Source organism: Nomascus leucogenys, chromosome 12 (genome assembly GCF_006542625.1).
Source record: "Nomascus leucogenys isolate Asia chromosome 12, Asia_NLE_v1, whole genome shotgun sequence".
Lineage (NCBI taxonomy): Eukaryota > Metazoa > Chordata > Mammalia > Primates > Hylobatidae > Nomascus > Nomascus leucogenys.
The window spans coordinates 58,324,967-58,397,055 of NC_044392.1; the positions used below are offsets into that span (position 1 = coordinate 58,324,967).

At 47.0% G+C, this 72,089-nt stretch overlaps 1 protein-coding gene and 1 pseudogene across 1 annotated transcript; one reads left to right on the forward strand and one right to left on the reverse strand.

Annotated features, from left to right (window-relative positions):
* Positions 1-2,120: 2,120 nt before the first annotated feature.
* On the forward strand, positions 2,121-2,970 carry LOC100593338 (annotated as a pseudogene).
* Positions 2,971-15,370: 12,400 nt separating this feature from the next.
* On the reverse strand, positions 15,371-37,666 carry TENT5C (terminal nucleotidyltransferase 5C). Its single transcript, XM_003268050.4, has 2 exons — positions 37,561-37,666; positions 15,371-20,897 (listed from the first exon to the last, which is right to left on the reverse strand). The coding sequence occupies exon 2, from the start codon at positions 20,868-20,870 to the stop codon at positions 19,695-19,697; it is 1,176 nt and encodes a 391-aa protein (XP_003268098.1). The 5' UTR covers positions 20,871-20,897; positions 37,561-37,666; the 3' UTR covers positions 15,371-19,694.
* Positions 37,667-72,089: the final 34,423 nt, after the last annotated feature.

A 72,089-nucleotide genomic window follows, 5' to 3' on the forward strand; every position in this document is an offset into this window, starting at 1 on the left:
ATCCAAAACACTGACAACACTGAATGCTAGTGAGGATGTACAGCAACATTCACTGCTGGTGAGAATGCAAAATGGTACAGCCACTTTGGAAGAGGGTTTGGTGGTTTCTTAACAAAACAACAACAACAACAACAGCCTAGACATACTCTTACCGGCTGATCCTGCAATCTCACTCCTTGGCATTTACCCAAATAAGTTTAAAGTTTATGTCCACACAGAAACCTGCACATGGCACATGGGTATTTACAGTATCTTTATTTATAATTGCCAAAACTTGGAAGCAACCAAGATGTCCTTCAGTAGGTGAATGCATAGAAGCACAGAGGAACCTAAAATGCATATTGCTAGATGAAAAAAAAAAATCTGAAGAGGCTATACACTGCCTTCACCTTAATCCCAACAAAAATGACAGAGAAAGAATACAAAAGGCAAACACTCATAATTACAATGAGAATGGAAGAAGAAATGGCAGATGGTGAGAGCAATCCACATGCTTTGGGGAAGTTGAGAAGCAGTTGGATGGGCAGTAACTGACTTGGCAGACCTGAGAACCCTGAAATCAAAGCTAGAAAGTGGAAAAATGAAAAAAGAAGCAAGCCTATGTGCACCTCAAGCCTCAGCAGGGCTTAGGAATGAGAAACATCAGATATCTTTGAAAGCCAGAATGTGGGGGTGGACAGAAAACCACAGGATTTGTAAAAAGTCTTCATAAAGAGCAGTTATACCCCAAGCCTGTACTATCCAGCAATGGTACCTGCTCACCCAAGTGGAAGAAAGGAGGCTTACTCTCTGCAGAAGGTAAATTAGAAAGGCTCTGGATTTGGAGATACCAATAGTAGCTCAGAAGATGGTTGAGACTTTTGATTCTGAAAGTGGGATTAAGTGAAATCCACATGTTTTACTGTGAGTCAGGCTTGTACATCCAGACATACATATGGCTGACAGAAGATTCCTCTTGGGAAAACTGACCAGCCCAGGAGAGAATACCTACAGATATCCACATCTGGGGGTCTCCTAACAAAATATGGCTGAATACAGAGAAGGTTGGAAGACTGTGAGGTTCATGCATGAACTAGAGCTTCTAACTAATTTTTATGTGACTCATACCAAAATAAGCATGAGTAGCTAACGATTGCCGCCTTCTGAAGAACACCTCTAAAATCAAAGACAAGGAATAAAACACATTAACAGAGAACAGAGAAAAGGCACTTGGAGAAAAGAGAGTACAAGGGCAAAAGAAAATGCCAGAAAAACTTATAAATAATATTCTCAAAGTGATAGAAGATATTGCACTTGTGAAACGGAAAAGGGAAGCTTAAAAGGGGTATGTGTTCAAAAACAGGTTAAAGAGTTGATAGCAAAACTTAGAAATTCAATGGAAAGTTTACAATGTTTTTTCAGAAAAGTCACTCAGAAAGTTAAAGAAAAAGAGAAATGAGAGAGATGGAGAAAGAGAGAGAGATTCTGATTGAAAACCAGAGATAAACAGTAGCACTAGATTAGTCCAGAGGTCCAACATCTGAATAATCAAAATCCAGAAAGAGAAAACAGAGAAAAGGGAGAAAACATTTTTAAAGAAATAGTAAAGGAAACATTTCCCATAACTGAAGGATATAACTTTCAGATTAAAATCACTCATGGAGTGCCCGGCACAGTGAATGTAAACGTATACACATACAGACACACAGACACAGACACTTACACACACAGACACAAGCACACAGACACACAGACACAGGCACTCACACACATAGACACACAGACACAGGCACTTACACACAGGCACACACAGAGACACAGACACGGGCACATACAAATCATACAGAGGCACACACAGACAAAGGCACTTTATCATAGAATCCAGAACACCAGAAGTAAAGAGAAGACTCTCAAAGGGCAGGGGTTAGGGGAACAGGTCACATACAAGGATACAGCATCAGTGGCATCAGACTTCTCAACAGCAATACTAGAAGCTAAAAGACAATGAAGCTCCTTCCCTTGCCTTCCAGCCACGGCAGGTGCAGCTCCATGAGTGAGTCCAGTGGCCTCACCTGCAAGTGGAGCAACAGCAGCAGCCTCACTAAGGAGACTACCAGATCACCTCTTCCTGAGGCCTGACCATGTCGACCTACTGACAGACCTGTACACAGCCAGTGTGTCTTCCTCCATCATACGCTCACCTTGTCAAAGCTCCAATTCAAAGGATTTGGTTTTAAGTTAGTAAAACGAGGTAAAAGCAAAGTCATGTATGTGGTGGCTTGGAATTCTCAAAGTCTGGTTCATCTAAGACAGACACTGGTAAAATTACTGGGATCTTGGAGTCCAAATATAAATGGTGCGAGTATGATTTGACTTTCACAGAAAAACGGAGCACTGATGACACTCTGGGGACAGAAATCACAATTGAAGACCAAATTTGTCAAGGTTTGAAAATGATATTAGATACTAGCTTCTCACCAAACATAGGAAAGAAAAGTGGCAAAATCAAGTCCTCTTACAAGAAGGAGCGTGTAAAGCCTGGCTGTGATGTTAACTTTGATTTTGCTGGACTTGCAATTCATGGTTCAGCTTGCTGGGTACCAGATGAGCTTTGACAGCACCAAGTCAAAGCGGACAAAGAATAACTTTGCAGTGGGCTACAGGACTGGGGACTTCCAGCTGCACACTAATGTCAATGATGGGGCAGAATTTGGAGGATCAATTTATCAGAAAGTATGTGAAGATCTTGATGCTTTAGTAAACCTTGCTTGGACATCAGGTACCAGCTGCGCTCGTTTTGGCCTTGCAGCTAAATTCCAGTTGAAACCCACTGCTTCCATTTCTACAAAAGTCAACAACTGCTTGACTGGGGTCAGCTACACTCCACCCCTGAGGCCTGGTGTGAAGCTCACCCTGTCTGCTCTGGTAGATGGGAAGAGCATGGATGCTGGAGGCCACACACTTGGCCTTGCCCTGGAGTTGCAGGCTTAATCCAGATGAAAGAAACCTCTGGGAATGGATATCAGAAGATTTGATCACCCTGAGAAGGTGATCAAAATGAAGGATGATCTAAACAAGAGCTGTATTTTAAATCTTTAGACAGTTGCTTGTTAGCTGCTTTCTAGTTGAATAGGCTCTCTCTCTCTAGTTACCAGTGCTGCAGTCCTGCAGTTATCTATACATTGTTTAGATGTATTGAACTGTTAAATGTGCTACTCACCAATCATGAAATAGACCTTTATGAAAACTGCACAGTTGTGTGCATGTTTGTTTTTATGTTCCTTTAAACATTGAATATATTCATTGCGTGAGATGAATCAGTGGACATTCTAAGATGAGGTTTAAATTTTTTTGTTAAATTCAACCACCATTAGAATTACTTTTGGTATCCCAGAACACTACAAATCATGAATAAAACAAGCATGCAATTAAGGGTTCCAAGTACCTGCCAGCAAGGGTCAAATCGTCCTGGTATCTTGCTAACACTTTATTTTTCAGGTGAGCATTCTGCTCTTTGCCTAAATCTGTCCCTAGATTAGTTCCATGAACCTTTTAAGACTATAATAAGAGGGTACATGCTTTTAAAAAATTTTTATAATGAGGAAATGTCTCCACATTCTGAAGAAAAATGACCACTAGCCTAGAATTTTATGCTCAGCCAAATTCAAGAATGTTATACTCAGCCAAATTCAATCCAAGATGAGGGTAGAATAAAGCTATTTCAGACATACATGCAGGCTGACTGAGTGGGCCCTCTATCCTCTCAGTCTACCCTGATGGGAGACGGTGAGGTGGTAGATGATGTGTCCCCTGGGGGCTGGTTTTTCAGGGGATGGCAGGCAAGAGAAAAGCCTGCATACAGTGGCTGCTTGAGAGATAGGACCCCTGTGTGGGGGCATGAACAATACCCCAAGTGTTGCTCCAGTAAGGGAAGTTTGGAAGCCTAGGGGATATTGTTTGATTCTCAAAATCACTAGGGGATGTTAGAGCCATCAGCTCCCTAAGGACCAGAATGCTAAATGTTCTACAATGCTTGGGACAGTCCCTCAACAGAGAATTGCTCTGCCCATAATCCCAAAAGCACATCCTTGAGAAATGCTGAATTAGATACTTTCTTTGGCTTTCACTGTGAGGCTGCTTATACTTCAAGTGGGGCTGATTGGGTGTAGAATGCTATGGGGGTGGGCTGGGTGTGGTGGCTCAAGCCTGTAATCCCAGTATTTTGGGAGGCTGAGGTGGGCCAATCACCTAAGGTCAGGAGTTTGAGACCAGCCTGGCCAACTTGGTGAAACCCCGTCTCTACTAAAAGTACAAAAATTAGCCGGGCGTGGTGGTGGGTGCCTGTAATCCCAGCTACTCAGGAGGCTGAGGCAGGAGAATTGCTTGAATCCGGGAGGCAGAGGTTGCCGTGAGCCAAGATTGCGCCACTGCTCTCCAGCCTGAGCGACAAGAGCGAGACTCCGTCTCAAAAAAAAAGAATGCTATGGAGGTGAGTCAGGTGAGGTGGAGAAGATAGCTGAAATGGGGAGAAGGAAGGAGAGGGAAACTATTGAAACTATTCCAGGACATAAAATACAATGACTGACTAGAATAAACAGGTATGCCTGACACCCATGAGTCTACTGAACAAATTCTACTATTGAATTCTTTGTGGCTATGCCCAGGTTTGTAAAGGGTTCTGTAATTGTTCTATGCCGAAGTTCAGGTCTGCACCCTGTCAGCACGCCTTGCCTGGACCATTGCTGCGGCTGCCTTTCAGGTCTCCCTGTTTCCAGTCTTACCTCTGCCCCTTCATCCATGACACAGTTGCCACAGTGATCTTTCGAAACACAAACACGAATCTTTCGAAATAGTACTTGGGGTATTGTTCAAGTCCCCACACAGGGATCCTATCTCCCAAGCAGCTGCTGTATGCAGGTGTTTCTCTTGTCACTCCCCCGCTAAAAGCTTTCAATGGCTCCACACTGCCTCCCCATTCCCCAGGGAGTGTGCAGCCAAACTGGGCTCATCCTGCAAGGTGCAGCTCCAAGGCCCCTGCTTTCTGAGGCTTCTTCCAGTCATCCCCTGCCAATGAGACCCTAACATTGTCCTCCTCTGTCACAGTACTCATCCACAGCGTGACACGAGTGTGTTTTTGTCTTGTATTTCCCAGGAGCTCTTTATGGGCAGGGACTATTTCTCATCCTTCCCTGACCCCCAGGGCCTGGCAAAGTGGTGTGCACAGGATGTGCTGAGCACTACTCCTGTGCTCATTGCATAGAGTTGAGCCATTTCTCCCTCACAAGAAGGCTGAGTGCAGAGAAAGCCCAGAATCACTCCTGTCACCAGCATAAGCAAGGGTCCCACATCATGTCAGGCCTTCTCTGGGCAACTGAGTCCTTCCCAGCTTTTTTGAGTCACAAAGGCCACTGTGGAGCTGTGGGCAAGGATCCTACAGATAGGCTAATCCAATATCTGCATTTTACAGATGAGGAACCTGAGTCCCAGCAAAGGCTGGTGCCTCACCTGAGGCTAGAAGGCTGCACACACCAGAATAGGACATGGTCTCCTGGTGTCCAGGCCAGTGCCCCACCAGCTCTCACCCTATGTGAAATGGGACTAATTGGAAACTGGTGACCATTTTTCCGGAGAAAATGTGGGCTTCCTTACCCTATCCTCCCTTCTCACTGCCCCAGAAGCTATAGTGGAGCATGTGGGGCTGGGATGGATGGGAGATAGACTTGGAAGGTGATTTGAGGCTTCCTTTATTTGTTTTTATTTTTTGAGGTGGAGTCTCACTCTGTCGCCCAGGCTGGAGTGCAGTGGCATGATCTCAGCTCACTGCAACCTCTGCCTCCCGGATTCAAGCAATTCTCCTGCTTCAGCCTCCCTAGTAGCTGGGACTACAGGTGCACTCTACCATGCCCAGCTAATTTTGTATTTTTAGTATAGACTCCACCATGCCCAGCTAATTTCTGTATTTCTAGTTTCACTATGTTGGCCAGGTTGGTCTTGAACTCCTGACCTCAGGTGATCCACCCACCTCGGCCTCCCAAAGTGCTGGGATTACAGGCATGAGCCACTGTGTCTGGCCCAAGACTTCCTTTAAACTTTCGCTATTGAGAGATCCTGAGCCTCGTTCTACAGGCAATGAAGAGCTATTGAAGGTTTTTGAGAACAGGGTGACTTGATTGCAGCAGGGCTTTAGGCTGAAGGGAGAAGTGGGAAATGCAGGCCTCTAGGGACCTGAGCAGATCCACTGCCCCCAAAAGTGATTTGTCTTTGGCTTATGAATGCCACAGCTAGCAGCGCACAGGGAAGGGGCAGAGTGAGTCTCACCTGAACGGCAAGGTCTTTGCTGGAAAGTCTCTTGGAAGATGTAAAAATTGAAAGGGAAGGTCCTGGATAAAGAACAATGGGGAATCTGCCCCTAGATTGTGGAATCTGAATTTAAGGAGGGTCAAGAGGTCAAGAACATGGTCTTGGAGTCATGGTGATAGTAACTGGGTCCCACCAATGGAGGCTCAGACAGCAGCCAGCCCCTGGGAGCTTGAGCACAGAGCTGGGCAGCTGGGGGTGTGGACTGGGGCCCAGAAGACCCAGTTCCATAAGGGAGTATCATGAGGATACTCTATATTGTCCTATAATTTGTGTTTTCTCTAGATTTATTTTCTTTTACAAATTTGGTAATGAAACTTGTTAAACATCCAGCTTGTCTCCGCTGGCTCTGGGAACCAAGGGTGCCTGTGGGGACTCTTGTTAGGGGCAGTCTGCAAAGGAAGAGCAGCTTCCTAGACAGTGGAAGGACAGGGCCACTGAAGTGAGGGCTCCAGAGGGAAAAGCAGCTTGGTCACCTTCCCCTCCTGATGGAAGACTCCCTTCAACACTGGGGATTTTATTAGGGGAAGTGAGAAATCCCTCATCACTGCCTGCTGTGCCGACGTCAAATCTTAGTTTTGTTCTACTAACCACAAACCCCCCTGATTTTATCACCATTCGAGCATAGTGACTTTTTTAAAATCTGAAGTAAAAATGCGCTATTCTAACAATAGGCAACTAAAAACACAAAATACAACAATCTTTCCACCCCCAATCTAATAGTCCAAAAAAAATGACAAGCAAATTGGTCCCTTTAATCAAAACCACCTTTTAAAAATTGAATCCTAAGTGTGGACATCTAGCTTACTGGTCTGATGTTTTCCTCATGAAGATCTGTGACATGTGTTCAAGTGTCCTCCATCCCCGGGGATGTCATCTTCTAGGCTGGTCACCCTCATTCCAGCTCTAAGGACTCTCCCACTGTCCCTGTTCCCGTCATGCACCTCCTCCTTAACCCTTACGACTGTGGCTTCCAAACTCCAGGGCACCTGAGACCTATCTGGACATGACTCCCTGGTCCTTCCTCAGCCCTTCCGCAGTCCCTCTAAATCAGAATCTGAGGGCGGGATCCTGGGAGTCTGCATTTTGAACTAGCACTCTAGGTGATTTTAATCAGGCATCAGAGGACCAAAATGAAGGTTGCTACTTTACTGATGAATCGCCTTGTTTAAGCACCCGTACTCACGTATCTAGGCTACTGTTTATTAACCATCGACATAGTGCTAGGGTCTTTACTAAGTTTACCTCCTCTAATCCTTATACTAACTGCAGCAGGTAAGCATCCCCATTTCTATAACCACAGAAACAGAACTTGCCGAATGTCACAGGGTTAGGAAATGGCAGGGTAAAGTCTATCCAGCTCCCCAGCCCACTCAGTTCTCACTCTCAGTGCCTGTTCCCTCTGCAATGGAAAAGAGAGAAGCCCAGGAGGAAGCAAGCACTGGGCTCTCTTTGCAGCCTCATTCACTTCAGCCTTTCCCTCCCTAGGCAGTAGGGCTATCCTCTGCCTGTTCTTATTGAAGCTTATTATTTTTCAGACAACTTCCTTCATGGGTTAAGCATTCTTTTAAAAATAAATTGTTTTTAATGACTTGGGATGGGGTCTCACTATGTTGCCCAGGCTGGTCTTGAAATCCTAGGCCCAAGCAATCCTCCTGCTTCGGCCTCTCAAAGTGTTGGGATTACAGGCGTGAGCCACTGCTCCTGGCCAACTTGAGTATTCTTGACTTATTCTTGGCAGAGTGAAGCCTTTTTCATGATGGCCTTTCCTTCATCTTTTCCCTTGCAAACCTGAAAGGCCCACAGAGTTATACTGATATTGTCAGGGTCCTCCCTATCCCCCTTTGGACTCATCAAGGGTGAGTCTGAATGGATAGTTTTCCATTTGGAATGCCCTCTCATCGGGAGCATTTGGTATGTCTGGATTTCATTTCTCCAACTTTCGACAGACTGCAGGCCTGCTGCAGGCAAAGAGGCTGAGCTCCCGGGGCCAGGAGTCTGATTCCAGTGGGGCCGACTCTGCTGGCCACGCCTGGGGTCCAGTGGGCTGCGGCATTTTCAAACAGTCCCTACCCACCGTCCCCCTCAGGAAAGTGGTAAAGGGCTCTGCAGTCCACCCTCAGGACACCAGAACAAGGGGCTTGCTAAGTTAGCCTCGGGGGTGCACCTGGGGACTGTGGGCAGGAAGGATATATTGGCCCAACAATATGGGGTGTAACTTTAAATTCCAAACAAATTGTCCCAAGCTCTTTCAGAGGAGTTCTAAGGAGTAGAACCAGCCTGCCTCGCAGGCATTCTAATATTTGGGGGCTCTATGAAGAACCAGGGAAGGAAGTCCACACTTGCTGGGAACATAAGAAACTGTGACCCTGATGGGAAGAGGAGATTCTCCAGTGGTGAGGGGCATGGTGGAAGGTGGGCCAACAGGACCATCTGGGACCAGAGGGCTGTGACGCCCACGTGGTTGGAACTTCAAGGCCCAGCTTCAGAGTTGCAGTGACAGCAACTCATGCTGTCAACAGGCAACCACAACCAACCCTGAGGAGGTGCAATGGAGGAACCACTAAGGAGGCAGGTAATACCCAGCTAACAGGACTGGCAGTCTGCCCTTCTCCCTTACTGAGGAACATGGTTGGGGTGGGGGAAAGGCAGAAAAAAACAGGCGGAGGGTCTTGCTGTGAGGCACCCTGTGCTCTAGTTCATGGGTTGGAAACTCCAGCCAGTGGGCCAAATCTGTCCTGCTGTTGGTTTGTGAACAGCCAAAATAGGCTGGATTTTAAATGATTGGGGAAAATCAAAGGAATATTTCATGCTACGTAAAAATGACATGAAATTCGAATGTCAGTGTCCATAAATACAGTTCTATTGGAACAGCCTTGCCCATGCATTTGTGTGTCATTGATGGCTGCTTCCATGATACAACATGGGTGGAATATTTGTGACAGAGACCCGCAAAGCCTACAATATTGACTATTTAGACCTTTGCGGAAAAAGATTGCTGCCTCTGGATTCAGAACAACCCTCATCACGTGCCCAATAAGTTATTTCTCTAATCGGTTTCCACCGTGCTGGGGTCAGAAACTCACCTGAGCTGACCCTCCGTGGCTGGGCAGGGTCTCTCTCCCTGCCCTCTTTCACCAGGCCTGGACTGCTGACCCTATTTGAAGTCACTAAATACTCTTAGGGTGGAAGAGGCATTTGTCTCACAGGAAACATAACCATGTTAGGGAGTGTGAGTGTGTCCCAGGTCCAGAGCTTCCATGGTGGAGGAACCTCTGAAACAGCAGCTTTGGAGGGAGGGCACGCCCCTGCCATGCAAAGTCCTCTTTGTTGATCAACACCATTATTAGAAATGTGCACATCCCAGCAAAACCAGCAGGTCACACATTTACAAAAGCGCCTGCCACACTAGAGCAGGAGGGTTCTGGGCCTTTTCAATGTGCAGATTCTAATTCCTGGTACAGGGAAGTTGCTCAGTGAAAGGACAAAATGACTTCATTGTATAGAGTTTGCCACAGTCCTCCAGAGCAGTACCTTTCATTCTCTGCTTACCCTCAGCAGAGGAGTGGGAGAAGTGGGTCTGAAGTTCTTGGGAACTTCGGTGATTCGGCAATACCTCGAGAGTGAGGCTAATGGGTTGCTTAGTAGGAATTATGATGATATTGCAACCCACAGGCCAATGGGCATCAGGGCAGTCAGCCAGGACAGAGCACTGGCCGCTGCCCTAGGCTCCCAGCCCAGCAGCTGGACACGGTCCACACTATCTTGGCGCCAGGTGTGAAACTGCCAGCCCAGGAAGCTGTGCAGGCTGTGGTGTGTTGCTCAACCTCTCTGAGCCTTAGTTTCTCTTCCGTTAAGTAGCAGGTGGAGTAGGGGGAGAGCCTACCGCCCTTAGCTGGCAGGGCTGTCACGAGCATCGTGAAAGTGTGTATCATGCCCTTAACTGGCCTCTTTGGGTCTTAATAAATTGTAGCCAGGGTTTTTACTTCCTGATGTCCAGCAGAACCAAAGAATCTGTGGCACACATATGTTAATGCTTTAAATACCACTCAGACATTTCTCTTAACTCCCCAAGCAGACTGTAAACTCCTCCAGAGCAGAGGATATCAAGTAATAGATACCGTCTACGGGCATCCAGTACTGGGCTTGGAGCTTTATTAAAAAAATACCTGGCTTTCCTAATTCTTAGGAACCCCAAAGCGGCATCATCATCACCTGCATTGTACCCACAAGGACACTGGGCTTGGAGCAGTTTATGTAATCACGAGGGGAGCAGAGGAGCATGCTGAGCTGGAGTCTTCAGCTCCAAAGCTGCAGCTCTTCTGCCCCACTGCCTGTCTGTAAAGGCCTCCTCACTTTGAATCCCTTGAACCCTACTGGGCACCAAACTGCCACTCAAACAGCAAGCCAGAAACCTGGCCACAAGCCTCTGGTTTAACGTTTCCTAAAGTGGGGACTGTGCCCAATTCAGCAGCATCCAAAATTCAAAAGGCAAAGTCAAAGAAGAGTTCATTTCCTTTCAGTAATATCTAAAGTAGGATGGAAAATAAGCCTGCTGAAAAGCTGCCTCTTTTGCCAGAGCTAGAGAGAGAGGGGGCACCTCTCCTGCTGTCCCTGGTCAGATCAGGTGAAGGCCAAGGAAACTGATCTCTCATGATAGGGGGAGGGGATGAAGGGCATAGGGACAACAAGGTAAATGCAGTTGACTTAAGAGCAGGGAAAAAACCACAGAGGAATGTTTTGTGTGGGATCCTGAGATGGCAGGGGATGTGAGGACCAGAGGCTGCCGCAGACCATTCACAGCCACCCAAGCGCTGCTTCTCCCAGGCTCCCGCTTACCTGAGCCAATGTAAAGATTCTTTTCAAAAAAGTCTTTGCTAGCTGTAGTGTTTATTTAAGGATAAGATGATCCAACTTCCACTATATTTAGTGCATGAAAAACCACAGGTGTTTGACTCCAGGAACTGCTTGGGTTTGTGCTATTAGTTTTCTGAGTCCCCTCCCTTCTTGGTTTCATTGTTTCAGCATTGCAGGTGAGCTGGTTTCCTGACTTCTGCACTCCCCCGCCCTCCTCTCCAGCCTGCAGGTAGTTTAAATACCCCCATAGTACATGGCTGCCTGGATAAGGCATGGGGGAAACTGTGATGCTGTTTCCATTTCAATTCTAATTTAAAACGTCATGCCAACCACAATAGATACCCCATTTTAACTTCGTCAGTTGGCTTAATTTTTAATTTTAACTAATCAATTTAATCAGTGGCTTTGTCCTCCTCCTCATTCCTCTTCAAAGGCTTCTGTTGGAAGGCAGGATATTTGCTCTCCCATGCCTCTTCCATGTGCCACCCTGTAAAATGCAGGACAAAGACAAAATAGCATACTGTAACAGAACTGAGAGCTGGAGCCCTGGAGTCAGAGACCCCAGAGCCAGGTGCTGGCTGCAGCAGCTGTATGACGTTTAGGTTTCCTCACCTGTAAACCTAATCATCCTATCTCAGACTTTTTGGAAGATTAAATGCTAATGCTTAGCACGGGACCTGGTGCTCCATGAGCATTCCCCAAACATGTTAACGAGCCTGCAATGGGTCCCCCCACACCTGATTGACAAAGGGAGGGTTGTCTGAGGAAAGCTGCTGGTTTGTCCAAGGAATTCCTTTCCTGGATAAGTGGAAATGGATCTATTACCAGGCAACTCAACACCTCTTAGGCCCTTGAGAGGGGGCTGACATAAAAACTAATATTTGCAGGTTGAGTTATAGTTTACAGAGTGTTTTCAGTGTTATAATAGTGGGGGAACCAGGCTTTGCAGTCAAATCTTTGTGCATGGGCTCTGTCTCTTACAAGATACGTAACCCTGGGCAACTCAGAGGCGCACTGAGCCTCTGGCGCCTGTGTACAGTGGAAACACTGCTCCCTAGCCCACGTTTCTGAGGCCTGCAAGCTACGTATATGCAATGTGTACTTGGTCAACCTAAAGCCTTAGTCTAAAGCGAGGAGTTCTCATTCCATTTTCTCATGGGTTTAGTTTCCAACAGGCCTCTTGAGGAAAACCTCATGCACTATCCATATGGAAGGGATGGATTGAAATGGTTGAAAACAGCCTGGCCAAAGTTGCTGTGGTGCTGCCCGTCTCCATCTCTCTCTCTCAAACACTGTAGCCTTGGATACCTTTTTCCCAGGGAAGCATCCGAAAAAAAGGTGGTGACTCCAGCTTCTCATGCCTTTCCCTTAGGGACATTTCCCATTTTCAGAAACTTCCTAAGTAAAAGGTGGCTCTGGGATGGCCTGCTGTGGTGAAAATGCCCTGAGTTGGGAGACCTGTGATCCAGTCATGGCCAGAACAGGTAGCCTGGGTTGCTCTGAGCTGGGTGAGGAATGGTATGAAACCAAGCCTCCCGACTTTCTCCAGCTCCCTGGATTCCGGGCAGCACTGACAGAAATCTGCTTGAGAGAGTGATGACAGTCAGAGTCTGAAGAGCGGCTCATCGCCAAGGCAGCACATGCTTCCAGGTAGCACTTATCCCCAGGGAAGGACACAGTCCCGTGTTACAGAAGGCACAGGGCCAGGAGGCAGCAAACCAGCACCGTGGCCCCAGCTCCAATGCCGTCACTTCGGACAGGAAGTCACTTGACTCAGCTTTTAGGCAGGGAGCAGGGGTAGACCACTCAGCCCAGTCTGGGCACCAGCCCTGACTTGCCTCTGACTCCACCTGCCATAAGTGCATATGGAGCTGAAGGCCTCTGGAGAGGATGAGGCTCCAGGTCAAGGTAAGTTGGCAGAATGGGACCATCACACTGAGGCTCTGGCTGCTCAGAGGTCATGTGTGAAACCCCCGCAGCTCCTGCTGATGCTCTCAGCATCTTCCAGCTGATACTAACCCCAGATTACAACCAAGCACATTACTATTCTGCCCAGGCTACCACTCGGACAGTGAAGGAGAAAAAGAATCCCCGCTCATTTAGAAGTGTACTTCTGGAACCCTAGAGGTTCCGGGTGGCAACAACGGGACCTTCATTCCAAGGCTGAGGAATGAACACTTGGAGATGGCATGAGAGGAATTCAACTAAAACACCAGAAGGGTAAGTCTGCCAGGAGGACTGGGTGGGTGGGGAGTTCGAAATAATACTGCTGAGTGTGAAGACTGCAACCCTTAGTGCTGACCTTGCTCAGGGGCCAAGAGCTTTGTGTTCAATTGTGTTAGTGTCCAGGACATGACTACTCATTCCAGGAAGCTGAGCACCAGCACATCCCACACAAGTTGTCCTGCGTATAAATATTGGTCTGGACAATGTCTGGGACTGAAATGGTTTCTGGCACCAAAATGAGGCATTACAACACATTCAGGTAAATATCCAGGATTCAGCCCTCTAAGTGGCTAGTGGCCCAAGGACAAGTCCTCCAGGGAAAAACCCATCCAGTTCAACATTTGAAGCACCAAATCTATGCCAGTTATGTGAAAAGTGGGCAGAGAATGAAGCATGCAGGTGTTCACAATGTGGGTGAAGAGCTGATACAACCCAGTAAGAACACGAATAGAAAGACCATGAAGGGGGAGGTGGCAGAAATGGGCCTGGTAAGCCAGAGGAGGTGAAGATGGGGGTGACATTTAGCTGAGATTTTAGAAGCCTGCTGTGGGGTCAGGTGCATGGAAGAAGCTGTGTGCTCCAGAACTCCAAGTAGGCCAGCTTAGTACTATAGGTCACAGGGTAGGATGGTAGACTGGGGCTAGCTAGCTACAAAGGGCTCCAGACATCTGCTCTTGCACAGACATGTTGAGTCTGACATCTGCTCTTGCACAGTAGGGTCTTACACAGGTTTTAATGTATGGGAGGGGCCCAGGCACATCTGTTTTAGAAAGAGCGCTTGAAAGAGTCAACAAAAACGAGACAAGTCTCATGAAATAGCCCAAGCAAGAGCTGAAGGCAACCAAGAGGGCAGAGTCAAGGAACTTTTCCGAAGGTACACGCAGTAAAAATGAGGAGGAAGAAGATCCTGGGGATGGCTGATGGGCAAGCATAAGATCAGAAAATTGCTCTTCGATGATCCCAATTCTTGTAGTGAAAAGAGAAGAACGTCACTCTAGCCTTCGTGAACAGTTCTAGATCCAGACAGTGTCCAACCGATGTGAATAGATGACTAGAACAGAGGTAGTCCATCATAAAACTAAAGAGGCCACTGACATGGATGTGGATGGGCAGAATGAAGGGAGGAGTGAAGAGGCAACATGGATATTGTGAGCTGGCAGTCCGGGCTTAAGAGGAGTGAGGGTTACTTACTGAGTAAACGTGCCAAAGAAGTGACCGGAAGGACTCCACACCTACCAGACTCCAGAGCATGCACATCCTTGGGTGAAAGGTTTGAGGAGGAGCAGGGACAGGTGGAGGTAAGGGGATGAGGGATTTTACACAAAGACGTAAGTTTCATGAGGACAGTTAGGAGAATGCCATAGGAATTCAAAGAAATTCCACACAGAAGGGAGGCCATGGAAGGGGCAAGACTTGGGGTGGGCAGGGGTTATTGTGAATTAGATCAAAGGAATGAGGAGGAAGGTTGCTAACCAAAGTCTACAGCATCTCTTTATACCCTTCAAACATCTATCAATCACTCCAAGTATCACTTGTTCACTTCTATACTTCTTTAAAAATGTGAGGAAACTACAGTAGTTGTACATGTATGGCTGAAGTTGTTTTCTTTGTTGTTGTTGAAGTGGGCTAGGAGCTAAGGGGACTGAATTAAACAAGGTGCCAGCAAAGGCAGACTGCAAGATTACACCTGCTGTGGGTATTAGCTGGAAGGCTGTGGTCAACAACCAAGCCTAGTTTAAGTTAGCTGGGCACCTTGAAAAAGAACCCAAATATTAAGGGATTTGTGGTCTCCAAGGTAACCACACAGCCCTCCCCCCGAAAAAAGCATCTGTCCTTCAGAGAAGCATCCAAGGCTGATGTTGACAGCTTCCTATTTCTATTCAATGTTTCCTAAAACCTAAAATTCATCATTGAGGAGAAACAAATCAATGAGCATAAATGACAAGTTTTATTTAAATTTTAAATATACCTTTATTTCTCAAACTCAAAGCTTTATCAAGTTCTAACATATTTTGCATTGACAAGTGATTTTATCTGCATCAAGTAAGGTTAGTGACCACTACGAAAGAGGAATCCCCAGACCTCCTAGACACCAAGAAATTAATATTTCAAAGGCTATATAAACATAGAACAAAAAGCTTTCAATTTAGTCTAATGGGTATCTATTTTTCATCTATATTAATTTGGAAATAAGTTGCTACCTTAGGAAAATTACATTTTTATCCATTAAAATAAAATACCAGATAGGTTGAGTTTTTTTAAAAACATCCACAGATCTGTATTTAGCTACTTCCTCTTTAGTAGATGGTCATCTCACCTTCCTATGCAAACACACACGAGAATTTGCACCAACTCTCACTAGCCCAGGCAAAACTCCAAGAATTTTATTTAGCTTACACTTCAATTATTTTTTTTTAAGTGATAGGTAAACAAGATTTAGGCACTTGAACACGCACACGCACGCGCGCACGCACACACACACACACACAGTCTTTTATTTCCTGATCTTCACCTTAGAGTTCTCCACAAATAATCCTGAAAAGCTGCCAGATCTTTAAAAATACCTCTCCTCAACACCGCCCCCCTGCCCCACGACTTGGTCCTCTGGTTTTAACTGGTTGAATTGGAATATATTCCGAAGTGAGCTGTGAAATTCTAGTCTCTGCAAGATTAAGGATGTGAATCTAACCTTGGAAACTGGATTCTTACAAAATCCACCCAGAAGGTTTTCCCTGACACAGAACCCTGGTCCGACACCCAGGAAGGAATGGCCCCTATGAGCGTCAGGGTCTCTTCTCACCATTGGATAACTACTTTGCTCTCTAAAAGAGGACATTCGAGCTAAGAATATAGCTGTATCCCAATACAAGGCACCAACGAGCACCAGAAAGTAAACTACAAAGGAGTTATTCCTAAAGTTAGGAAGTTGCTTTTGAGTGGCACCATTTCCCAAAGTCAACAAAGCAGTACTAGTTAAAATCCTAACGTACCATAAGGGTAAGGGGTTAGTGCAGAGGTGAAGCTGAAGAATTTCAGGGCTTTAGCAATTTGATTATTAATGTGTCACCACAAAACACAAGTTCATACACAGCTTGCTGTGACTCAAACCCCAGTGAAAATCAAACTGGAAAAAAACTGAAATGCCAAACTACATCTGTAGCATCTATCAGGAACTAAGCATCATCTTCCTTACCCAACTCACCCCATCTGCCAGGTCCCCCAGGTATGGGCCATGCCACATCCCATAGGCATCCCGTCAGGAACTCTGATTGGAAGGCATTAGTAATAGAGTTCAGTTTCAGCATTGAAATTATTGAATGAGGAATAGCGTGTTACTGCCAAGGTAAGATTTAAAGGGGAGACTAGAGCTCAAGGTCAAGCATCTAGTGCGTGCTATTCTGCCAATGTGAGAGGAAAAGGTACTGTCTTCATCTCACTGATGCTCAACCTGACTCCAAGCAGCAGGCTAGGAGAACAGGCTGCAGACATGCCGAAAGCATCAGAAAAAGAGTCAAATTAGAGTCCCTAAACAAATAAGAGACTGCTTAAATTTAGATTAGAACTTGCATGTGAACTTCAGTGCTCTCTGCTACTGCCAAGTTTCATGTTACTCAACACACACACATACACACACACATAAAATAGGAACCACTGGACTCAGTATAAGTTCAGGGTACCTGGTGCTTGTGTGAGCATTAGGAAAGGCAGGTTTCAGCTAGAATTTCCAGGGACCTGAAATTCAAGGCTACCTCACCTATTCCGAGGCTGGCAAAAGGCTCATAGAGCAAGTAGAGACATCACTAGCCCAGGGGTTGTGTTTTAAAAGTACAGCTTTGGTCAGCGCAGCTTTTAACCCTGATAGCTCTTGAACATGTCTGTTCTCAAACTACAAGAAGATCTGAGCTGACTAAAAAGGTCAGGTGAAGGGACTCCGAGACAACCATGGTGCAATGGTGGCAAAGACTGGGGACTGGGTCTTTCTCGCAACTTCTGTACCTCCTTCCATTCTCAGAAGAGGACTATTACCAGATAGGGGGGAAAAAACATAAGCAGAAAGAACCCCAAGGACAAACTGGAAATTTAATTCCTTGATGCAGATCTTATCTTCATCTGGTGCCTCATTACCCTGGGCCCCAAGCCTTCTAAGTAGAAGAAATACTGATTTCTGTTAGGCAAGTGCTTATGTTGGTGGCTTCATCACATTTCAAAGCTTTGGGTAAACACATCGGTCATTTTTGTGCAAACACATGCCATTTGACCACCGTGGCAGCTTTTTAAGGCCATGAATGACCAGATAGTTTTCAAAGTTGGGATCACTCTTCATTGGGGTTCACTCTTCATTGCCCCACTCTTAACACTGAAGCACCCTGGGTCCCCTCAATTAGAACCGGCCTTGACTCAAAGCCACTGAATTCAAATATAACTAAGGCTCACAGGGAAACAGGAGCTGATTACACTAAGAAGTGGCTTCTAGTCACCTAATGTAGCACAACACAGATACCAGCTAAGCCTTGAGTTTCAGTCATGGCTGATCCGCTTTTAAGAGGACCAAGATATCACATTCCAGAATAAACCAGAAAATATACTTTTAGAAAAAGGTAAACCACTCATTTTCTACTAAGCTCTTTTGCATTAGGATAACTTCATTGCTTAAAGCAAGGAGAAAACAATCACTCTGGGCTTTGGGTTTTCATAGCCAAAGGAAGGGAAAAAAAAAATCAGGAGCATAAATTTGATTAAATCACTTTAGAACCCAAGCTGGCTGGCAATATTGAGTGTCTCTGCCCTAAAGTGATGCTTTCTAAGGGATCCCACAAAACATTTCAAAACACATAATCTCATCTAAATCTACTGGAAAAAGCCACAGTAGCCTAGAACTCTCTCACCTACTAAGCTTTCTTTCGACTACAGATTAACACTGTTTTCCTTCTAAAGTGCAGAATATAAACAAGTCAAATCTACCAGAATAAGGAAGAGCATTCTCATTCACTCAATTCTTCCCAAATATACTGGAATGATTTCAAAGTGCCTTGGAAGCTCCAATGCACACAAGGCCAGACTTCATGCTAACCCCCAGCTTCCCCTTCACACAGAGCACGAAGACAGCAGGTTAGATTCTAAAGCAGTTCCACAGGTCACTCAGTTCTACTGAAATTCCTGAATTGAGTTGCTGTCAAACACACCTGGAGAAGGAAGTCACTATTTTTGAAAAAAAAAAAAAAAAACGAAAAGAACAAAAACAAAAAATAGCTAAAGTACTCCAGAAGAACAGCTGTGTCATACTTGGAATGTGACCAAAATGGGTTTCCAATTAAAACATGGGAAGACCCTCATGTCAGTTACCACAATGACTCTGGACTCAGCACAATCCTTAGTCTTAGGAAGAATAAAACAAAATTCAGCCATGAAAGAGCTGATGAGGAAAAAAGAAAAAAAAAAGGCAGGGAGCCATTTAATAAGAATTCTTTAAAGAAAAAAATGAACATTCATGTTTCCTATTTACAATTATCCCCTTCCACTACCACCACCACAATTCTAATTAAACATTATGTTCCACATTTTATTTTGTTTTCAAGTTACATTTCAAGAAAAGGTCATTTTTTTTTTTCTCAGCAATATCTCGCAATTCCTCAGGATAGTACAGCATGTAAACCATAAACCACTTTCAACCAGATCTCAATTCTCCAGCTATTGGCTTTGGTTTATTGATGAATGACATTCTCCGCTCCACTGACAGGGAATAAACATAAGCAATTTAGTCCCTTGAACAAAAATTAAGTCACAACAGCACCCTCATGTTTACCATTTTCTGCCTGACTAAAATTGGTACTAGAGATTATCAGCACAACTTTCAGTAACTGCTGAGAATCCTAAGTGAGGGCCAACGCAGCCTACCCAGGCTCAAGTGAGAAAACAAGTAGCTTAGCACTTCTCACGCGCTGCCCAAGTCCTCCCTATCTCAATTACTGCACAGAGCTCAATCCCCACGTGCTAATGTTTGGGATATGACATGTTAGTGTCTATCTTGGAAAGATGTGGATAGGTCATGCTTCCTGTAGCGTTTTCCAATGTGGCACTGTAATACGGGTCCTCTTAGGGTTGGCTCATGATACACTGTAGACCCATTCCAATGGGTACACAAAGAAAAAAAAAAAGCAGAATCAGAGCTGAGTTCCCCTTTAAAAGCCAAACACCTACATCTAGAAGGAGGCTCCCCTACCTGAGAGCTCTAGCCCTATTGGGGTTCCCACTGTGGAAACCCTCAGGTCTCAAGGTTAGTTACAGGGCAGCCAGGTAGGGTAAGGCTGGCTGTAGGTAACTGGAGGATGGGCAACGTAGTAGTTGCTGAAGTTGCCATCACTGACATAAGGAGCTGGCTGGTAGTAACAGGTGACATTGGTGGCATTGGGGATGATGTTTTGTTCCGCCAGCACACGCAAGGCCAGGAGGGAGATGAGGTTCAGGGTCTGCCTGCGTTCATGCCCCATGAGACACACGGTGCTCTCATTCACCACCCTGCGAAGGATCATGAGGTAGTCGTACTTGCTTCTCTCTTCTTCAGCAAAGTGGTTTTGAAGGTAAGTCTCCAGCTTCCTCTGCTGTTCAAGGATGTCCGGGAAGTCGATGAAGAACCTGGAGCACATGTAGCGCTCTAGAGTTTTGATTTCTTCCTGGTCCGTGGGCCTGAAGTCCCGCACAAGAAGGTTGCTGTACTTGAGAAGTCCCCCACCTCTGATTTCCTCTGGGTTCTTGGTGGCGATCAGTCTGTTCTGCAGATGGTCAAAAGCTTCCTCAAAGTCCCCGTACATGCTCTCCCCAATCACGGTGGGGTGGAAGTGCTCAGAGATGGGGTTATTGGAACAGTCATAGAAGAAAAGCAAAGAATCCAGGATGATTTGGAAAGAGTCCACACTGAACTCAAACTGACGCCGAATGGAGTCGACAAACTTCAGCTCCACGTTCTTCCCATTCTTGTTGGAGAGGGAGATCAGGCTCCAGCGGTCAGTATCCGTGCAAACCTTCACTAGCTTCTGCACATATGCCTCCTTCAGAGTGACTGGACTGATTTTGAGCTTGTTCACACCCTCTGGCAGGAAGTTCAGAAGGGAACACAGAACCACATCTCTAACCAGCTGAAATTCTGCCTCTGTTGGAAGAGCCACATGGAAGATTAGGTCCAGGTCTTTGCAGCCCAAGCCATTGTCTTTGACCAAAACGTGGCCAGCTGCAGAGCCATTCAGCCGGACGTCCTGCACTTTGATGCCTGCCTCCTCCAGCCGACTGCGGACGGTCTGGACGATGTCCTTCAGAGTTATCTCCAAGGTTGGAAAGTTGCCTCGTCCGTGGATAGGTACAACTTCAGTCAGGACCTCGTGCAGCCGGCTAACCTGATCCCAGTTGAGCACGCTGAAGGACATGCAGTCCCTGGTACAGCTGCTCTCCTCTGCCATCTTCAGGGGATGTTCTGGCTGGGGAAACTGAAAGTGAGGGGTGAGAAACAGAGTTAGGATTCACTTCTACATGGCAAAGCAGCTCGAGGAACTCACACTGTTTAATCTCTGAACATCTTCCTGTAAAATGGTGATAAATAGCACTTACTGCTCAGTGTTGCCGTGAGGACTCAATGAGTTAAATATGTAAAAAACAGTGACTCTGCAGAGAAGGACAAAAACACACAAACTCATTCTACATTACTTTAGATTACTTCACAGTTTTGTTTTGTTTTTTCTGGGTGATGGTGGAGTGTGCTGAAACGGAGTGTGTTTCAAATGTTCTGAAAACAGAATGTTAGCAAACCATATAGGAACACAATAGAATTAGTTACTTCTCCAGCTTTCTGGCTCCCTAACCACATCTTGACCTGGTTGACACCCAGGCTGAAGGTGTCTTATAGTGAAAAAGAGAAGAATGTCTACATTCTTCTAGGCTACAACATTCACACACAGAATATACAACACACACACACACACAGACACACACACACACACACGACTTCCTTCACTCCACAAGTAGATGGATTCTCAACTTTGGGCTACAATCTCACCAACAAGTGGGAGTCTAACCCCTTCTACTAGAATAAAGTATGCTCTCTTAGCAAAATTCCCATGTCCCTTTCATTTATAGGAGAAGTCTATCCTAACAAGTACTTGTCATCTAGGGTAGAACCAAGGAGTTGTTTTTATGACAAAATTTCTAGTCAACAAAAGGTTAGGTCACCTATGTAGTGGAACCACTCTTCCTGGCAAGGATGCCCGACACAGGACATAGCCAACTTCCCCCGGGCAGTGTGTGCCTTCAAGTGTACTTGGGAAAAAAATAGTACCTTAAAGCTACCCAAGGAGAATAAAGTTGGCAATAAGTACTAGGAGAAAAACACCACTTCATCTGCTAGGACCACAAAGCTTCCCAAGTAATTTTCAGCTACGTTATACTTATCAAAAAATAAAACACAATGGATCCCTGGAAATCCTAATATATAAAAACAAATACTCATGTATTAAAATGTCAAGGTGCCTGTAGAGCCACGAGTCGAATATTTGCTAGATGGATGTAAAACCCAGAATGAAGAGTCAAGGCGCTGTCCTCAGATTTCACTGTAAACAGTTTTCCCACCCCCTCCGCCTTTCTGACTTGCTAGACCCACACAAAACGCATCCCAGTGACTTCTGCAGTTTCATTGTTTGGAAGCTGCTGTGTTTGAATACGCATAGGCATGCATTCTCCTGGGGTTCCAACATGGATTTCTGGCCTTGCACCAGTGCCAGGGATCTCCTATGGTTGTTACTTGGTTGTCAGGGCATTGCTGGGCACATGGAGATGAGCTCTTCAGGCTCTCCCATCAAGAAGTAGGTGAAAATACGAGGTATCAATACAAGGCAGTGTGTGGTGTAGACAACTCCAGTGGTGGAAATAAAATGTAATATAAAAGTGGAAGAAAGGATGTCCCTGGTTGGGGTGAACAGGAAGGCCACAGAGTTCACTTATGGAGAGGGGACACAAGCCAACAGAAAGACAACATGAGCTCTTGGTTGGAGCCGAGAGGCAGAAAGCAGTGGGCTGAGTATGTGATCACAGCAGGCTCTGCAGGACCAATCCGGGGATGAGTGCTCTATTGCTCGCTACAGAGTACTCGTGGAGGGGAAGACAAAAGTGCCTCTGAACAGCGTTAAAAAGTCCTAAGCTATCTAGATCATCCTACAAAGCACTCCTAGGTTATGGATCCCAAGCAAAAATCTGTGATGAATAATGTTTACTGTGACTGGCATTTGGTTTCAAGGCAGATTTGGGATAGTAGAGTTCTCTTTTTTGCCATGCCCTTTAAACACTTAGCAGTTCTTTGTGGTCTCCCATGATTAGCACACAGTACATTTGTGTCCACTGTATGTGCCACACCAGTGGTCCCCAACCTTTTTGGTATCAGGGACCAGTTTTGTGGAAGATAATTTTTCCATGGACCAGGAAGGGGGGGATGACAGTTGCAGCATGAACGTGTTCCTGTTTCACCCTCAGATCATCAGGCATTAGAGTCTCATAAGGAGGGCACAACCTAGATCCCTCACATGCTCAGTTCACACTAGGGTTCATATTCCTAGGAGCATCTAATGTTCTGCTGATCTGACAGGAGGCAGAGCTCCGGTGGTAATGCTCGCTCACCTGCCACTCATCTCCTGCTGTGTTGCCCAGTTCCTAACAGGCCACGGACTGGTATTGGCCCGTGGTCTGGGGGGTGGGGAACCCTGAGCTACACAATTAAGTTCTAATAATTACAGAAAGTTACGGTGCTGGCTTTACTGTGTCCGGAGCTAGACTATGATTTGGTGGCATGGGTTTTATAGATTTCAGGTATGTTGGTCTACCTAAAGAAATACAACTCACTTGCTAGTGTGAATCACCTGTTGTGCTTTCAAAGCTCATCTTTATGACACAGGCATGAGAAGTCACATGGCAACCAGAAGCTGTAATGCAATCAGTACTTGAGATACAAGCAACAATTTTTTAAAAATCTCCAGCAAGAACCTCAATAATGTTATAGAGGAGAATAACTGTAGGAATACATTCTGACTCAAGTCTATTTTTAAGGAGTTGTTCAAAAAGACGTCACATAGGATGAAAGTCAGGACTACGCCTATGCTAGAACGGTGGTTCTGAACATAGAGGAGGGACATCTGAGACTAGTGATAGCCTGGAAGCTACGAGCCTTTTTTTGGTGGGGGGAAGTACACAGGGTTGAGAGTTTTCATATATTTTAAAGTATGTGAACTTCTAGTAGACTCAAAGTTAGAATTTGTTTTAGAATTTGTAAGGTTCATATGGCAGAAAGGTGAGGCAGGAGAGGCAGAAATAGCAAGAAAACATTGCGAAAAATAGGAATGATATGTACTAGCCTGTAACAGATATCACAAAACCACAATAATTGAAACAGCATGTTATTGGCCCAAAAAGACAAATCAATGGAACAAAATTTTTTAAATCTAGCAACAAAATCAGATATGTAAAGGGATTTAGTATATAATTAAAGGAGGCATTTCAGAATAGTAAGTAAAGTGAAGAAAAACATCTGGATGGTTATCTAAATTATCAAAAAGAAAAAAATATAAGGGACTCCCTATTTCATGCCAAACTAAGATCTAGATTGGACAGATCAAAGACTGAATGTAAAAGCATGAAACTCTAAGACTACTGAGGTGGAAATGCATTTATATATACTTACACAGAGTGGGTAGTTTTTTTTTTAATAAGTCACATAAAACCTAAAAGCCTCAAAAATTGCTATATTTGACTATATAATTCAAAAACACCATAAAGTCAGAAGGCAAAAGTAGGAAAAATATTTGTAACATTAGGCAAAGTACTCATTTCCTTAATGAATAAGGAGCTTCAACAAATCAGAAACACCAGAAGAACCCCAACAGAGAAGACACAAAGGACACAAACTATATCTCAAACACATATTACAGTCAACAACCTTACCTAAGAGACAGGCAGATTAAAACCTCAACATATCATTTTTATCCGTCAAATGGGCAAAGATCAGTAAGTCTGACATGTGGGAATCAGACACCCTCTAGTATACTGCTTGTGGGCTCTCTCCAGACACAAGACACTTAATTTTAAGGAGACATACTCTTTCACATAGGGATTCTACTTCTGGTTAGTCTACTTTGACTTATATCATTAGTATATTTGCAAGTATACACAAAATATTCATTGGAGATTTATAAAGCTGTACGTATTCACCAATAGAAGACAGTTAAATGATCTGATGTGTGTATAAAACAATAAAGAAACGCATGCAGTTGTTCCTACAGATTTGAGCATTCAGGGTTTGTTTTTGACAATTCAAGATAACAATTCAAGATGGCTGTTCTTTCTGTATGACTGTGAAATGCTCATCAAGACTCATTAATAGAAAAACAAGTTAATAGCAAAACTGTTAACAGCAAAACTGTTAAAGTCTATGCTTACATAAGCATATAAAGTCTCTGGAAACATACACAGGTAGTAGTTTTAGCCTGTACCAAATACTTCCTCTCATTTGGGGGAAGTAGATTCAAAGTTAGAAGAAGAAAACTTATTTTGTGCCCTTTGAATTTGGAATCGATATATGTATTAGTTGAAGAAAAATTAAAACCTTATGATCCATGTCCTAAAGCTTCTCCCTTAGGAGCCTTCTATTCACTTGCTGCCTTATTGAACTTCTTCAATCCCCTTTTTCCTTCCTACCCCTCCCCTCTACATTCCACATTCTGCATTTCCACAGCCATGTGACAAAATTAAATACACTTGGAAGCTTCTTCGCCAAGATGTAAACGCTGATCTCTACAGATAAGGGGATGAACAGAGGAAGAGAGACTTTTTTCCTCTAGAATGCCTTTCTATCAAGTTTCTACTCATATACTTTTTAATAGAAGATGCTCATTAAAAAAAACCTCAAACTCTCTAAATCATGCAAATCCATCTCCTCTCATCTCATTCTATGTTAACCAAAAGAAAATTTTTTTTTCAGTTTCACATAATTGCTATTTCTCATTTGAAACAAGTAGCTACCCTTGTGATACTGTTAAGTTGGTTACTGGCTACAGTTGCAAAAACTTTAACAAACGCTTTTTTCAGAAATACAATATGCCTGTGGTTAGCATCTTCCATGCCAACTTCTTCTCATACATATATGAACATTGGAGTTAAATTCTAGGGGAAAAAGTCCGTATAAAAGCACAGTGTGGGACATGACAAATGCCAAGTCCATGGTGTAGTTTTTCATTTTCTCAATTCACCATGATTTACACAGAGAGGAGTTTAAGCCACTGAAGGCACAAATTTAGGCTGAGTTCATACTAAGTGCTTAGCTCATTAGAAGAGCATAAAATAAGTCACTTGTGCCTATTAGAAAGGGATTCTTCATTGTCCCTCACTCATCCAAACAATTTCAAATACCAAAAGTACATTTTAAAGTTACTTAGACAAACATTGGTATTACTACAATAAATCCAAGTCATAGGCCCTCAGTGTTTAGGTAACACATCGGTGCTTAGTCCAACAGTTTTTAGTTTTAATTAACCACGTTAAATCAACACTGATATAATCCCCATATAAAAGAATCACGTGGAACACACATTCCCAATTCATGAAAGGCCCTGGTTAAAGGCAAATTCTAGTTAGTAGAATTAACAAAATAGAGAACAAATTAATTTGAAGCCTAGTAAATCCAAACTAAAGTGTTTCATTTCCCTTTTACTGTTTGAGAAACAGATTTCATTGTATTTGCACAGTAGAAATGGGGAGAGGTGGAAACCATAATTTGTTCCTGCAGATTTGAGAATTCAGGGTTTGTTTTTGACAATTCAAGATGACCGACTATCTCAGGTACTTTTGAACTCCCTTTTCTTTTATTATCTGACTGCAGTAAAGGTAGAATACATGCACTGAAGGAAAAAAAAAAAAAAGGTTTGCAGAGACAGCAGCAAAAGAAAGGAAAAGACAAACTAGGCCAGAAGGTTAAACCAAGGTCCCTGAGAAAAAGTTTGATGTCTAATCTAATCATTTCCCACTGCCCAGGACAGAGCTGCTCAATGCAGATTGGTCTGAAAACCTACGTTTGAGCACTAAAAAGAAAAAAAAAAAGCTATTTCTAGTCCTGCTTCATAGCTTATCTAGATCTCTGGACTAGCCAGTGAACTCCAGAAACACGATGAAAGCGTGAGGAACCCAAGGTGGGCGAGCGGGAGAGGCAGGTGCATGCGCTGGAGGGGAGGTAACTGAGCGTTTATAACATTTGCACGCCGTCAATTTGGTCAAAGCAACATTAATTCTTATTTTGTGCCTGGCATTAGACACAGAAACTGTCCACAAGGTTCTTAGTTGTGTGGAAACATACATCTATCAAGTTAAAGGACTGCATATATCTAAGTCTAGGTCTGTGATCTTTAACATGAAAGCTATGGAAGTGATTGTCCAGGAAAATTCTGAGGCTTGAACTGAGGCTCTCAGCTATTGAGGGCTCTCAGCAGTCCAGAGGCAACTAAGTGTTACCTTCTTCTGACCCTCCTGAGGGTTTATGAATACAAAAGAAAATCAAACACATTTCAGCATTCCTTTGGGGACAAATTGTCTTTCACTGTTTCTGGATGTTACCTCAAATGTGTGGTTCTTCCCAGTAAAACTTTCTAACCCAAGGTAAGAGCTGGAATCTTGGGCAATGGGCCAAGCCTGGTGACAGACTCCAAGAGAAGTGTGTTCACGGAACAAAGACACCTGTGGGCCCTGGCTCCTGGCCAACAGGGGACCCGTGCACCTGTGGCTCTTCCCACACATCTTCCACACAAACTTCTCCCCCGTGTACAAGAGGACACTTTAGACAAAAAGAGACCATTCCATTACATATGAAAACCTAGAGAATGTAAGCAGAAATAAAAGTGGTGGCAATACATTTCATACTATCCCATCCCACTTCTTCTCTTAACAAGAGTGAGTGACAACCACGACTCCAAGTCTATCTCTTATTTGCTTGTGAAATGAAGGGTGTAGAGGTGTGTGTCAAAGCAAATGAAATAGTACTTAGTATGAGTCACTTCACTTCAATTCCCATCTAATCCTCATAGGAACTCTAAGGAATCTACAACTATTCCTTTTTCACAAATTAAGTAATAAGGTTCAGAAAAGATTAAGCGAATTGACCCCAGGTCCTCAACTGCGAGACTAGTGTCTGGAAACTGCTGACTCCCTTCCACCAAGCTCAAGGTCTGCCATGGTGGATGGGAGGTGGACACAGAGTGACAAGCACATGTCACAACCCACACGTGCACTGGGATCACCAGTTCTCGTAGCCACTAAAGTGATCTTTTCTAAAACAGACGTTATTGGTCCTAACAAAAAAGGACACAGAAACCTTCTGTTCACTATGTAACTGTGAGACCTAATCTTTCCATTGCCCCGTCCCCACCATACACACCGTGGATAGCAAAAAGCTGGAGTCAGACTTTACTCTCTGCTTTTGTGCAGATTCCAGTTAAGCAAAAGATGCCAAGTGGCTTAGAGTTGCCCCCCCGCCACAGAGACACCAAGGAAGATAATATATTGCCACAGTGTGTGGGAAATCCCACTTCTCAGTGGGGGAGCACATCAATTGTTTCATAACATAAACATCTACTTCTGCCCACATCCTTTTCTCTGGCAGGTGGCTAATACATGCAGAGCCCTCCAAGGGCTCTTCATATGGCAGCAGCCACAGCCATGGCCAGGGGACACCAAATGTGACTAGATGTTTAGCCAGGTACCCTAATGAGCCACCAAACTCTTTTACAACATCACAAATAGGCAGCAAAACAGTCCTTTCAGGGCTCTATCTGGATCAGTCATTTGATTGCTATAACAGCCCCATAAAAGAGATACCATTCCTCCTACTCCCCCACTTACAGATGGGAAAACGGGAGAACAAAGAGGACGTGCAAATTGTAAACTGTCCAAGGATGCACTGCTGGTGAATAGCAGAAATGGAATTTAAGAGTCTTCCTAAAAGGTGGATAGCTTTGGTGGGGCCGGGAGCTTGAAGAAGAGCTGGTTGTGCTTAGATGGTCAGAGGAAGGAGATGGCAGTAAGTAGAAAGAAAAGGAAGGAAGGTATAAAGATTTTTTAAAAATAAGATGGTAGGAAAGAAGTTTGGCTAGACCACTAAGGCCACCCGAGTGAGGTAAGGCCAGATGGCAAATTCTGAAAGCAAGGGAGAAGCATTTAGAACTGAAGTATCTAACAATTGTCAGCATAGAAACTCCAGGCTGGAGCCACCAGAACCGAAGGTGATTAAGTGTAGAAATGCTCATCGTTATGCTACTGTTTGTTTTAAAGGAACAATGGCTGGGAGATGAAGGCCTAGGATCCTAACTTCCCAGGGAGCTCCAAGATGCTGGCTATGTTGCAGAACAGTGGTGATTTTAGGGAAACCAAGTCTAGGAGACAGAGAGAACCCAAGAGTGGAAGGTGCTGGACAGTCACCTTGCTGAACTAGTAATAAGAGGAAAAATTAATGGCACAGGAGGGAGATTATCAGGAATTGGCTGATCCTGATCCAGAAAACTAAGGCATGCTGCTTTGCTCATGGAATAAAGGAACAATTACTGAGACTGCTCTGGTGCCTGGGAGATCAGTGTTGATAGGCTGATGAAGCAACAGAACAGGACACTAGCTACCGTCAAGACGGCAACCTTCTCAGATCAAAGAAGCCAATAACCCAGCTGGAGCTACAGAGAAATCGTTGATAAATTTGCAGGCAGTGACCAGGACTTAAAGGGCCAGCCCAGGAAGGAGAGCTGGAACAAAACTGAAAGCAGGAAGTCTGGAACCTACACAGGACCTCATGAATGCTGAACCTGAGACTGGACACCGTCACTTCCCCCACTTGCATGTAGTTTGACCCTTGAGATTCTTTCACCCATAAGAAAAGAGCCAGGCACTTCGAATGACCATGGACCTTGGTCATTTTGCTTGGCATGTGCAGCAGCAGATAACTGGGCAGAAAGGAGAAAAACCAGGGTCAACATGGATATGGCCTTCTCAAAAAAATCCTCCTCCCTTACTCCTTGAATTCCTTGGGGGATGAAGGCCAAAAGTTATCTAGGAAGGGTTTGGAGGCAGTCTAAGGAAGCCTTTTGTCTGCCAGCTCCTCCCTAGGGCCAGACCCCCCACATAGGGAGGGGGCCACGTTCTGGAGACTCCTCCACAGCCACAAACACCTAAAAGTTACAGATAACAGACACTCGAGTGTTTCATGTACATGGAATAGCAGCTTAGATTATGAATGGCCTGAAGCAGTAAAACCAGATAACATAATGCTTTACTTTTTAAAAGGCCAATAAAATATATCCTATGCTCACTATTTTTCCAAGATGTTATTTTTACAGTTGCCCACTTAAATGCCCGCAACACATTCTACCTGAGTTCAAAGAAGTAACTGCCCCAGGCCACAAAGCTGTGCCCACAGAAAACATTTCTAAGTCAGTGACACAACAAACCCCACAGTTGGTCTTTCCTCACTCTCAGCTCCACTGCATTCAGCCAGCGTCTCATTCTATTTTCTTAAGGTTATTATCATCCTCCAGCCATTTACCAATGATGTTTATTAGAGTCAAAAAATTTGGTTAGATTCCCACATGAGCTGTGGAAAGCAGCCCTGGACTGAAACTCAGGCAGGCCACAGAACCAGGCTGTGATCTTGGCTGTTCAAGGGGCCTCCATGAATTCTCACTTCCCACTAAGAAGTTAGAAGCCAACACACAGTCTGAATGGTTATCACTGGGCTCCGTCCACAGACACCCACCAATGACAACTCCAAACAGAAAGCTCTTTCCCACCTTTGAAAATATGATGCTTAGGCAAGTGTGGGTGGAGAGATAATGCTGGAAGAACTAATGCTGTGGCTGCAAAACAGCAAACAGAATCAAAACACTGGCCTAGATATTACAACAGGGATGCCACACAAGTTCCAGTGTTGAAAGGAATACTCTGACGTGGTTGCAAATGGAAATATTAACAAGGTCAGGACACAGACATCTTTAGATGGAAGCAGGGCATAAAAGCCTTGATTTTTTTCCAAGGTGTCAGCATTAAGTGCTACACACACAACTTGAAATGGAAATAATCCTTGTTGCTACTTGGTAACCACCTTCCCACCATCAACTGCTTCTTTCTAAATCAGAGGTGTTACTGGTCTGAATTCATTTAAAGAGCTCCCCAAAGAGAGCCTGCCTTTCTGTTTTAGAGATTGCCTAGACTGAGAAAAATGAGATGATTCCTAAGGAGGAGACTGCTTACTGTAAGAATGACTCAGTTTACACGTAATCCACAGGGTTTAAGAGCTGACAGCCTCCGGGTTTCATCAAAGGCTGCTTCCACAGGCTACTTAACCATCTAACTCTCCAGCCTACGGCTTTAAACAGTTGTCCAAAAGGAAGACCTCAGTCAGCTGAAAGTCCTGTCTAATCACTAGCAGCTTCCCTGCCCAGGCCTTATCAGGAAAGGGACAAGCAACTCTTAGTTCCTCAAATGCCACCCTTATCATACGTTAGACCATAAACACACCCCATTCACAAGTGTCTAAGTGTGATCTGACCTCCATTTCAGAGCAGATGCTAATTACGTGCATAGTTCCATCTAGGTTTTTGTTTTGCATGGATCCTTCCCTTAGGAGTTGGCATTCAAGTTGCGGGTTCCGGGCCTCCAGGTACTGCGCACAGCAGCAGCTCATGTTTAGCATTCATCAATTAATGTGCTGTCACTAGACAGCTCGAACACCTTTGACTTGAATGTTACTTCCTCTTGCAATTTCACTCAAATTTTAATTGTTGATAAAACTTAATTGTTGATAAACTGAGTCCTGGTCCCCTGCCAGTCTCAGAAGATTTTATCAGCAGTTCCTCGAAATTCTATTGCCTTATTATTATTCTCTAAGAAACTATAAAAAAAAAAAACAAAAAGAATGAGCACTGGGCTAGGAATCCAACACCACGTGTTTTAGTGTCAAGTCTGACGCACGGTGTGAATGATTGTCAGTAAGTTGGCCATAACTGACTTTCCTTTCACTCTTTCAAAAATGTGCACGCCTACTATGTTTCGAGCACTGCTCCAGGAGCTTGTGATGCACGGGAAGAAAGAGGTAAAGATCCCTGGCCCTGTGGAGCTTATATCCTGCTTCATACTCTCCTTCCATAACTTTGGGTTAACTCTTGCCTCCCACACATGCAGAATCAGAACTTGAGAGTGAAACATTTTTGCTGATGGTCTAGACTTGTGCTGCCCAATACAGTAGGCACCACTGTAAGTGCAAAAACACATACTGGATATCAAGGTCTCAGTATGATAAAAGGAATGTAAACTATCTCATTTAGATTTTTTATATTGATTACATACTGAAATGATTAAATTTGATATGGTAGATTAAATACACTTATTAAAATGAATTTCACTTTTTTTGATACAGGGTCTCACCCTATTGCCAAGGCTGGAGTGCCGTGGTTCAATCACAGCTCACTGCAGCCTTGACTTCCTGGGCTCAAGCAATTCTCCTTACTCAGCCTCCTGAGTAGCCAGTACCACAGGCACGTGCCACCACACCCAGCTAATTTTTTAAAAAATTGTTTTTATACAGATGGGGTCTTGCTGTGTCATACAGGCTGGTCTGGAACTCCTGGACTCAAGGGATCCTCCTGTCTCAGCCTCCCAAAGTCCTGAGGTTATAGGTGTGAGTCACTGCCCCTGGCCAAATTTCACCTACTTCTACTCTTTAATGGGACTACTAGGAAGTTAATCGTGTCTCTCATATTTTTACTGGAAAGCACTGATCTAATTTATTGTCCTTATTATAATGAAGAAGCTGAAGGCTGAAGAGGTAAAGGATCTGCCAGGACCAGAGCCCAGGTCTCCCCACAGCTTAAGTCAGCCTCAGAAGCAGAGGAGGTAAAAAGATGACAAACAGCCTGGGCACAGGAGATAGCAGCGGTGCTAGCTCTAGCTGAGCAGCTGTGAGCAAGCCTCTAGACACATATCAGGCACTTGATGAGTGTACACGTCATCTCTGCTTCTGGATCAGTCCTCTTTCTGCTACTGCCGTGCTGCAGTTGTTCCATAGGAATGGCAATTGAAACTGCCCAAGTCCATATAGCACTGGCTAGCTGTGGAGATCCTAATGCCCATCTCTAACTACGACGAGCAGAGGGCAACGATGGACAAAGTGTGTTTGGGGATCAGGGGCAGGCAGCCAGGAAAGGTGGAGGGTTACCTCTTCTACCTTCATAAGGGCTAAACAAGTTGAGAGACCTTATGGCAACGTAAGAGGGTGTGGGCAGTTCCAGGTTCATGGATAATTTTCTTCTCAAAATGTTTTGATAGGAGGCTAAGCATGGTAACAGTATGGGACTTCGTGCTTATCCAATCAAAGATAAAAATTTAAGAACTAGAAAAGAAGGTAGAAGGAAGAACTGTAAGAAGGTATTGGCCGGGCATGGTGGCTCACACCTGTAATCCCAGCACTTTGAGAGGCTGAGGCAGGCAGATCACGAGGTCAAGAGACCAAGACCATCATGGCCAACATGGTGAAACCCCATCTCTACTAAAAATACAAAAAATTAGCTGGGTGTGGTGGCATGCACCTGTAGTCCCAGCTATTCAGGAGGCTGAGGCAGGAGGATCGCTGGAACCCACAAGGTGGAGGTTGCAGTGAGCAGAGATCGTGCTACTGCACTCCAGCCTGGCGACAGAGTAAGACTCTGTCTCAAAAGAACAACAACAACAACAAAGTATTAATGAAGCGAGGTGTGAAATGAGCGGGTCTTCAGATGGGATAAGGTCAGTCAGAAGCCTGTGGGAAGGGCCTGAAGCTGGATTCAAAGTTTGGTGAGAAAGGAGTATCATTCCTTTGTGCAGATATGAGTATCTGTTCTGTGAGGCAAAGAAGGGCAGTTAGGGAGACTCTGACATGCGTGGGGGGAGGGGGGGGTCAAGAGTAAAGAGTCAGAAAGGCACGGTCTTGAAGAGGAGGCTCAGCTTCCAGAGGTGCAGGCAGTCCCTGTGCACTTGGATGGAGTTCCAAATGCACTGACTATAGAACTAGCCAGAGGCAGGGGAGGCAGACTCACTTACTGCCCTCATCAAGTTGCTGTCTCCGGGCCCCTAAACCAGGTCAGTGATGACAGTGGGAAACAATAAAAAAGAGAAAGAATCAGCAGAACTAGCAACTGAGTGAACAGAGAGAGAGAAAAGGCTGAGTGAGCCATGTGAGGCTGGTGTCAGGGAGGGCGGGAAGGATGGGAAGTGCTTAAGGGAGTGGGTCTGGAGCTCAGCTTGAGGAGTTTCAGCTGTTGGTCAATTAGCTAGTCACTGCCCCTCAGCTCCAAACCTATACCCCTGTGGCCTCTACTTAAAAGAGGACTCAGCCATTGGCCTGCCTGCCTCGGTCCACCAGGAGAACACCCACTTCAAGTACGCCTCCCTCTTTGCAAGCCGCCAACCGAACATGTATCCAAATGACAGAACACCTTCTGTGTGCCAGGCCAGCTCTATAAGCAGGCACTGGGGAGTCAGCCCTGAGCACAGATCCCGCTTTCCGGAGCTCATATGCCAGTGGCTGAAACTAATGAGAGAAATCGGAGTGCCTCGACTGCATGATAAAGCCAGCCCAGCTCCTCTCGCATCCAGAGCTCTTCCAGAGGCATTTCCAAACACCATTGCCTTGGCGTCCTCAGCACCTGGCACTAACTACTGCCTAGGAAGCACTTAACTACTTACTGACTCAATCATGGTTATCCAAGAAATAAACAACACTCCATGCAGTTTTGTGACCAAGACTCCAAGACTTTAGTCTCAAGCTCCGAGACTAAAAAACATCCTACATGCAGAGAGTTGCTTAACATCAGCAATTTTTTTTTCATATTTTGTTTTCTGTTGTTCCAAGAAGTTTTCAAGCAGTTCTAGAACAGACTGTAGAAGCCAGCTGTACAAAATCTATTAATTCTAAACAATTCTTAAGGCTTCCTTACCTAGTTGAGCTATATAAAGATGCTTCCTCTAAACTATTTGAATTCCAAATGTAAGCTTCTTTATGAGGCCTGCAATGAAAGCGTAAAAACGTTTGAGAGATCTTATGGCCTGAAAACATCACAAGAAATCAGCAGTACTAATGTACCCAAGCAGCTTTAAACACATGAACATTTCTTTAAACACAGAGGTGTCTGCTTCATTCTAATACAACGTATGCCAATTTAATGTACTATAGTCAAAACACCAAGATGGCAGGAAGCATTTTCCTACAGTGCCTTGTTTACCTCAATGACAACACAAAAAGCAACAGACCTTATCTAACCCAAGTAATGTTTTATTCCAAGTAGCCTCACATTCCACATTACTCCTTAACTCCTAAACACACACATGCACACAAAATGGCAGATTACACCCAGAGACAGGTGTGAAACCAAGAAACCCCAAAACATAAGTTTAGCTTAACTCATGAAACCACTTTTGGGCCTCCACGACTTCTCTCAGTAATGAAAAAAAAAAAAGGTTCAACTCATCCACCGAGAACCTTTGGGTTGCCATTTTTTTAGTAGGTAACTCCATGAACACAACATCGATCAGAGACAAAAGATGAAGACAAGGTCCTATGTACTTGAGCAGTAAAAACAACAAAAACAGTTTTTTAAATGAAGTTTTTAAATTTTCTATCAAATGTGTCTGGTTAATGGTACTGTGAAAACAAGAGCACTACCGTCCACTTTTAAGTTATCTTTACTGCTGCGCTGTTCCTTGGACTTTCAGAAATATGAGGAATTCTGTTCTCTGACCGGCAGTGCAAGATGTGCATGATCTGCCCTGGCCTTGAACACAGGGGAATGTGGGCTGAATGTGTGCACTATGGGGAGATACAGCCGAGTGGGGACGGGCCTCTGGAACTCGGGAGATTTCAGTGGCTACTTGTGCTCACAGTAGAACAGAAGAAACCAGGTAGAGATAGCCACAGGTGCACAACTAAGTCATGCTCACTCTGACAAGCAGGCCAAGAGCCAAATCCTTTCCTTCAGAGTTACATGAATTTAATCCCTGGATACAAGGTAGGTATTGGGGAAAAAACAGCATAAGAAATATGGCTGTTAATTCTATGTGCTCACTAAAGTTGCTTATGAAATTAGGGACCTTTGTTTTGGTAACAATTTAGAGGCCTCCTGGCAGAGTTTTTTTTTTTTTTAACTTTGTTATGGGAGCCCCCCACCCCCCAAATAGCTACCTGAACAATTATATACAATATACCAAAATCTTCCTAAAAACTCTTTATTGAGAATATATGTACTCTAAAGCTATGGGTATACCTTAAGAGAAAAAGTTTGTTATCTGAAATAAACTAAGCTTGACTCCAGAGATCATTTTCCATCTTCAAAAACAAGAATGCCAAAGGACAGAACCCCTGCAGCCCAGCTCAGAGGTTTCCCTAAAAGCCCAGAGAAAAGTCAGCATTCTTTACTCCCCATCCCCCTCCCTTTTCCACTGCAGGGCCTAACGTGGCTGGTCTCACACCCTCAATAATACCCTTGGGGATTTAAGACAGTAAAATTCTGGGTAAGCTCTCCTACCACTCTTGCGGCTGCCCAATTTACTTCCTGGCTCACTTCCTTGCCAAGTTACTCACGTTGAAAGGTTGCTGTCGCCAACAACGGTCACCCTCTTTCCTGCATGCAGAGGGCAGCTGAGCCAGCCAGAAGTGTACTTTGGGAGGATCGAATCACCCTAACTTTATTTCCTGGGCTGGTTCAGTCTCCTAACTCACCTACAAAGTAACCTGAAGACCAAGTTGTCGCAATACAAATAATTATGCACATAGTATTTATAAAAGCTCTCTTACTGTAAGTGCATTTTAAGCACTTCACTTGTATGCACTTTATATCTCCGTAAGAAAGCAAAAATGTTAAAAAGGAAGCAGGCCCCTACTTAATTAAGCCAGGGAACTGGTTAGAGCCCTACAAAAGCCTACCTACGGACAAAAAAGGGCGAAGGGGAAGGGAGCTGACACTATCCCTCCCGCAGGGTCCAGCCCTAATAGTGGGTTCTCCAGAAGCTCGCCAGGCATTCATTTCTCCAGGGGAGCGCCCGTACTTGGAGGTAGCGCTGCTTGGTTTTCTCGCCCGCCAGCGTTGAGTTCAGGTGTGCAGGCTACCAACCTGTATTCTTCAGGTAAGTCACCCTCCGACTCGCCTCCCACCCTGCTCCCTCCTGCCTCGCGACCAGTGCGAAGGGAGTCCCCGAACTGCGACACCTCCCGGGGCAGCCGCACCGCTATCCGTCCGAGTCGACCCACTTGCCGTGGCTTTTCACCTACGCAGTAAAGCAAGTTTCATTTTCAAAAGGGGAGGAAGCAGGTTTCACAGACACCGCATTCCCGAGAAGTTTCTGAGAGACGCGCAGCGCACAAGTCACTGGCTTGGATCCCTTTGCTGCTCATGGTGTCCACAGTCGGATGTGAGCGCATTAAACTTAAGGATCTCCGCCCTTCTCCTTAAAACTCAGGTCTTGGCAATGAGCCTAGGAAGCGCCCCTCCCCAACCAGATCCAAGCCCCGGACCGCTGCGTCTCCAGCTGCGCCTAGTGAAACCGCCGAATTCGAATTCGCACTCGGCGGGCCGGCGAAGGTGTGCGCGCCCGCGGGAGCGCCGGGGCGAGCCCGAGGGACTGCAAGCCAGGAAGGGAGGCAGGGGCGACGGGGGGCGCCGTCTGATCCAGGTAGGAGCGGAGGCGCCGATCACACACTCTTCGGACGCCCTGCCAGCGCCCGGCCAGGGCGCAGCCTGCAGGACTCGCGGAGCAGGAACTCGCTGGAGTTTGCCAAGCCCCAGGTCTCTGGAAAGTTGTAGCTCCCTTTCGGAGCGTCTCTTCTGGCTCTCTGGGACGGGTGTGTCAGGGGCGGGGGTCCTCGAGGGAGCAGGAGTGGAAAGGAGCACCGGGTCTCGGCACCTGTCCGCAGCTCCCCTGGGGTCCGCCTGCCCCCTACCAGGCTGGGCAAAGACCTGAGCACCGCTTAGTGGGGGCGGACCCCCGCCAGGGCAGAGCTCGCGGCTCACTGGGGCTGCTGCCGCATCCCCCCATCTTTAGAGGAGGGGGTCGTGGACTCACCTGGGCGATGGAAGAGGAGGCGACAGAGGCAGGTCCTTGGCGTGGGAAGGCCCCAGCAGGAGCGGCGCGACCTCTACAGCCCCCCGGCAGCGGCACCTACTGAGCCGCCTCGCCGCCGCCCCCTCCGTTCTTATACGGCGAGACCACGCCCCCGTCCCCGCCCCTGAGCCGCCCTCCCTGGGGAGCCAGGGGCGGGGCGGGGCGGTGCCAGTCCCCTCGGAACCCTTCCGCCCGGCCCTGACGGCAGGGGCGGGGCGAAGGCTGCCCTCTGATTGGCTCCTCGGGTGAATGGTTGCCAAGAGACGAGTAAATCCTCAGCGGCGGGAAGGGGCGGGGGTGCACAGGGAGGCAGCACTGCGCAAGCGCAACAGAGGGGGGCTCCGTCGACACCTCCTCAACTTCGGAGTTAGTGGGACACCTTTCTTTTTGCTTAGTACACTTTTCTGCTATTCCTGCCGCATAACTCTCTCTTCCCCAGGCTTTTCCCATCTCCGTCCTGTTCTCTCGCCGGCCGGTTTTTCTTCCGCCTCTCTGGGGATTTTCGCGTTGGTTCTCCCTGCCCCCAGGAGTAAGGCGGGTAACGCCCACGCCTACCTTGGTGTGTGTTTTTGAAGTCGGAAAAAACTTAATGGTTTCCGGGCCCTGGGCACCTTTCTGATTCCCCAAGCAAACTGGCTGGAGGTGAAGGCGTGGTCTTCGGGGAGAGAGCGCCGGCGGCTCTCTGGCCCCGGGGACCACCTGTGTGCAGTTAGTGGGACGAAGGGCCTCGGGGAGTATATCGCCAACGTCGGCAGCCGCAGCCGCTTCGGCCCCACTCGGAATGCCATAGCACTTGGTCCAGTGTGTTATATAACATGCAGGCAGGGCTTGGACACCATCCATTCATTCCATAGCAAGTGGTTTACAGCCCAGGTTCTGAATTCAGACTAATCTGAGTCGAGATCTCCATTCACCACTTAAACTTTCTGTAAGGCCTTAGGCAAGTAACTGAAACAACCCTCCAAAAACCTGAGTCTCCTATCTGTAGGACAAGACTAACAATGGGACAGCTTTGTAGAATTATATAAGTATTAAGAAAATACGTGGGAAACAATTAGTGCAGTGCCTAGTGCCTGTTAGAAAGTGTGTGGCAAATGCTGTATGTATCAGATAGTAGCCAATGTTGGACAATGTTATTTATCAATGACATTATTGTACTTGTATTGATCCTCTACTAGGTGCTGGGGAAAAAGATTACTTCCCAGATGCAGTGTTTACATCTCCTCCGCCCTACTCTTCCATCCCTGCCTGAAATAAGTGTGGTTCTCCTGTCTGTCGGACTATGAAGAGTTCTCAAATATGTCTTTCCCAGCGAGGGAGAGGACAGTGAGTATCCAGGAACTTTAATGGGATAGGACATCAATATGAGTGTTTATAGGGAAAGCCAGTGAGCCTATTGTTAGACACGAAATCAAGACATATGATCTGATTTTTTGTTTTTGAGGTATAACATTCAGTAAAGTACACAAATCAAAAGTGTCCAGAATGATAATTTTTTACATATGCATACACCCATGTAACTGCCACCCATATCAAGATGTGGAACTTTTCCAGCTCATTCATGCCCCTTGTCATTCAGTATCCCACAAGGGTTACCACTATTTTAACCTCTCACCATAAATTAGTTTTACCAATATTTGAACTTGATATGGATGAAATACATAACACGTACAATTTTATGTCTGGCTTCTCTTGCTCAACAGTGCGTCTATGAGATTCATCCATATTGTTGTGTGTAACGGTCCATTCTTTTTCACTACTGTGTATTACTTCATTATATAAATATTCAACGATTTGTGTACTCATCCTACTGTTGGTGAACATTTGAGTTGCTTCATGTTTCTGCCTTTCATGAAGCTGCTGCAAACATTCTTACACATGTCTTTTGGTGGACATAGCATTCATTTATGTTGAATATATATATATATATATATATACCTAGGATAGGATTCCTGGTTCATAGAGTGTTCACATATTAAACTTTAAATACACTGCCAAACAGTTTTTTAAATTCGTATAACAAATAAGTTTCCAACCAGTGATATGAGATTTCCGGTTGTTTCACATCTTTGCCAGTATTGGTATTTTCAGTCTTTTTAATTTAAAAAAGTGGGGGGATGTGTATTTCACTGTGATTTAAAATTGCATTTTTTTTATGATCAAGGATGTTGAGCAATTTTTCAGATGCTTATTGTTCATTTCAATACCCTTTTAATAAAGTGTCTGTTCAAGTCTTTTGCTCATTTGCAGGGAGTTGTCTGTCCTAATGACCTATAAGAGTTCTTTACATATTCTGAATATGATCCCTTTGTCCAATATATGTATAACAAATATCTTTTCCCAATCTGTGTTGACTTTTAATTATTCTAATGTTATCTTTTGATGAACAGAAGCACTTAATTTTAAAGACATTCAAAATATTAATCTTATCTCTTGTGACTAGTGTTTTGTACGTCCTGTTTAAAATAATCCTAAGCCCATAAAAATAATCTTCTTTGTTTTCTTCTAAGAACTTCATTGTTTTAACTTTCACTATCTGTAAGGCCTTGGGCAAGTAACTCAACCATCCTTCCATAAACTTCCAACCACAATAAAGTTAATACACATTATTACATTGGCCTTTGGACCATTTCTACTCTCTCAGTGCCTCTTGGAAACCATTAGTACAGTTAGCCTCAAGGTAGAACACGGGACAGAAATTCTTAACCTAAAATTTGACCCAGCATGGTTTAGTTCCACCTTTTCCTGGGTGAAATTTTGTTCAACCTTCTGAACAAAATCAGGCAATTCTGTGGTAGGTAAGAGGTGAGAGCTAAGAGCCAGAAAAGAAACTCATTATATATGAGTTTCTCAAATATATATACATGTATATATATATTTTTTTCTTGGTCCCCTTTGTATTCCTGATGCATTAATGGACTTTTCTAGAATTTTGTTTCAGGGTTTTTTTTTTTTTAATACACTGTGTTCTTTCTGCCTCATAAAACTGGCATTCTAGAGCTGGCAGGAGTCTTAGAAAGTGGCCAAGTTCTGCCCGTTGGACACGGAACCAGATATTCAAACTCTTCTTCCTGGATTATTGGTGCCTCCTTCTTGCCAAATTCCAGCCCCTGCTGAGCACATCCAATCAGAATGGTTTAAAGACCTTCTTTGCATTCTGAATGATTCACTGGATTCACTGATTTATACCTAGGGAAACCGAGGGACAAAACAGTCTTTAAAATGCAAGCGTACCTCACTTGTAGTGATGATCCTGAAAGAGTTTTACGTCTCAATAGATTCTTATTTTAATACTTCAGAAAAGCAAAGAAATTCTACCATAGTCCTACTGTAAGTCAAGAAAGACCTTTTGTATAGTGTCTAGTTATCTCCTGATCTATCAGTTTCTTTGAGCAATTTCTTAAGTCTTGAGTTTTTTGTAATAAAAACATTACAAATGTTTATTCAAATGCCCTCATCTAAATATTTTATCTTTCTTAAAATGATTTTTATGTGAAGTTCTTGTCCACATTTAACATACACGTAGAGAAGTACACAGCTCATAAGAGCACAGCTCAGTGAATTTCACAAACGGAATGAACCTATGTTGCTAGCATATAGATCAAGAAACAAAGGAACATCAAAGCATTTGTGGACGTATTTTATTTTATTTATTTTATTTTTTTATTTTTTTATTTGGTCTTTATTCATGATATTATGTGTATCAGTAATTTTTTTTTATATATACGTACTTTAAGTTTTAGGGTACATGTGCACAACCTGCAGGTTAGTTACATATTTTAAAACCATCACAGTGGCATTGTGTACATCCTAGTGAGTTTCTGGTGGGGCAAAGACGTGACTTGGCTTTTCAATTCCCACCTACAACTCTCACCAGTAAATCTCTCTCTCCTCTCTGGCTCCTGCAGCCCAATATTTTTCTCGGGTGTTGCGGAAAGAGAACTGGGTTTGGAATAAAATGGTGTAAGTTTTATTTGGAGCAAAGTCCAGAAGTAATGGAACCTAGAGCTGGTCATATTTGGTGGGACAGGAAGAGAGGAAGGGGTTGCATCTTCAGGCATGGCTGTAGCAGCAGGCTCAAGTACAGCACGGCAGCAGAGGCACTGCCACCAGAGCAGCATGAAGGGGTAAGGTAGGGATCCAGAAGGGGGATGGTGGTGGCGGTGGCAGTGCCAGGGAAAAGACGACGCCAAATATAAGCGGTGCTGACTTTATCCCTCCAATCTAGGTGTCTCTAGACTCTTTTCCTGCCCACCCCACTAGCAGTATGTCCCTGGAGAAAGGATGTAGGCTTGAGTCAGACAGCGGGCAATCCTTTTTTCAGGCAAGGTGAAACCTTAGACAAATGGCTTAACATCTCTTGAGTCTGAGCTTCCTAATCCAAAAAATGGAAATGCTAACAGCAATTAGCCTACCTGCTTCATGGGGTTGTATGCTGATCAAATGAAGTAATGATACATATGAAAGCAGTCACCGCATTCACAAGATGTGTCTCATTGCCAACCTCATACCCCTTTCTCATTTCACTGTCAGGACACCTTGGGAAGCAAGTCAGATGAGAGCAGGAAAAGGTAGATTCTGAATACCTTGCTGTGGCTACCATCACTTCTAGAGCCCCAGATTTCTTATCTAAGGATTAACATTTTTTCAAATCTCCCTTCTGGGAAAAGGGATTTCACAAAAATGCAAATTGTGAATTGATTATTTCATTATATTTCATGACCAAACACTGGGTCCACTCTGAGCTTGCCTTATATTTAGGCCCAGGATGTCTTTCCCACCATCCTGCCAGAATGCCTGAAGCTCCCAGCACTGGAGTCCATTCCTGTTGGGGAAGAGATTCTGGTCATTCCCACAGAGCTTGCCAGAGGAAGAATACCGCCGACTGCCAGGGATGGCGAACTCCCCTAACACGTGTCGTTCTCAGTGTACAGACATTGGTCTTCCAGTCCTCATATCAGTCTTGATTCTTAGTTGTAAGCACTCAAAAATGACTCTGGCTGATCTAAGCAAAATGGAATTTATTTCAAAGATATTGGTGAGCCCACAGAATTAGCAGAATAGCTTTAGAACTTGGCCAATTGGCTCTGCTACCAGAAACAAGGTTGAAAAATCGTACTGTGGAACTGGCCCAGGAAAACACCATGAAGGACATAGGCAGCCTTGCTACTCCTGCCTCTGGAAACTGGATGTAATTGTCTCTGCCACCACACTGTCACCTGTAGATAGTCAGAGTCTCTGTGAACCTGTGTCCCTGCTTCTTCCCATCACTGGTTTCTGATTCGAACCCAGAGTGGGTGGGATTCTCTCAAATCAGCAAAGCCCAGATGGTATGGCCAAGCCCTGGCTTGGCTGCAAAGAAGGCTGGTGAACAGATCATCTGATATTTTGAGCTTTAACTCTGGGAAGTAGACTTTGCCTCTTAAAGGTAGAGGATTCTCCAAACAGAGGAAGGAGGTTCAGATGCTGGATGGCCAGAATACGCACATCTCCCTTCCAGCCTTCCGCCACGGTCTGTTGTGAGCATTGCCTAAACAAATCAGCATTCTTTAATCCAGCTAGCTGTGGGACACAGATGCAGACAGGATTCCGAAGCCTCTGCATCTGAGGGCCAGAAAAATGGACTCTTGGGAAGCTCCTAGGAGGGACACCATCCAGCTGACCTCGCCCTGCCAATACTTTCTGCTTTTGGCCAGGTGACACTTTTCCTCTTTAGAATTCCTAGAATAGGCACTCAGTGAATATCTGATGGAAAAAAAAAAAGAAAGGAGAAAAAAAAAGAGGCCTTGGGTAACCACCCCTCCCTCAGGTCCCGGGATCCATCCCTGACTCTGTGCGATATGGTTCACTTCACTGCTGTGGGCCTCAGTTTCCCCATCTGTTAAAAAAAAAAAAAAAAGACCCAGCCTGGCTAGCCTGCAGTGCCTCCAGCTCCAGCAGTGAGCGTCAAGGAGCTAAAGGGTGTGGGGCTGTCCCGCCCACGGTGCTTCATGAGGTTGGCTGCACATAATGACAGTGTCCCAGAGCTGGCGCTTGTGTAACAGGCGGATTTACTGAGAGGGGACGACTGTTTGCTCAGCAGCCGAGAAGTCTATAATTAGACTGTCACAACATCAGCAAAAGTACAGGATCAATGTAATCAGAGAAGAAATGGAAAAGAACACGGCATCAGTCAAAGCCTCCAGTGGTTCCCCGTGGTTTCCGGAGCACTAATCACCCAGGCGAGGTTCAATGTCCTGCTTGTGGGTTTCCTCCTGGGTGATGACCAGGTTGGTTTAGGCCTACTCCGCCTGCCCCTCTCAGCAGCCTGGTTCTCCTCCTCCTCTCTCCCTTCTCCACTCCCTCTGCTCACTGAGTCTTAGTGATGAGGGGCCAAAAGAAACAGGACTTGCACCTCAAACTCTGTAGCCCAAGCACCTCTATTCCTCATGATATGTGTGGTGGGAGGAGAGGGGAGGGAGGAGAACCAGTCGCTTTAAAATACAGAGTCCAGGGCCCCATCTCAGCCCTATTGAATCAGAACCTCTGGGGGAAGAGCCCTCGTATCTGCATCCTCAGACCATTCTATGCATGCTAAAGCTTGGACACTGCCAGGCTAAGCCACCCTCCTGCTGGTGATAGACTCTTCCTCTTGCGTCTATTCTGTACCTGGTATAGTTAGAGCACAGTCAGGCTGCAGCAAGATTCAGGGCAACCCAGGTTAAAGGACCTTCCCAAAGTCAGGGAATGATAATGGGCTGCTTATTTCCTTTCTAATCACATTAAGAATTCCAAGGTGCCAACATGTTCCTCTCACTAATCCTCATGGCCTCTGAGCCAGGGGTAGTGTCTAGTGTCGTTAGTTTCTTTCCACCAAAGTAGATCTGGGCTCAGGTCTGTCCCCAAAGGATTGGATCTGAGGGCTTCTAGTCTCCCCTGAGTCTGATCCTCATAGAAACTGTTTTTTAAATCTGTGAACTTTTACTTTATTTCTTAAAAAAATTTTACATAAATAATATGTAAAATTACATTACAGAAAAATCAGAAAATGCAGAGAAGCAAAAGGAAGAGATAAATCATGACTAACCCCACAGCAACTGTTCTGTTAATATGTTGGTGTTCATCCATCCACATGTGTGTGTGTGCACTCACACACGCACTCAGACTCACACATTCTATTCCTGTCTCAGTCGAGGAAACGAAGGGCACACACTGGAACAGGGGATTGAGGAGAGCTAGTGGGGGCAAGGTTAAGGGAAACCTTAAGGCATGGGTGGCCCCATAGGACTGGCAACCAGTGGGGAACCAGTTCCACCTAGGCCTGATGGGATGAGAGGAGAGAAGTTACCAGAACCTGGGGAGACTCACTGCAGCTCCAAGGAGCTGCCCCCTTTGGTTGAAGATTGTGGTCACCCTTAATCTGCTCCCAGCAGGGAGGGAGCCAGAGGAGAAACACTTGAACTCTTCTTGCCCTCTGACTGCCTGTGTGTGCCTCCCACTGGCAGAACCCAACCAGGAGTCAGCCTCCAGAGACCCCACAGAGTTAGAATGTTGTCTAGAGAGGGTGTGGATAGCCAAATGGAGAGGTCTCAGTGCGCTTCTTATGTGTGTTTATGAGTTTCCAATACAGTAAACAATAATGGAAATAACTTAGATTTTAAAAACTCTGTATTCTCGCAATTGTTAAGAGTATAAAGGGGTCTGAAGACCAAAATGTTTGAGAACCATTGCACTACTCTTTTCCTGTGGGGGTTCAGAGCAGGAGGATCCTATTAGATTATGGGATCAAACTGATTGTCACTAATTCCCTTGCCTAAATCATAGATGAATACGAAGCAGATTCTACATTAGAAAACTACAGAGTCTGCAGGAACATGGAGAAGTCATCTGGCCCTTTTTTTTTTCTTGGCTTTGGGGAGGGTGACTCCAAGTGGGCTGTGGGCTTCCCTTCCCCTGGCTGCCTCGTGGGCTTGCTGGTGGCCAGGATGGCCCTGTCAGTCTTGTCCAAGACCCCTGGACCAAGTCCACATCAGGTCAGGGTTGGAAATCTTCCAAGGGAATTGAGAGTGTCTAGTTTGCCTCTTTAAAGACCACAACAGTAATATTTATCCTCTCATTTGTGATGGAGACTGAAGTTTATGGTTTTGCATTTTTCAGTAGAAGAGTATAATTTTGATTATTTGTCAAGAATTATAAACATGCTTGTAATATGCCCTAGTTTTTTCAGTCTATGAAATAAGAAGTAAATAATAGCAATTTGCTTTTTAATAGTAGATATTGGGAGTTGTAACAAATGAATTTTAGACACTCCTAGGGAAAGGCTGGAATAGGATACTAGGTAGGGTATAAAATAATTGGTGTTCCTTACTTAAGAGAGAAAAATAGGAAAATGTATGTCATGGGCACTCTAGGCTGGTGCCCAGCATCCATGTTTCCTTCCCTAATTGGGGATCCAGACCGCTTGAGTAGAATTGACACCGCCAGCCCCAGGGCTGGGTCCTCACTGGCCTAAGCCCATCAGTGTAATTCCATCACCCTGTGATCGTTCAAGGATGGGCAGGTATCTCATGCCTGCACTCAGTGGTTGGAGAAAGAGAAGCAGAGAGCATTCTTCTTGTCTGGGCAGGATGCTGGAATGGCTGTGTTGTTTTGCTGCCCTGAGAAAAGCCAGGGTATGATGAATTCTACACACTGGCAAGGGCAGAACCAAAAACTCAAGGACAACCAAGCCAGGAGACCATACTGCCCCCAGACTCTCATCTTCCAGAAGCCCACAGCTCAGCTCCTTAGAAGTGTTTAAGCCAACTTAATTATATTTTCTGATGCTTAGCAACCAAGGGTGTCTGATATAATTAAATATATTTTCCAATTCAAATATTATCAGGGAAAAAGTGAGACTATGATGCTGACCCAAGAAAAACTGTCAAATCCGACCAATTAAGGACAACCCTGATTTTACATCATCCACACTGAAGCTGACCTCCCAAATGACGTCTTCTTTGACTTAAAGTCCCCCTACTTGACCTTCCACGTAGGCATTTCCTGTAACGATTTTGTTTTTCTTTCCAAATAAACTCTCCCCCACTGTTTTACTGTGTGGTGACGAAGCAACAGAAACTTCAGCCTCCGGGATCGATGTTTCTCAAGTGTCAAGGAAAATGGAGCCTAGGAGGGCAGCCCCACAGCATCGCGATGGGCATTTAAGCTGACGCATGTGCCAGGTCCTAGAACAGAGTAACTTCCCCATCCCAACACAATAAAATGGTGATATGAGAATACCTGTCTTATGCGGATGTTGTGGGGATGAAGTGGGCTAATTCACACACAGGAAGTTATCAAAAAATGTCAGCTAGTATTATTCAGGAGGCTTCCCTCTCTGGGACTGCGATTCTTCTCCTGAAAAAGGAGGGAATGTTCCAGAAAATCTCCAGGGCCCTTACCAGCCTGACATGCAGCTCTTGGCAGAGAATGGAGCTGAGGCAGGAGCTTCTTCAAAGACCCTCTCATTGAGGAGCAAGGGACCCTGACCAGCCATTGCCCACTGTTCACCACGTGAGGTCACAGGGACTGTCTGCTAGGCGGCCCCCCAGGCCCCTCAGGGAAGACATTGATGTTAGTTTTGTTTTTGTTTTGTTTTCAGTGTAGAAATTGTAGCAGAGAAACACAGGGCAAGTCCACCCTGATCATCACATACATGGTATATCAAGAGCAGGGCTGAGCACGCAGCCTAAGACATTCTGTCATCCTGTGGGGCTCAGGCTCCTCATCCATACAATAGGGTCACCCTGCCTGTCCCTTGGAGTGACCATGAGAATTACATAACCTGTGTGACCTGTGAAAGTGTGTGTCCCATCACAGCACCTGGTGCATATCTGTTTTCCTTCCTCTTTTTGGAACCTGAGGCCACCAGCTACCACTGTAATGAGGAACAGAGTTGGACAGAGCTCTACCTTAGGTTGCAACAGAATAAGCTCTTGCAGCTGGCTTCAGATAATGAAGAGTTATTTTGATGTTGCTGGGGTAATGAGACAGGAATCTCACAGGGACCCCAGACAAAGATAAGGGAAAGCTGACTTTACAGGACTGAATCTGGGGACTCAAATGTGTCCTGGCAAATCTAGGAATCCATTTTTCTCATGGCCCTCTCAGCAGCATATTAATGATTTCTGATTATTAATAAGACCTGACTACTTTCTTTCCTAGAGTCTTTTTCCACCACAAATTTTCAACTCCTTTGCTATCCTTTTTTTTTTTTTTTTTTTTAAGACAAGGTCTCACTCTGTTGGCCAGGATGGAGTGCAATGGCATGATTACATCTCACTGCAGCCTCAACCTCCCAGGCTCAAGCGGTCCTCCCACCTCAACCTCCTGAGTAGCTAGGACTACAGGTGTGTACCACCATACCTGGCTAATTTCTTTTTATTTTTTTGTAGAGACGGGGTCTCACTATGTTGCCAGGGCTGATCTTGAACTCCTGGGCTCAAGCGACCCCCCAGCCTTGGCCTCCCAAAGTACTGGGATTGCAGACATGACCACCACACTCAGCCTCCTTTGCTATCTAAAGTTCAAACTCCCAGAGAGAATCCAACAGGGTAAGCTGGTACCAGCAACTTTATTTGGGAATGAAGTTTGTTTCTGGCAGCTTCTAGGTTGGGTGTCTTTCATCCAAATGTGCTCAGCTGAGGGCATGGGGGTGGATCAAAGGGCACAGAATAAGGCACAAGTGATTAAGGTACAGCCCAGGGAAACTTCTCTCAGCAGAAGAGATGCCAAGAGCCCGAGGGTTCACGGCTGAATTGAGCTGTCAGCTCCATGGACACGTCTGTATCTACAAGCAGCCAGGTGACGCAGCTATTACTTGGCTTTGGCCTTCCCTCCTTTCTCATTGTTTTATTTTGGGGAGAGCCATCCCAGGCCAAAGATCCTCTCCAACCGAGCTGGTGACATTCTCAAAGCAAAAGGGACTACTGCGCTATGTGTCTGTGAGCTGTTATAGCCTGTCTCCCCAGTGGTTCATTTTTGTATGAAAGAGTAAAATAATCACAAGCCTGGCACTTGCAGACTGTACAGGGAAGGTTTTATAACCACTTTGGCCCTAACCTGTGCCAAATTAGCTAAAGCAGAGGGTGAGATGCCTGTTGCGGCCTGGCCTCTGGGGGTGCAGGTTTCCTGTAACAGTGTTTAGGAACCTGTTTCTATTTCTGAACCGTCAGGTTCACAGCCATGTAAACTTGAATGAGGTGACAGCTGCCTCTCATTCTTGCTTACTGGGGGAGATGGGCAGAGGGCAAGACAGAGTAGAGAGCCGAAAGTCACAGCAGTCAGGGGATGACCCATCCTGAGTGCTGACAGAAGATGCTTTGATCACTGTGCTATATCTGGACAGAGGACCCACACTGAGGACGAGGCTGCCCTGGAAAAGGATGGAGGGTCTCATCTCCAGGTGTCAGTCACCCAGATACAAGGCATGTCTCTCAGATTGGAAACAGTGCGGAGCTCCCAGGGAGGAAGTCCTTCCCCTGAGTCTTGACCTGAAGGGTCAAGAGAGGCCCATCTGTGAGCATTAAGTTTATTCCTTCATTGAAGACATTGTTCTTTAAACTTTGAGACCATTGGAACCACCTGGGGGCACTTGTTATAAAGGCGCATTCCCATGTCCGGCCCTATTCAACCCCTTATTCTGTAGCTCAGGGATGGGACCCAGGGGTCTTTGATGTTTATAAGTAGCCCCTGATAGCCCACGTTCTGCAGGAATGAGTGTTAATTCTAATGTCCTGAAGAAATGCCAGTTTAGGCAGTTCCATTCAAAATCTTCATTGATAAACAAGTCAACCCTAACACCCCTCAGCCCCGGGCATACTCACACCCTCCTTCTTTCTCTTTCCAACCCATCTTGGAAGCCCCCAGTGCTCCATATGCCTGTTTGCACAGGCTATTCCTCAGCCAGGAGCACATCCCCCACCTTCACATCACAGCTGTGCACATGCCCATGCAGCCACTGTGAGTGTTCTTAAGTCTTAGACTTCTGGTTTTTCAAATAGTCTTCCAAAAACCCTTGTCCATCATTGGAGAAATGGGATATTCTGTGTTGCCAAATGTCCGGGCACACTGAGAGATGGTACAAATTAGATGCTTCACTGATTTTATGCACATTAATCTTTGAGGATGCCTACTTTTATTTATTTATTTAATTTTTTTAGAGACAGGGTCTCACTCTGTCACCAAGGCTGGAATACAGTGGCATAATGATAGCTCACTGCAGCCTCAACTTCCTGGGCTCAAGTGATCTACCCACCGCAGCCTCCCGAGTAGCTGAGACTACAGGCACGTGCCGTGATGCCTGGATCTTTTTTTTTTTTTTTTTTTTTTTTTTTTTTTTTTTTTTTTTTTGAGACAGAGTCTCTCTCTGTCGCCCAGGCTGGAGTGCAGTGGCATGATCTCGGCTCACTGCAACCTCCGCCTCCCGGGTTCAAGTCATTCTCCTGCCTCAGCCTCCCGAGTAGCTGGGACTACAGGCGCCCGCCACTACGCCTGGCTAATTTTTTGTATTTTTTTAGTAAAGATGCGGTTTCACCATGTTAGCCAGGATGGTCTCGATCTCCTGACCTCGTGATCCACCCGCCTAGGCCTCCCAAAGTGCTGGGATTACAGGCGTGAGCCACCACACCCGGCCTGGATCATTTTTATCTTTTTTGTTTTTTGTACAGATGGAGTCTCCCTATGTTGCCCAGGCTGGTCTCACACTCCTGGGCTCAAATTATGCTCCCAAAGTGCTGGGATTACAGGTGCTAGCCACTGCACCCAGCCTGAAGATGGCTACTTTTATATTGAGCATTTGGCAACTCCCAAACTCTGCTCAACATAATTTAATCTTTGGAGATGAAAAAATTACTTTTTAATCTTCCAAAGCTTTGCTGTCCTTATTATGGATAACCATTATCATTATTTCCGAGAATTCCTAAATGGGCATTTCTAATAGTTAGAATTCAGCGTAAACCAGCTTCTACTTCATTGAGCTTAAAGCTCTGGAAAGCGTCTAAGAATTATATCTGTCCCACACAAAACCAGCTGGGGAACCTGGGTAGAGAGAAGTTCAGAGGTGTGGGTTCCAGTCTTGGCTCTCTGTAACTTGCTGTATGTCCTTGGGTAAGCTGCTTCTCCTCTCTGAGTTTGGGGTTCCCATCCACACAGCAAGGGTGTTATCCCTAGGTCCCAAGGCCCTTCTGGCCTGTCGTCTGTATCTCTTGAGGGGTGGGGGATTGGCCTTCATGGTTCCTTGGAATGACACTTGGTCTTTGTTCTAGTTTAACAGGTTAGAGGGCAGTTAGAACTGCCCTTGCTGTCAGTGATCCAATTCGAAATATGTTTTTATTTGCTTTGCACAGAACAAATTCCCCAGGGCAGCCATCCAAGCGGAGCGGGATTGGTGGTAATGGAGAAAGCCCGAGATGAGGACGTAGTTTCCAGGACCAAAAACAATAGCCGAGTCTTCCTGACGCCGGGACAGTGAGAGGAAGAGTGGACAGCTCCTCTGGGCACCCACTTGTTTGGTCACAGGGCGCCAAGCAGCGGCCTTGCACGGTCACGTCTGGGAGGGCAGGGCTGGCTTCTTAGCAGCTGTCATTTCCAAAGTGGCACCTGGCAATGTCAGCCTGAGGGTCTGGCTGGGAAGGTGGCTTGTCCCTTCATCTGGCCTGCCTCAGTGGGCCCCCGTCACACTGATTTAAGGAAAGGCTTTGGAGGGTGGATGATGGGGCCTTTTGAGCAAAGCTAACCTGAATTCTCTGTTGGGTTTGCCTCATCTCCACACTCATACTTGTGCCTGTTTCTTCCTGGCTGAACCTGGCCATACACTGGGGAAGCTGCAGCTGAAAGCGAGGAGAGACTGCCTGGTCTGGTAGCGATAGCCACAATAGTAGCTAACAATTATTAAGTGCCCATGTGTGCTGGGGCCTGTACCCAGGGCTGTTTCCTGGAGGTAGGATCTATTGTTTCATATGGAAAAAAGTGAGGCTGGAGCGATTAAATGACCTATTAAAGCCTCAGGGCTAGTAAGCTGAGGAGTCAGGATTCGAACTCAGGCCAGGTGGCTCCAGAGCTGGCCACTCTTGAACAGCAGTATGTTTTTTAGGATGACAGTGACCCCTGGACAGCTCCAAGGTAGCTCTGGCACCCTCCTTTCCCCCTCCTTTTCCCTGCTTTTTCCCCTCCTCTCCCTCTCCTCTTCTCCTCCTGTCCCCCTCCTTTCCCCCTCCTTTCTTGGAGCTTAATGCTGAGCCCTGGAGGGAAGCAGACCTCTACCTGGAGAAGTTTCTACTGTTTACACAGTACAACCTGTTTTGTTCCTTTTTTCCTGAGGGACTTGGGTGTAAGAGTCTCGGCTAGGAGCCACAGGCAGTGGGCAGAGCCTCCGCCCATCAAGCACCAACTGTAGGAACGCTCCCAGGTTGCCAACAGGGCTGATTGCTAAAAAGATCACTTCTTGAACATACCTCAAGCCCTCTAGATTAGAATTTTAAGCACCTGGGGGGAATATTTGGGAACCCGTGGCATAGGGAATGGAGCACCCAGCTTCTGGGTGAAAGACCTGGGCATGTGTGCCAGGCAGCCCTCCACATAACCTCTCTGAACCTTTGCTCCCTCTGTAAAATGAGGACAATAATAACGCCTCATTCACACCACAGCTTTATTGGGAGGGGCAACTGTGATCACGTATGCAACAGCTTTTTAAAGAATTTTGGTAACTAGCTAACAATTACTGAACTTTCAATCTCAGGGCTTGACAAGAATTATCTCCATTTTTAAGACATCCAGACAGCCCAGGAAAGCTCAGGAATGGCCCAAGGTCCCACTGCTTAGAAGTAGCAGGACCCAGGCTTGCTCTTGGCTCAGTCTGAATCAGCTAACCTACCTTCCAAATACTGGCTTCACACAAGGGCAATGTCATGCTGATCCAGTACCTGTTGTGAGGTAAGCCCCACATTCTAGAGATCAGGCAAAGCAGAGATGCTTAGCAGAGGCATAAGAACCATTCCACACACAGGAAACCCTGAGAAACGTCTCCTGCTGATCAAAACCGCCACTTTGGGCATGCAGCACACTTTTTACCTGCATGCATCCCAGCCTGCAGATAGGGAACCCCAGGGTGACTAGAATCTTCAGCCAAACCTGAGACCACATTGTGGGCAGTGGCTTCAACTGCTGCCTCCCATCCTATGTTTTGTCTGAAGCATTACCAGGGAGCATGGAGACATCGAATCAGATCATGGCCCTGGAGCAGCCTCCCATGCTGATTCTGTTCCCTTTGCCCCCAGCTCCTCACAGCTGAGTCAACATCACCATCCGCAGACTTGCTCCACCCAGCCCTCAAGCTACACTGGCCTGAGAGGCCAACCTTCAGCTGCCTCAGCTCCCATCAAGAAGCTTAGTGACCTTCCTGAGAGCCCAGACACAGGCCACAGTGTACCCATGGCCCAACTGGTACTCCTGGGAACTCCCGTTCTGCAAATGAGCTCCTGTGCCTAAATCTCCAAGCATGAGTCTTTCTAGGTCTCCAGTTTGTGTAACATACATTATTTTATGAAAAATATTAATTGCAAAAGAGTTGTTAATATTTGACTGAGGACTGACTGGCTGTTGGGCATTGTGCTGTGTGCTCTACCTGCATTATCATAGGGAATCATCACAACTAGAACCATTATTATTCCCATATGACAGATAAGGAAATTGAGGTACAGAGATATTAAGTGATTAGCCAAGTCCAGCAAGTAACAGAGCTGGGAGTGAGCCAGGGCTCTTGGATGGTAAAGCCCATGCTACACTGACATGGCCACAATCCTGTGTCCCTGGTTTGATAATCTGCCCCCCTTTCCAGATCCTGCCCACGCCCCAGGGTCCTGCCTTCCTACAGACCAGGGTGTGGCATCCATGGACAGACTCTGTATTAGTCTGGGTTCTCCAGAGAAACAGAACCAGTAGGAGATATATATATATATATATATATTCTAGGAATAAACTCACATGATGATGAGGAACAGGAAGTCCAACAATATGCCAATTGCAAGCTGGAGAACCAGGAAAGCCAGTGATGTGACTCAGACCGAGTCTGAAGGTCTGAGAACAAGGGAGGCTGCTGGTTTAAGTCCCAGAGTTTGAAGGCCCAAGAACCAGGCATTCTGATGTCCAAGGGCAGAGAAGATGGATGTCCCAGATCAAGAAGAGAGAAAAAGAATTCGCCCTTTCTCTGCCTCTTTGTTCTCTTCAGGCCCTCAAAGGATTGGATGCTGCCCACGAACATTGGTGAGGGTGATTTTATTTACTCAGTCCATGGATTCAGATGTAAATCTCTTCTGGAAACAGCCTCACAGACACACAGAAATAATGTTTTGCCAGCTATCTGGTCACCCTTTAGTCCAGTCAAGTTGACACATAAAATGAACCATCGCAGACCCCGAGCCCCTAAGTCCCATCTTCCTGGACTTGGTTCCTTCAGTACTCCACACGCAAGTCCTGCTTGTTCCTCTCCAGGCCTCGGCAAGTCCATTCACACCCCACCCTAGTCCATGTGACTCCTTAGCTAGGCCCACAGTATTTCCAAAGCCTCCAAACCTGGGTCTCAGCTTCCAAGTTTATCATGCTTCCATCTGTCCTCCTGGTGGCTGCCAAAGGTCTCTTCCTGAATGATTCCTGCTCCATCCTCAGCAAGGCTTTCCAGCCCCTCACTGCAAGGTACAGGGTCAGAGGCAGACTTTAGGCCTGGCATTTAAAGCCTCACAGACTGACCCATGTTCCCTTCAGCCTGGTCTCCTCACATTGCCCTTGACCCCTTCAGTCTGTCCAGGTCAGCCTCCTTCCTGTGCCTCATAATATACCTAGTGATTTCTCACTTCCATTCACATCAATGCGTCAGTGTGGAAGTTGCTCATTCAGACACTTGAAAATATGAATTGAGCACCTACGTGTGCTAAGGATCAATTCAGGTACTATGAAAATCAAAGAGCCCAGTGTCCATCCTGTGGAGCTTGTAGATGAGCTGAAGAAGCAGAGTTCGGTGTCTTTGAGGAACTAAAAGCCAGGCTCATGGAGCCGGGTGAGCTAGGGGAGTGTAGCTTGAGAGGAAAGTTGAAGAAGTCAGCAGGGCTGGGTCATGCAGGCACTTGTCAGCCACACAGAGGGCTCAGTGTGACGCTTGTTACAAATGGAAACCACTAGTAGGCTTTAAGCATAGGAGTGACATAATCTGATTTCACAAATACTGCTGTTATTCTTGAACCATTCCTGGGTTCCTGTCTGATCTCTCCACTTCCACTAGACACAGAGCTCCTGTCTCGCTCCTCTCTGCATCTGTAGAGGCTGGACCACAGGGAAGGCAGCAGGACAGTTAGTGGGATGCCACAGTGTTGATGACTGACACCCCACAGTGGCCCTTATCAAGCTCCAGCCCCACTGGAGGAGCAGTGTGGGGGTGACACATGGAAAAGAGTACAGGACAAACCTTGTGCAAGGACCATCCCTCTGCAGGGTTAACAGGCCCCCTGGAAAGAAAAGGCGATTGAAGAACACTGAGGAGGAGCTAGAACTGTTGAGCAGGAGGTAGATGGAATCAAGGAGGTGGGACTGCACAGGGGGTGATGGGGCCACCCACAAGAAGCCATCGGAGGTGTGTGTTGTGCAACAGTAGGAGAACAGAGGGCTGGTCTTAAGTGGGACACATGATGGTTTGCTTGACTTGGGAACTGGGGCCTGAAGCCCAGTGCGGTGGGGTGCTGTTAGATGGCTGGGAAGTCCATGGGTGCCCACCAGACCCACACCCTATTCAGAGCGGAGCAGTCCCAGGCAGCTCCTCATACCCTGCAATTATAGCTGTACATAACCACTTGATCTGCGGCTCAGCACCTGACTCAAAGAGAGCCATCTGTAGGCTCATGATGATGATGCCAGAGACCTGTGAGTGGCCTGACACAGAACTCAGAGCCAGAAAGAAATGATCACCCCAGCTACGTGCTCTTGAGGAGTACCACTGTGGGTTGAACGGGGAGGACCAAGGTGGCTGAGGTGGCTAAGCTTTGCTCCTGCTCCCCACATCCTGCTGGCAGCCCCCAAAAGTGCCTGAGTGCACCTCTGGTCCTTGCACCCTGAGAGCACCAAACACAACAGAGCACACACTGCCATGAGCTGGGTGGGGGCCGGGTGCTGCTGGGCTGCACAGGCAGCTTCTCCAAGGCTTTCTGTGACAATTGCCCAGAGCGACCACACGGACCAAAATTTGCCCAGAAATTCTTCAGCGCAGTGAAAGCCTGCAAGCACTGGATGGTAAATGACAGGACTGGAGACCACAGAAAGCCACAGGAAAATTCTTGTCAGGGCTAGTAGCAGACACGAGGAGTGAGAGGCTGTGAATGGCTGCCTGGTTGGGAGGGATGAGCAAAGCCACCAGAGCTCAGTGAGATGGTATGGAAAGCAAATGGAGAAACGATGGAACAATGCCTGGAATCCCCACGTGGTGGCTGGCAGGGAAAGGGGAACTATGCAACCAGATGTTTGCTTTGCCTCCTGGACGGAAAGCACTCCACATGGAAACTTTCCTGGCCCTGTGAGGTCAGAATCCACGAGCAGCCCGTCTTCCACAGAGCAAGATGGCGGGGTCAGCCAGCCAGACCCTCTGTGACCACTTGTGAGGACCACTGGCCAGAGGGCAGCACCACAGCACAGTCCTTGGCCTCTCCCTCTTGGGTCCCACTTCTGGATTGGACAAAGTAGGACAACAAACCATTTTCTCTCCAAGTTTACAGACCTGGCTCTAGAAAGAAGACCCACAGGAAGGGAGCCACGGCCAACCGGAGGCCGGGAAATGTTTCCTTTGGTCTGTGGTGGGGGCTGATGTTGGCGTGCTTCCTTCTTGCCCACAACAGGATGGCACAAGTGAGAACAAACAAAACAGAAGCCAATGCAAAGGGCTTCTTGGCCTTTCTCAGTGAGAACAACCCATGAATTAAGGCCAGGAATAAGAGAGGGGCTCCTGGGTTTGAGGTGGGGACCAGGAGACCTTATGGGAAAGCTAGCTAGCTCCTGGGTCCTGCTAAGTCTAACAGTGACTTGTGTAAATAAAGGGCAGACAGTGTTGAGGGCTTCTGTGTATGGGGTTCATGTGTGTTTTGTCTACCCCAATCCTCTCCTTGACTTCAGCTGCCAGGACTAAGCACCTCTTCTCCCCATTAGCCCACAGGACACCTCCTTGGAGACCCTTCTCCTTCTTCATACTGTATGTGTCAGGTTGGCTGTGATAACAAGCAACCCCAAAGTCTCAGTGGCTCACAACTATGAGCATTTGTTTCTCACTGACATCACAGTGAGTGGGCAGGCCATTCTAATGGCAGTGGATAAAGCAAGCAGGGGGATACAGCTTCTGCTAACACCTAGCATATGTCATGTCCTTTCACATTCTGTGAGCTGAAGCATGCCATGCAGTGAAGCCCAAAGTCAAAGGGGTGAGGATGTATATCACTTTCAATGGAAACAAGGGCATGAATAATTGCAAACAGCAATACAGTCTACTTCCCGGCCAACAGACCTTTCTATAGCTCAGCAGTCTCCTCTGTGCAAGTTCGTTTTGTTCTTCTAAGAATCTTATGAAATAATAGCAATATCGGCCAGATGTGGTGACTCACGCCTGTAATCCCAGCACTTTGGGAGGCTGAGGCGGGCAAATCACGAGGTCAGGAGTTAGAGGCCAGCCTGGCCAACATGGTGAAACCCTGTCTATACTACAAATACAAAATTAGCCAGGCATGGTGGTGGGCGCCTGTAATCTCAGCTACTCAGGAGGCTGAGGCAGGAGAATCACTTGAACCCAGGAGGCAGAGGTTGCAGTTAGCCAAGATTGTGCCATTGCACTCCAGCCTGGGTGACAGAGTCTCACACACAAAAAAAGCAATATCAATGGTAATTAATATTTACTAGCCCCTTTCTTTATGCCAGGTGTGGTTCTGAGTGTTTTATAGGCATTATTTGAGTTAACCCTTACAGCCCTATGAGGTAGAGACCACTGGTATCCCCATTTCACATACTAGAAAACAGACTGAGCCGTTTAGTGACTTGACCAGCAGCTAAAGATCTAAAGGTATGAAAGGCTGCACTTATAATCCCAACATTAATCTGCTTTTTCCTATGAGGCAGGATTGGGCCTGGGTAGGGGTAGTGGCCCCATTTGGCAGATATACAAATTAAGGCTCAGAAAGGTGATTAGACTCGTCCAAAGATATATATCTTAGAACGGAACTAAACACCCTGGTGTCTAGGCCGAGTCCCTGAGTCCCTTTTCTATCCACCCACTGGCCTCCTGGAGCCCTCCTGCCTGCCCTGGCTTTCAAAGGCTTCAGGGCTGTCTTCTGCTCAGCAACTCCTCCCCAACTGCAGGCCTGGAGCACTGTCATCCAGCACGGCAGAGTCTTGCTCTTTGGTGCCCAGCATCGACCACTCCCCACGCTGGAGCCAGTTGCCGTCCCCAATATGAGGGGTCAGTGCATCCTCTGCACATGGAGCTGTGTGGAGTGAGGCCCAGTGACTGCACTATCCCCATCTGTCTCCCTTTCCCTAAGAGGCAATCAGGGTGGTGAAGGAGCCCAGGCCCTGGAGTCAGACAGACTCTTGCTCGAGTCCTGGCTCTACTACTGATGACTCGAGGCGGGTTCCTCGACCTCTCTAAACTTTACTTTCCTTGGCTGTAACATAAGAGCTCTAGAGCTTGAAGTACAGCATCCACTGCAGGGTAACTGGCCTTCCTTTCATCCTTCAGTCCCTTCAATCCAAATCCTGCTGAATTTCTTTGGCCAAAACACTTTTGTACCTCTTCTTACTTGCCACTCCCATCTTCCCCATCCCTCCTTCTTGGGTCTGAGTTACTTCCACTGCCCACTCAGACAGGTTCACGCCAAGGTGAGAAATGAGGTGGGGGCACATTCCCATCTGCACTCCAACAAAGAACTCAAATGGGCTGGCTCTCTGTGCTCGCCACATGGACACTCACACATACACATTCCCACACGCATACTTGCATGTGTACACAAACTCGGACATACACACACATGCACACATATGCGCACATGTATATACACTTATACATATATACACACATACACATGCACATATCCATGTAAACTAACATGTATATACACATGCATACACAAACATACGTATGCATACACATACATACACCCATACAGGCACATATCCATGTAAACTCACATGCATACACAAACATGTACACATATGCATACAAACACAGATACATGCACACACATACAGACATGCAAATACCATGCTCACATGTATATGCACATACACATGTACACACAAACACATACATGCATGAACACCAACACACACATACACACTCATATACATATACACAAACATGCATGTGCAAACATACACATGGATATGCACACGAACACACACATATACATATACACACAAACATGCACATGCACACACACACGTGTACATACATGTATACACCAACCCAAATATGCACATGTACATACACACAAACACACACATATTCACAAACACATATATAGTTGACCTTTGAACAACACGAACTTGCATTGCGAGGGTCCACTTTTACGCAAATTTTCTTCTGCCTCTGCCACTGCTGAGACTGCAAAACCAACCCCTCCTCTTCCTCCTCCTCCTCCTCCTCAGTCTACACAACATGAAGACAATGAGGATGAAGACCTTCATGATGATCCACTTCCACTTAATGAATAGTAAATATTTCCTCTCTTTCCTATAATTTTCTTAGTAACACTGTCTTTTCTCTAAAGTACTTTATTGTAAAAATATAGTATCTAATATGTATTAACCAACTGTTTATGTTATCGATAAGACTTCCCATCAACAGTAGGCTATTAGTACTTAAGTTTTGGGGGAATGATATGGTTTGGCTGTGTCCTCCCTCAAATCTCACCTCGAATTATAATAATCTCCACGTGTTAAGGGCGGGGCCAGGTGGAGATAATTGAATCACGGGGGTGGTTTCCTACATACTGTTCTCGTGGTAATGAATAAGTCTCACAAGAGCTAATGGTTTTCTAAAGGGGAGTTCCCCTGCATAAGCTCTCTTGCTGGCCACCATGTAAGATGTGACTTTGCTCCTCCTTGCCTTCTGCCATGATTGTGAGGCCTCCCCAGCCATGTGGAACTGTGAGTCAATGAAGCCTCTTTCCTTTATAAATTGCCCAGTCTTGGATATGTCTTAATTAGCAGCATGAGAACAGACTAATACAGGGTGTCACAAGTTGTATGTGGATATTCGAGTGCACGTGAGTCAGTGCCCCAACTTGTGTTGTCCAAGGGTCAACTGTATACATATACATATACTCATGCATATATGCACACACACCCACAAACATATACATATACACATACTTATGCACAAACACACACACACACATTCCTTACTTGCACAGCTACAGGGTGGGGTGTGGCTTGTGGGACCTGTAGTGCTGTCTGTCCAGCCAGTTCCTCCTTGGAGGGTAGGTGCCCTCCTGAGGGCAGGGCCTTGTTCATTGTGGAGCCCCATGCTGCTCCCACAGCCAGAGGACCCCAGCATGAAGACTGCCCTTGGTGGTCAAGTCCTACCCTGAGCTCCAACTTGCAGGTGAGGAAACTGAGGCCCAGAGAATAACAATAGGTAACACACAGTGCTCACAGTATGCCAGGCAGAGTTCTAAGCTCTTTGTATGTATGAACCCATTTAATACTTACGACCATACAAGGAGGTACCTATTATTATCCTTGTTTTCCAAAGGAGGAAACTGAGGCATGGAGGGGTCATTGGTTATTGGTCACACAGCCGGTGGTAGAGTGGGATTTAGGCCCACTGGCTGCAGTGCCTCTGCTCCTGCCCACTGAGCTGTGCTGCTTATCTGCCACCAGCTATATGTGTGAGCTGGGCAGAGGGTCTTAGAGCAGCAGAGCAAGAGCTCCATCCCCGCCCTCTGACCCTGGGCTGCCTCACTCTGCTGTCTCACCTGGCTGAGATGCCCGCTACCAGGCCACATGGTAGATAGGAGGGCCTGGGGTGCAGTGGGGTGCTCCACTCCATCCTCCCCTATTGCCCACAGCTCCTGAGAAGCAAGGCCAGCATCAGAGAAGCCAGAGCAGGCTGGATGCCTGGTGTCTTTGGCAGGCTCACTCACATTCTCCTGGCTGTGCTCTTTTGGACTTGATTTAAGTTTAATTCCGGCTGGAATGACTGGAAATACCATGTATTTCACTAGGATTAATGCCTGGCTGGAAGAGCCAACTGCCTCCACCACAACCAGGTACCATGGACTTCAGAGGATTCTTAATCCCAAGGAAATCCTCTGTGACTCAGCTCCAGTGGCTCCTCAGCCCCAGGAGGGCCAGCCCACTTTACAGATGCCCAGGCCCTAGCTTCTCCTTCCGTGGGGTGAGGAGAGGACAGAACAGGATGGATCAGCTTAGAGCAGCCCTGTTCTTCCCACCCCCACCCACAACAACAGCCCAGTCCACCCACCCCCATCACCAAGCTACAGGAAATGGGGAGCAGAAGGGAGGAGCGGAGCAGGGCAGCTCAGTGCCTGGGGACGGGCCGGAGTGCCGTGCGGTGGTTAGGGGCACAGCTCCCAGATGCTCCACACTTGGAGTTGCTTGGCCTTTGTTGTGTCCTGAAACATCCCCGTGCCTTGCTTTTTTGCCTTTAAAGTAGGGATGATGACCACCTCCTACAGAGTTGGTGCGAAGATTAAGTGGGACAAGGTTTCCAAACACAGCACAGTGCCTGGCACATGGGAAGCTCCACGTCAGTATTGGGTATTAATGTGAAATATTAGGCTTGTCACACCTGCCAAGCCATGGACATTTTTTTGAGGACAAAACCCGAAGTGACACTCTCCTCCCCGAGGCCATTGAGCTTGTTTTCCCTCCTGCCTGTAGGCTCCAGCCTCGCCAAGGTCTCAGCCAACTATGCTAGAGGAAGAACGGCTAGCAGTGGGCTCAGCCTCACCATGGGGCTCCCAGCTTCACTCTGCATTAACCCCCCTGCTGCTCCCCAGGACCAGGCATCCGGAACCGATGCCTTCACCCCACCACTTCAGTTTGCTCCGTTTTCTCTATCCCAGTTCCTATGCTGGTTCTGACCAGGCACCCTCCACCCTGCTGATACCCCAGGTGCCCTCTCAGGTAGAACCCTGCTCTAAGCTCCACTTGGTGATCAGTGAGCAAGAAGGGTGCTTGCCTGTCCTTCCCTCTGCCTGACCCCACAACTGGGGGCCTGCCACCCACAGAGAGGTCCCAACCTGTCCCCTGAGTATCAACTGCCTCCTGGGATCCCTGCCCTGCACCTCACCTCTCCAGGCCTTGTTGTGTGACTGAGAAAGTCCCATAGTGACTTGCACCCAGAGAGTCAGGGGAGTTTGAGGAAAAGAGAAAGGCCCAGGAAAAGAATGGCATGAAGCAGAACTCAGAGGAATGCAGACAAGACATAGCTTGAGGCTGCAAAGCAGTCAGTGTACATTTGCCCATGATGAGCACCCTGCTTCCCAGAGTTGCTCTTGAACTCTAGCAACTCAGCAAGGACATTATCAGTGATTACAGCTCTGGACCCTTCATTCTCCAGTCCTCCCTGTCCCTGCAGAAGCTGTTTCCCGTACGTAAAATGCCTGCCAACCTTCCCTAATACACACCATGAATGAATTCCTATTTATCCTTCAAAACCCAGCTCAAATGTCACCTCCTCTAGGAGGCTTTCTCTGAACGCTCCCTCCACAGTTAATCACACCCTCTTGTGGTGTCTCACAGTGCCCTCTGCATCTCTGTTCTTCTCTGTGTTGTGCCCTATTGGCTCATATGTCATCTTCCCTTGCTCTACTCAGGTCAGGGAGTGAGTCTTGTCCATCTCCACATCTCCAGCTCCTATCACAGAGGTTGGCACTGGGTGGAGGCTCAGCTAAAATATGCTGAAATGTATGATACCTTTTGACCAATCTTTCATGGCCTCCTAGCAAAGTAAATGTATTCCTAGCCCAAGCCCTCTGTGGGGCTGGACATCTTAGATGGGCATCAAGACAAGGTTCCAAGCATCACACGGCCTCATGGAGGAACCAGGACATGCCCACTCTTGAGAAGGGGTGAGTCAAAAGGAAGCATGGAGACAGCAGTGCACTGGGTGGATTCAGGCAGGATTCAAGAAGTCCCAAGCTGGTCACTGTGGAGAGGAAAGAGCAGATGCATGTGTGTGCATGAGTGAGCATGTCTGTGCATGTGTCCACCTGTGTGAGTGTGTGTGTGTGTGTGTGTGCAGATCATGGAGGGGGCACAGATTCCAGTTCCATGTTCTGAGTGGGCCTAGGTATCAATCTCACAACCTTCTGCAGGATTGAGCACCACTGGTGTGGATAGAGCTTATTGGTAGCTGGCTCTCCAACTATGCTGAAAGCCCACGGAGGGTGGGGATTGGGCCGTCTCTGCATCCCCAGGGTCTCCCTCTGTGCCTGGCACTGAAGAGTGCTTGGCAAATGGTGGGTGGATTTAAATGGTGTTGATTCAAAGTGAATCACGCTGATAGGATTTGAACTGTCTGTGCCAGTGGGAGTCCCCCAGGCTGGAGGAGCAGGGCCCAGCAAAGCTCGCTGTGGCTTTGTGCTATGATAACCCTGTCTCCAGGCTCAAATGTTCCTGGGTGATGTGTAAGGAGGGACAGTTGAGGCAAATACAGTTGATGACGCTAGACTCACCTTCCTTGCCAGTCATGTCTAGCTACACACCCTCAAGTATGCTAAGTTCCCCCAACTCTGCCCTCACACCACAGGCCCCAGCCTGGGCCTGAATTCAGTGGCCCTAAGCCTGGGGCCTGTCGGTCTTCAGGGACAAAGAAAGAGGATAGAAAAAGACAGCCAGGCAACTCAGGAGATCACACGAGGTTGGCTGGCAGAGGCCTTAAATGCCTGTGACTGTGTCTGTCACTGGAGGTGCAGGCGGCACCACTTCGGAAATTCTGGAGAACAGAGTTGTGAGGAAAAGATAGACTTTGAGAGAAGAAGAAACCCCACGTTTCTTGAGCAAATGCCATGTTTTAGGCACTGAGCCAGCACTTCACCTCTGTCATTGATGCATATTCACAGCAACCTGCAAGGGGCACTGGGTCTTCATTTTACAAATGCAGAAACCCCGTCACAGAGCAACTGAGTCATTGCCCAGAGCTGGTGTGGCAGAACTGAGGTTCAGACCAAGTCTCTTCTGATCCCACAGTCAGCGCCCTCAGAGGCAGAGTAAGGAAGGGGCGCTGTGAGGAAAGATGCTCCCTAGAGGAGCTGGGAGGCACAGGGTGAGTGGGCCCAGTGGCTGCAAAGGGTTGTTTTGGCCAGAAGCCAAGGGCTGAGCCTGGGGCTCTGGGCAGAGAAGGCCATGTTTCCCCCATGGTGAGGGCCAGTAAACCTGTTAGGGGCCTGGGGACAGAAGAGGTCCCAGGAGAGGATTCCAGCCAGGGGCTGGAAGAGAGCACACAACAGAGAGGAGCTGGGAGACTTCACTTTCAACCTGAGTGTGATGAGCCCCCATACCTGCAGACCTCCGCTGCAGGGCCACAGACACAGCCTCTCAGGTCATTGCAGGATGCCATGTTTCACAACACCTACAGGTGTTCACACATGACCATGTTCCATTGCAAAGGTAGCCTTGTAAAGCTATCAGGGCACATGAGGAAACTAAACCCAGGAAAAGTTAAGTGATTGTTCAAGGTCCCACAGAGAGTAGGTGGCAAACTCAAGGCACAAGCAGGCCCATCAAAGGACACTATCCTTTCCCTTGCCCACTTGTATCAATGGTCTGTGTGCCTCCAGAAGGCCTGAATTACCAGGCTGGGTTGCCCTGGATGGGAGGTGGGAGGGTTAAACCAGGTCAAGGATGTCAGGATCTCAGCCTTTGGAGGAATAATATCACTCTTCCCCACTCGTGCTCCCTAGGGCTAAGGGCTGAGTTGGCCAAAGCAAATGGTCCTGAGTTCAGTCAGTGGCCATTTGGTTTGAGGGCTGCATTTCATTTTAGCACTGGGGATGGCAAACATACAGAGTGAAAATCATCCATCCGTCCATCCACCTATCCTTCCATCCATCCACCCATCCATCCGTCCATCATCTACCCATCCATCCATCCATCCATTCATCTACCCATCCTTTCTTCACTCCTCCATCCATCCATCCATCCATCCATCCATCCATCCCTCTGTCCACCCACTCATCCTTCCTTCCTTCCTTCCGTTCATCCATCCATCTATCCATCCATTCATCTAACAAACTGAGCCTTGCTCATAGCTTGGCACTGGGGAACTCTGGGAGGCAAAAGCCAGATCATCTTGAACCTCTGCAACCCAGTCAGGGAACCAGATATCAACTGCGTAGCACAATACAAGCAACATTGCAGCAACAAAAAATGCTTCGAAGAACAAAGACGTGGCCTTCTAAAATGAGGATTTGACCTGGTCAAGGAGGTCTGAGGGAAGAGTAGGTAATGAGCAGAGGAGTGGAAGGATCACTAGGAGAGAACGGCACCCGCCAAGGCTCCTGGGGTGTGCAGCAGCAGGTCAATGACAGTGACGGAGGCATGTGAGTGTAGCTGGGCTGAGAGAATGGGAAGGAGTGGGGAGCACAGACAGCCAGAGCCTGGGAGGCCAGACCAGGCAGGGCCCTGGGCCTCACTCTTCTGAGGACAATGGACAGGAAAGTTGTTGAGGGCTTTGAGTAGAGGGTTAGGAGCTCAGACTTACATTTCCAAGAGGTCCCGCCCCTGGGTGATTCAGTGCTAAGGGCCAGCTGGCTCCAAGCTCTTCCAGCTCCACCCTGTTCAGCTGTGGAGAAGCTGGCACTACCCACAGGGGGCTTGGTGTCCTGCTGCCTGGGTCTCCAAATCATGGGCCTGGAGGGGCCTTGTTGCACACACACACACACGCGTGCGCACACACACACACACAGTCCAGCTGCAGTCACTTGGGGTAAATAGCATTTGTAGGGCTTGGGGACTTCCCTGCATGTGCAGGTGAGCTGAGGCCCCAGTATATTCCAGTAACCTGGAAACAGGGTGCAATCCTAGGTAGAAAGCTTGGCAGAAGTGCTTTCCCATTTCTTGCTGCAGCCCTCCTGGTCTTGGCCTGGTTGTTGGGCTAAGCTAGGAATCTACCAATCTCTTAAAGGGCCAGCTCTCAGATTTTACTGTCTGAAAGCTTCCTATACCATCTCTGTGATACTGGAGGGCCCAGGATCTCTGTGACCACAGCAAACACACATTGGGTGGGCCCACACTGGCCTCCCAGCAACTCTGAAGAGGGTAGGCAGAGGTCCCATCCCTGCCCCATGATTCAGAGGTGAGGACTTAGACTCTAGAGATTTGAATGAGCACTGCTCAAGGCCTCAGGCTCAGCCAGGAACACAGCTGAGCCCCAAAAATCCCAGACTCCACAGGCCACAAGGGAGATGACTGGACAACAGGGGCCTTTCCCCGCCTTGCCCATCACTGTTGTAGGACATTTTGCTGTTGGGAAGGAGGAAGGGGGAAAAGGTAGCCCCAGATTCTTAGCAGGAGAATGACACTCTCCCCTCTATTCTGCATAATTAGACCTGAACAGCTTTTTGGAAACCTAGAAACCAGTGCCAACGTCACCTCAGGGAGAATCAGACCATCCCAGAAGGGCTGCCACACCAGGACAGTACCTGTGCTCCAGTTACCCATGGAGAGGCCAAGGGCAGATGGAGTCTCTGACTGTAAGGCTCCAGGGACAATTTCTTTACATAGCAACCCTTCCGTGGGCTCCAGGTTTTGTAGACTTTTCACCACTGACTGCCAAGGAAGCCGTGGCTCTGGGAGGCCACAAGTTGAAGCAATGAGGGCCACCAAGGGTTGAAGGACAGACTAAAGTGAGCTTCCGGAGGGGAAAGGCTAAGGCAGCTGGAACTCTGGCTGTTATTAGACACACGTGGTCCTCCCTGCCAGCACTGCCATAGCAGAAGGCAAGGGGGCCCTGAATAACCATCTGTGCCTGTCTAATGAGGTGTCACTGCCTCTCAGCAAAAGCCTGGGGACTCCCATCAGCACCAGTCTGTCTTTCTTAATGTCCTACTCCCTTCTGAAGCATGAAGGTTCCCTTCCAAGACTCCAAACATGAAGCAAACAGGATGGATGAGGACAGGAGGAGGTGAAGGCCCTGGGACGGCTGTAGGCAAGAAGAGGGCCAAGGAGGCAGGTGGGAGATCATGCTGTGGCAGGGCCTGTCCCAGGTGGGTGCCAGATGAATGGGGGCAAAGAGAGGAACAGCTCTCCAGTGGTCTCCAGGGATGGGGGCTGTTATGATGGACAGGCCGAACCTGCGACCCCACTGTGCCCATGGAGGGTGGCCTGGGAAGACATAAGCAGAGGCCCCACAGCCATACATCCACTGACCACTTGGGGGAAGGGGCCCATTCCAGGCCAGTGGGGCTCTCACTGGATGACGACTGACTGAGGTGAATGAGGTTCTGGGCTGGTGTGAGCCATTACCAGGTGTTCAGGAGACTCTGGTCTAGCCCTGCCTCCACTCTGCTCTATCCCCACTCCTCCCCATCTCTGAGCTTCTCTCCAGAGCAATTAGGACTACCTCCCACCCCATTCCAACCCTACTCTGGCCTCAAATTGAAAGTCCCCTCCTGGGAGTCAAAATCACCCTGTCGTCTTCTTCCTCCTGCAGCTCTACTGGAATGGAGCTGGGACACCGTCCTCTGGGTGCCCCCCAACAGGGCAAGAGGCCAAGGAGGCTTGGTGTTGACCTTTGCTGTCCCAGACCAGCTGGGTGACGAGGGATTCTGCACACCCTCTCCTCTAACCACAGAAGGGTGAGTGTAACATTCAACAGGTGTCCCAGAAAACTTCTTTTTCCAGAGCTCCAGAGAAAACATTTCTCTAGAAGAGGAACCTGAACTGGCAGGACCAGGAGCCCAAGCTTCCCACGCTGGGCACAGATGCCCTCCATGGTGGTTAATCTCCCATGCAGGGCCTGGGCATAGCCCAGCTCTCCCAGACAGGGGCTCCACCCACCCCCACCCTGCCTTGACCGGGTCCCTGGGGGATGCAGGTCCTCAAAGAGGGCAAAGCTTACTGGCTGCCATGAAGCTGGGAAGGAGGAGGATGGGATGGCACTACCCTCCCCAAAATGCCAGCTTCCAGCTCACTCTATTATTGATGATTTCCACCCTGCTCTGCGCTCCTGACCTCACATCCCTGGATTGTCAGAACACAGCCTGCCCTGTGTCCAGACAGGAGGAGAGTGCACATCGAGGGCATTGGGAATGCTCTTCCAAACGCTCGTCCAGTTGTCTGCCCATATTCCCACTAGTCTTCCTCTATATCAAGGGTCCCCACATGGGGTGACCATGATTCCATTTCCAGTGGCCTGCAGCTGCAAGGCTCACGTGCTTGCAAGTGTGTGTGTGTGTGTGTATCTCTGTGTGTGTGTATCTGTGTGTGTGTGTGTGTATACAGAGAGACCTCTGACCCGGGTATCAGGCTACTCAGGTTTCTTGGCAGTCACCCCCAAGGCCCCAGCATCTCTGTGGGAGTCTAGGGAAGGGGGAAGCCTCTCTAAGGCCTTGCTGGTGGAAGCCTGGAAGAAAAGGAAATCTTTTCCTTCCTAGGCACAAATTAGAAGCTAGGTGAGAAAATGGAAAACTGCCTTCATTCCCATCCTACCCCTTACCTTTACCCTCCCCCACGTTCCCAGCCCTAGCGAGCAGATGCAAGCCCCTGGGCAGATGGCTTGGGGGCAGGTTCTCATGGTCTAAGAACCTGGGAATGGCCTGAGGCAACCCCTCCCTACCCCAGGCTCAGAGAAGTCCCCACACTACATAGACCAGTTTATATTTATTTATGCCAGTGCTTCCCAAATTTATTATCTCTAGGATGCTTTTTGATGTTTAGCACCTATTAGCCTAGGGCACTAGCTGCCACGGAACTCACTAGCAATCATTGTGCCAGAGAAATTTCCAACCTAGAAATGTCCTGTGTAGGGGATTCTCATTTCCCCACTTGGGGTCAAATGATCAAGGGCTTTGCATGCATACCTGCAGGGCTCTCACAGAATCAAAGTGCTTTTTTAAAGAGGTATTTTTGGGTATGCATTTGTAAAGCAGCTTTTGTGTTCCCTTATTCGACAAATATTTATTGAGCTCCTTTATTACCTTTCCTTTTGTTAAATAATTGCTTCCTATGTACTTTTCAGCTGGGTCCACAGGAAGCAAGCATTTCCCAGCAGGACCAACACATTCCTGAGCCTTGGGTCCTGGTCCCTTTACTTACTGTCCCCTTCACAAAGTTGGAGGAAAGTTCCAAATAAGTTGCATTGTCCAAACACAGGGCCCAGCAAGACAAAGGCCCAGGCTGGTGAGAGTTGGGTGTGTGTGGGAAGGGAGGACAGACAGGAGGGAAAGCTGCAGGACCAGGAGGATGGGGCTTCAGAGGCAGCCGAGGGAAGCCCCCTGTGAAAGGAGGCAATCCTGCGGGGCGTGGTGGGCCTGGCCATGACAGGAAGCTCCACAGGGGCCCCAAAGGCTGATGGAGCTGGGTCCTAGCAAAGGCTGAGGGAGGAGAGGAGGGTGAGTGGTTCTTTCTCTCCACTGGGCAGGGAGCTCCCAAGCTCAGTTCAGGTGTGAGCACCCTCCCTAGCAGAGGGCTAAGGAAGCAGAAGTGGTCAGGGAGGAATGGTAGAAGGGAAGGGCCCATGGGACAGAGCCATGACAGATACCAGTGGCTGCAGCGGCAGCAGGTGTTGAGGGTCCACCCTGAGCCACACAGCAGCCACCAGCCTACAGAGGCTCCCAGAACCCCTTGCTGGTGACATCAGGCCTCAGCACCCTTTTACGTGGAATTGAGAATGCCTGGCAGAGGTGGGCCTAACACAGTTCTCAAAAGATGAATCACCCAGGAACTGGTTGGAAATGCAGATTCCTGGGTACTACCTCAGACCTACTGAATTAGAAATCCAGGGGTGGGGCCCAGGCATCTGTGTTTTTCCAAGACCTCCAGGGGATTCCCAGGCACATTCAAGTTTAAAAACGACGAGACTAATGGAATCCCTGACATGATAACCCCTGACCCAACATCCTACCGAGGGCTGGGATCAGAGCAGGCTGGGCCCGTAAGGCTGGGCCTCTGAGAGCCAGACAGCAGAACTCAAGGCCACAGGAAGCTGGAGTGGTTTTCCTCTGTGAGTCATGCCCTCCCTCAAGGGAAACCCCACAGATGAAAAGAAGCTGTCCTGTTGGGTTTTGCAGCCTGGCTTCTTGGACCTGGGTGGTGGAAGCAGTGCCTCATCCCTTCCACAGACCCACAGGCCCAGAGCTGGCTGGGGCCTGGGGCAAAGCCGCACGCAGGGACATCCTTCCTAACTCCAAAAAATGGAATGCCTTATTCAAATGTCTGACAGTCTTACAGCACCTGCCACCATGCATTCATCTAACATTTGTCCCCTACCAACCATGCATCAATTAGTGTCAGACCCTGGATACCCCACAGGTAATGAAGTAGCAGGGCCCCAGCTCTCATAGTCTAGTGCGGACAAGTGAAAAAAATGGTGCTGAGCTCTTTATTTATTTATTTATTTAGAGTCAGGGTCTCGCTCTGTCACCCAGGCTAGAGTGCAGTAGCACGAAAAAGGCTTACTGTAGCCTCAACTTCCTGGGCTCAAGGGATCCTTCCACCCCAGTCTCCCAAGTAGTTGGGACCACAGGCATGTGCCATCACATCTGGCTAATACATATATATTTTATAGAGATGAGGTCTCACCATGTTGCCCAGGTTGGTCTTGAACCCCTGAACTCAAGTGATCCTCTCAGCTCAGCCTCCCGAAGTGCTGGGGTTACAGGTGTGAGCCACTGCACCTGGCCTGAGCTCTTTATTGACCTATTTATTCATTTTTCTATCCATGCACATACCTGGCCCTTCCTCTCTCCATCCATCTCTTGGAGCACATGCTGTGCCCCCACCACACCAGGCTAGCACAGTGTTTCCTGCCACACAGGGCCCAGGTCTCAGTGTTGCACATTGCTGCACCAGCAAACCACGAAGCGAACATGACCAGCACACCACACCCCCCACAGCCCTGCACAGGAGGGAGGAGAGCAGATGGGCATGGTTAAGCAGAAGCCAGAGGATCTTGGTGGCCACACTGATTCTTAGTCCTGGTCACTCTTGGTAGCACAGGGAAGAGGTACAAGGAATGTACCCTTTACCGGACGCCAAGGAAAGGGATAAAAACCATTTGCCATCTGCGTTTTATACTTCGTCTCATCCAGTGGGCAACAGCACTTCATCAGATTGCCTCAGGTGCTGCCAAAGCTTCTTTCCAGTGCTGTTCTCAGCAGTGTTTACCAGGAACTCAAGACTGGTTGGCCTACAGTATCTGTTGCCCATCAGCCAGACAGTAGAGCAGTATAGTATGGTTGGTGGGTGTGTGGCCCGTAGAGTCAGACTGACCAGAATCGGTCCGGATCCACCACCTGTTTACTAACTGCGTGACCTCAGACAAGCCACTTTCTGCATCTTATATAGTTTCCTCATTCCCACTATTAAAATGAGCATACTAATAAAGTCCACCTCCTAAGATTAATATCAGGATTACACTAATAAATCTGCATAATTTATTGAGTAAATACTCAATAAATGTTAGAATTTATCATTACTGGCAGGTTTGGTGACAAGTCTTGTATTTCTTACATACAGGCTTGGCATTTTCATGTGGCAGATGACACCTCAGATCTCAGCACAGGGTCTCTGGCTTGAGACCTCCTGCAGGACTAACTCCCCCTTGACTTGCCTAATTGGCCAAGGAGTATCTGTGGGAAGGTGCCTGTGTATGTTCAGAGATCCACAGAATAGGCCCATAGAGTTGACTATTCCAAATTACTTGCTACCGTACGTTTTAACAATTTGAGGTTGGATAAGATCAGTCTTTGTGAGATCATCTGAACAGATGAGAGAAAAAACAGAGCTAAGCCTGTTTTCCAATCCTCCTGCATGGCTGTGTCCTGTATACCTTTCGTGGGAGTGTCGGGGCCTCAGCCTTTCTCTTCTGGAAAGCTGCTTGGCAGCACACAGGCAGCAGTAAATGAGTTCATGCCCTTTGACCTAGTAACTCCACTTCTAGGAATCTACCTCAAGGAAATAGGCATAGAGATGCACAGAATTTTATGAGTTTGTCCACCATAGCACTGTCTGTGGCTTAACGTAGGAATAAGTGTCAAATACAAGGGAAATGGTTAAAGGAGCTACATGTCTATGACAGAGTACTATATAGCCTTTAATAACCTCTTCAAAGACCAACAATGAACATAAAGTTTAATGGAAAGAAATCAGGCCTCCAATTGCTCCTCTGTGAAAAAGGGAAGTGATCTCACCTCACTCAGAGGGTTGCTGTGAGCTTTACTGAGGCTGCCACTTGCAGTTGCGGGTCCTGTGTCCAGTGGAGTGCA

What these genes read in the sequence shown, in the direction of transcription:
- TENT5C (XM_003268050.4), bottom strand. Translation starts at nt 20,870, where the DNA reads ATGGCAGAGGAGAGCAGCTGTACCAGGGACTGCATGTCCTTCAGCGTG.